At 31.0% G+C, this 65,098-nt stretch overlaps 2 protein-coding genes and 1 long non-coding RNA gene across 3 annotated transcripts; 1 reads left to right on the plus strand and 2 right to left on the minus strand.

Annotated features, from left to right (window-relative positions):
- Positions 1–29,723: 29,723 nt before the first annotated feature.
- LOC111035926 lies at positions 29,724–30,480 on the minus strand. Its single transcript, XR_002604693.1, has 2 exons — positions 30,346–30,480; positions 29,724–29,818 (listed from the first exon to the last, which is right to left on the minus strand). It is a non-coding gene; the product is annotated as an uncharacterized LOC111035926 (long non-coding RNA).
- Positions 30,481–38,756: 8,276 nt separating this feature from the next.
- LOC111035927 (electron transfer flavoprotein-ubiquinone oxidoreductase, mitochondrial) lies at positions 38,757–60,703 on the minus strand. Its single transcript, XM_022317757.1, has 12 exons — positions 60,402–60,703; positions 59,476–59,580; positions 59,263–59,415; positions 58,662–58,820; positions 58,388–58,584; positions 57,516–57,728; positions 53,104–53,279; positions 52,782–52,993; positions 52,122–52,301; positions 51,824–52,045; positions 41,442–41,628; positions 38,757–39,021 (listed from the first exon to the last, which is right to left on the minus strand). The coding sequence occupies exons 1-11, from the start codon at positions 60,427–60,429 to the stop codon at positions 41,465–41,467; spliced, it is 1,809 nt and encodes a 602-aa protein (XP_022173449.1). The 5' UTR covers positions 60,430–60,703; the 3' UTR covers positions 38,757–39,021; positions 41,442–41,464.
- LOC111035928 lies at positions 54,283–57,509 on the plus strand. The gene is made up of 2 exons (XM_022317758.1): positions 54,283–56,471; positions 57,080–57,509. The coding sequence occupies exons 1-2, from the start codon at positions 55,587–55,589 to the stop codon at positions 57,170–57,172; spliced, it is 978 nt and encodes a 325-aa protein (XP_022173450.1). The 5' UTR covers positions 54,283–55,586; the 3' UTR covers positions 57,173–57,509.
- Positions 60,704–65,098: the final 4,395 nt, after the last annotated feature.

A 65,098-nucleotide genomic window follows, 5' to 3' on the forward strand; every position in this document is an offset into this window, starting at 1 on the left:
TGCTTAGTCCGTTAATTCGTTGGCAGCCGATAAAAAAGGTCAGTGACCCTTCTAAGAGACGAATCGTACTATTCAATTTACCACTAAATAATGTGCTAATATAATAACAATATAAGTGATTCCGAAAATCCTAATACAGCGTTTAAATACCCAAGTAACAGGTAGTATGAACGGTAAATTAATATTTTTTACTTTTGGCACAATCACGTCCGCATAGAATACCATAATAAATATGGTGTATTGCATAATATCATTATAGAATAGAAACAAATGTGTTGGATACATACTGCAGGCGTCTAATAATGACGATATCATATTTTTAGTCAATATTTATCGAATATCGTCGTCCGTAATAATAATAATAATTTCATTATAGACCTAAGGTATACACCGCAGTATACACATTGCACGGTGTATACACGGCGTTTACCAAATATAATCGTATAATATATATATATAGTATTACGTTGTTTACGCTTACGATATGAACACGAAACTCATGGTACGTATTTCTTGAAAATCCCTCAGGGCCGGCGGCAACAGTAATAGCAATAATTATATTATATTATTATATTATCCGACAGTTCGCGGCGTCGATGGTCGATGTGATGATCGTCAGCTGCTGCGAATAATTAATAATATCTCGTGGTGTTTGTTGATTAAATATTATTTTATGGGTCTAATATTATTATTATTATTATGCGCATTCTATCGCTATATTTGTGTTTATAATAATAATATTAAATCTGTCAGTGATCCGAGGAAAAGGGACATTTGGTGGGTGGGGCGGGGTGGGGCGGGGGATAACATTAAATCGAGTCCCAAATATTGAATCTAATCCCGCAGTATACTTTTGGGTTATCGAAGTTGAGTCCCACCAATACTGTTATATCTTTGGAGTTGAGTCTCTTCAGTCTATATTAGCGTTATCCGGGAGACATCACGTAGACGTGGCTGAGTAGTTACCTAAAAAAATATGTGATATTATGTGATTGTGTACACTGTTTTTTTTCTTAATTGTATAATAATAATAAGTTTAAAAAGTCAATACAAGGATATAATAATGTTAATAAAGAGAGCTCTGAATAAAAATTGCCATTCAAGAGCTCCTCCAGCCAAAGTTACAACAAAGAGTCACACCCTCATTCTAGAACTAAATCTTCAACAGGAGTCACCCGGATTCAAAATTTTTCATTTTTCTGTCACATTTTCTAACTTCATCAATAACCTCAACCCTCTAATCAGTCTACTTATTTCTCTTCTCTCCTCAGTTCTTAATGCAGTAATCTCAAAAATAACTATATCCCCATAACTATTTCGGTAAAATTAGTTTTCTTCATTTTAACATTTACAACCTCATCCAAGGTTATACCTTTTACCATCATTAATGTTTCAATATACCAAATTTTGTGTTTTTGTATCTGAATAATTAAATTAAGTCTTTTTAACTATCCATTACATTAGTTATCATTATAATTATCTGTTTATACTATTACTTTATCATGTTTGTTATCTTACATTACAAATCGAAATTTCTTTTGTCTCATATATACATATAATTGTTGAGCTAAAAAAAATAATGTTAATAATTAAATAGTTGATGGTAAAAATTTAAATGATACAGATTTAAAAAAGTGGAATGTACGAAATTTGTTTGTTTATATATTTGTTTGTTTGCTCCTGTAAAAATTGTTCCTTTTCCAATGTATTTTAACATGGATTCGTTACTTTGCTTCGTAACTGTATGTATGTAGCGAAATTGTATTCCCAGATGAGTGATAATAGAATAAAAATATTTTGGTGTCCTGGGTGAAAAAAAGCATTTAATTTTGCATGTGGTCCTATTAGTGCCTACTGAAAAATCACACCAAACTTTCACGGGAAACTGGGCAAAGTCATCGACAAAGTAATTATTTAATTTAATCTGTAAAACTTTCAATTTTTTCGTCATCACATGGTTTTATTGCCATAAAATCTTCCCTGAGACATTGGACTTCCTCATTTCGTTTAAATAATATGATATTTTATCTATACAGTCTAATTTCAAAGATATTAAACTGGACTCAATTCAATATCACCGACCGGGGGAATGTTGTTCAAGCCGAATTTTCACCTCAGTCTGCCCTCTCCCGATCATGGTATTATATTTATTGTATATAATACATTAATATGCCGGCAGGGTGGTCCATCTTAAAGGGCTCAGCTCTTGTCCAAACGAAATCTGCTATTAACATTTTTGGTAGTTTTTAAATTGATTGGTTACACATAAAAAAAGACTGGATCATCCGTCATAATAGTGTCACATGAACATTTCGAATTATTGTAGGAGATGAGGAATGTAAGATAAATATTTCACACAATCCACACTTGTCACTTAGCAAAGATGAAACGTGCAGCATTGCACGACACTGACACTACCCACACACCCACACACATTGGTATCGGTTACGTTTTAAACAACAATTAACGTTGTAAAGACGTCTAAGCAGGGTATTATTATTCGAAATTGCATAAGAATATAATTTTGGAAACTTAATATCATAATATTTCACACTGTATAATGTACCCGCATTTCACATTTCATTTCGTGTACAATTTGTTGAAAGAAAATTTAACGGCAATCCGATATCCGATACACATAATATATGACATATGGTACATTTAAGAGAGGGGTTTCGTTATAATAGTACCTATGCAGTCCAGACCGCATCACAATAACGATGATTATAATCTAAATGCATTTTCTACGCGTAGTACTTTATTTTTTTTTTTTTTTTATTATTATATTATACTTATGCTCATAAAATAACGAGCGTCGACTGTGAAGGGGAGAAAACAATACAGTTTACAATATTATAGTCGGACTGCTGTGTTTACTATCATTAAACGCGTAACGGCGGTCGATGTAGTGGTTCTGAACATAAATAATTATGAACGTTTCCCGAGCATAATATTATCGTCGGCGAAAAATAAAATCAAGGCGTGTACCAAGGGCATATTTATGGTACGGCTGAGTGGGCTGCATCCCCCCCCCCCCCGAAATTTCAAGAAAATCTAAAAATTAATTCCAAGGTCTATATGAAAGTTGCTGTAAATTCTGTTTTATTGATTTTAAATTCGTTTCTTTATTTTGTTAACTTATCTTATCGCAATATCTCTCATTTACAAGACTTAACCACGGAAAAACGAATTCTGGAAATCATAGATATTAATTGTAAGCTTTCGATAACGATCGCCAAGAGGCACAGTGACACTCTTTTCTAAAAATAATTGTACTGATAAATATTACATCGTATACGCTGTAAAGTCTTCCACTATAATAACCTATGTGTGTGTTCACTGTTTAAAACATGAACTCAGTTCACTTTGCAAGAAAGTGTTTTTAATTTGTTTATATTATTATTACTTATATAATATAACAATGTTTTTTAAAATTGCGAAAAACATATTTGTGAAACTCAACTTCGGAAAATCATCCGTTTAGCATTATTAATTTTAAATTTTTATTATCGTTTTAGATCAGTTTGCCAACAATGAACGAGTCAGGAGCTTACAACTTATTATTTAGTACCTAACATATTGCGATAAACGCCATTGTATGATATATTTAATATAGTTTTTTATTTTGCTGTATGTCAATGTGTATAAATTCTCATTCGGTCCCACTCAAAATACGGTTCTGGATACGCGCCTGGCGTGTACTGCAGTGTAGTGCAATAATATTGTGATGCGTTATTATGATTATTACAATATGGATTCATACATAACACCTATATGCGTACTGGCCACGGAATCCGTCGCGTTTTTCCAAATGACTACGAATCAAACATATTATCAAAAAAAAAAAATGACGGTGAAAATCGGGACGGTAAATTCGCAACGGCGAACGGAAAAGTCGTCGATGACGTAACGCGATTAAAAAATATAAAATATTCAGTGGAGGTTTGTCGGATAATAACAAGACTTAATAATATCGACATGTTGTGAGTTAGGTCTTGTACGATGTATAGACGACTTGCCTCGACGACCAACTGCAGTCGAATTACAAACGACCTGAAAATGAGTCACCTGCTCTGCGATGTTATTTGTGTTGCATGACGCCGCGGCGCCTTCCGACAACCTCGGCCGGCGATTCGTAACCGTGAAATGAATCATCGAGAGTGTTGTACGAGGTTTTCGTTTTTTTCTTTCTCTTTTTTGATATTTTTTATTAACGGCCTGAATGCCTCTGCGGAAACGACTCGATCGAAAGTTTTTTTTTGTTTCTAACGCAAGAAAGAGAAAGAACAAAGGAGAAAAAAAAAATGAAAAAGAAATAAGCGTGAAATAATGTATTCATAAGTCGTTTTGTTTTCCACCGCTCTACACTGTGTATATCGCGGCCCCGCCACCACTGTATTACGATTAAATTACATTCACACATATATATATATATACGACCAGTGGCGGTTTTTTAAATTTTCCACCCGCACCCGGGAGCCCTGTACCGGCACCGCCGCCCTCGCCGTCACACGTTATTCGGTCGGAGCGGAGTACGGCGACTTACCTCGATAGCAATAAATATATTAGTAATAATAACGACAACAGCGATATAATATATCCGTGTTTTTAGATTATAAGCGCCTGTACCTGACTCGGGGTGATTTTTCAACCCCGAGTGCCGGCCGTAACGTTGATTTATCCCCGAAAACGTGCCCGGCCGCGAGCGGGGAGGAAGACGCGAGAAAAATAGTCGCTATAAAACCACCCCCCCCCCTTCTCCCCGGTGACGACCACCACCACCTTCACCGCGCTGTATGTAATACGCGTATCGTTCCGGCGGCGTACAATGTACATCAATCGTCTGCCGCGACAGTGTTTTCGCCGGTTTTCGATATTCATCACCGACGACGACGTACGTATATAATATATTATATAATATATACAGAGTGGTGTACCGTGTCGGTTGCGCTGCACGAGGAGGGAAACACGAGAGGCGGCCGACGACCAGGACCGGTGATGTCGGTCGATATATATATTTTGCGAGGGGTTAGTGTGGTTACAGTGGTAGTATATTATAGTGGTGGTAGAAGAACTTGAACGCAATAATACAGGTCTCGACACTGCTGCAGTTAGATTCAATTTTAAAACATTTAGTAATCCTCGTCTGCGCGACTCCTGTTCCTAGGGCTTAAGACCATCTAATTATTTGCCTACTACATTACAAACAACTATTCAGAATATTATTAAACGCATACCCAGACCGCGTCTTGTAACCGAGTTTAAGTCGCCAAACCCCTCGTGCACACAAATTCATAGGTACAAATTATTGTGGCTACGTTTTATGTACCAAATGTGTGTAGCATCATGACTCTGGAGCTCGTGAAGAAATTTAACGAAAAGCGTGACACGCACAATCTTTAGCCTCCACGCTCAAACTGCACTGGCTATGTTCGAACAAATATCCAAGTTTTCCACCCCTGCACTTTTGTGTAATTTTTAATTTTGCGGGTCATTTGTCAATGCGTGTGCGTCATGGAATAGTATGCATCAGTCGGTTGTCAAGGAATGAAATTGTTTTAAACTGATGTGAAGCGGAATAGTATGAAATATAATACATTGTCGCATTAAAAACAGTAAAATAATAGTTGGACTAGCCTACTAAGCATACAACAATGCGGTGAATGATTTTGTAATAATTTTGAATCGCAACGACTTTTAATAACAAAATAAATTAGCAACTATAAAGCTGATAATGCTAGACAAGCACTCAAATTGAATAATTTGACTGCTTTAAGTATCATATATTTGACTCACACTAACGCTAGGTATACAAATAAGTCGATAATATGGATTTTTCATATTCATTTATACCCTCAATTGATTCTCTTCATACGCTTTATGAGAGTTAAATCTGTGGTTTTTCATTTGTTTTATGCCTTGGGCGCAAATAAACGGGACTATGTAGATAAGATTTAACTGATTTAACATTTTATTTTATATCAACTGTTTGTCTTTTTCCCCGGGATGAGTTTAGTACAACAGCTGTAGTAAATCATGAATATCACTGTGTCTCATCTTTACTCATCAATAGCCAACTCTAGGTCCATATTCCACCAAACACAGATTTTGTCATCACTAAAATGATTTTATTTTAAATATGTATTGATGTGAGAATTAATTGTTTTGAAAACATTTGACGGTAAGCAAACTATTCCCAATCTGGTGAAAAAAAAATACATTTTGCATAAATTATTCACTGTTATGATTATTAATTTTTTATTACCCAGTGTTTAACTTTAAGCGTTATTTATATTTATTTTCGACCGACGATAGAAAATCGTATATCAACAATAATGGTGAACTGACAAACTAATTTTCTTTTCATGGAAATTATAATCTTCTGTAAACAATCGAAGCATTTAAAAGTCGACGAACGCCATTAAGAAAATACGGTCCAAAGAAAATAAAAATACATAATCTTTTTTGTTGTTTTTTATTTACGAAAAAAAACCACTAACAAGTCGATAACGATTTTGAGAAGAATAATTATTATATTCCATGCACATACTTTAATTTATAGCTTAATAATCAAAATATCAATTATTTTAGAATTTTCTCAATGTTTTAAATTGAAATCGATGTTTTTTTTCTATTTGTTATGTGAAACGACAAATTTGTTGTGTAACTGTTGTGTTGTATTTACTAGAATATTGTACCTAACGCATTGTTCGTGGTAAATGTCGAAAAAGTGCAAAGCTGATATAATTTTACGAAAATTGAAACAACTTTTGGCAGAGTTAATCGCGTGATGTATTGTGGTTGGAAAAGTTACTCGCAATCAAGTTTGATCAGACATATAACAAATCATTTTTATCAAACGAAATAACTTTCTAAAAACATTTAGTAAGTTGAAACAATAAATTAATTGAATGAAAAAACAGTAAAAAAATAAAACGAAATCATTTTTTTAAATAATGTGCATGTGTATAGGCACGTGTATCATCGTGTTAATATAATATTTTATCGTTTTTACTTACTTTTATTGACGACTTATTCGAATGTAATAAGTTTTTATATGTTATTAATATTTTTAAACCTCCATATGAGTCAATATGCTTGTACCGATTGCCAACAAAGATCTGGAAAACCAAATTAACACTCATTTTGTATCAAGTGGCAAAAAAAATATATAAAACAGATGTAAAGCTTGTAAAAAAAAAAACCAAAATGTCTCGTTGAAATATTAAAATACATTCAATGCCACTAACCTCGACACGTAGTCGACAACTGTGACACGAACCCCGGAACTGCTGCTGTCGACATGTAGTCGACAAAATATGTTATGTGTATCTTTACGGGTCCATTACTTAATTGGTCTTAGACGCACTGTTTCGATTTTTATATGTGGTTATTCGGTGAAACATCTATTTTTGAACTGTGTATTCGGATGTATTTTCGTTTATTTTTAGCAAAGTGATGGTTAATTTTTTCCAGGAAATCATGGCCGCAACGATTGTTTATGTTTATAGCTATTGCAGTGAATGTATAATATGGGTGCATTGTTCTTATAAGATACACTAATACAATTATTATTAATGTTATTATGTATTATATAATTTTCACAACCATTTTTTTTTACTTAAAAAAAAGAAAATATTACAACTGTTTACAAGTAATATTTACATCAAAATAATATTACTTCGTTAAACATCGTGTGCATAATATTCATTGCTACGGGTACAAAATATACGTGCATTTTATAATCATACATTAATTATTGAAATACTAAATAATACTAAAAAATATTTGTGCTAAATATTTACGGAACGGCACTAAAAGTCTATAACCATATTGAGCTGGAGGACGATGTCAACACGCAGACCGACGACCGACGTAATCGGAAGAACAACTTCAAGCTAATTCCAGGCAAGGAGCGTCAAATAGTATGAGGGCACTCGACGTTAATACGTATCTAAATATCTAACCTAACGGCGTAACAATTTTGACGGGACTTAGCGAGAGAGGTTTTTTTATTAATGCGCCAAGTTGAGTAGGAGGTATCTAAGGAATGGTCTTTTCGTATTTCATTTTTGTGCCCAGTATAAACTTAATTTCGCTCTGTACCAGGGCTAGAAATCGATAATAATCGATAAAAATCATCCAAGAAAACAAATGTGATAAAAATCAAATATTTCAATGATAGGTATTGAACATTTATAATGAATTCAAAAAATTAAAATCGTTTAAATTTTAAATCAAAAAATGATCAAAATCGAAATTAAAAACTATGAAACAATATATTATTTTAAATTTCAATCAGAAAAAAACGAACATCGATGAGTGAATTTGTAATTAAAATTAAAATTAATCATTTTGATTTAAGGCTTGCTCATATTATATGTATAGTTACCAGTATTTAGGGAAGATCGAAGGGGAATAGTAAATAAAACTAGAAATGTGGGAGTATTTTTTTCTCAAATTCTTAAAAGGTAATAAAACGTTTATTTTTTCGCCTGTTATTTCAAATCCTTGTTAAGAGTTTATGCAATTATTGTCAACGAAGTTTTCTGACAGGATAAATAATTATTGTTTGGGCAGAATGCTATTATTATAATAAAATATTACCTTTTAAATTAAACTCGTAAAAATGCTCGAAATTTTTTCGTACTTGCTAGTTTAGTTTGGGCACCATTAATATTCTCGTATGAATAAATCCTCTTGGTTTTCAAATTTAAAAACACAACTCTGGTAGGTATTAATCTCCAGCTGGTATTTCATTTGCCATAGACGTACTTCTCTTAGTTTTTAAAAATGATAAATAAACCGAAAGTCTCTCCGCATACGTTTTTAAAATATACCATTCAAGCTGTTTCTTAATTATTTCGTCGAATTGATCAATGAATGTCTAAAATCAACTAACCATGTTTACGGCAGCAAAATAAAAAATATCAAAACCGAAAAAAAAATGTATATGTTATTGACGGTAGTTATAATATAATAGGATTAATATTATTATTACTATTGCATTTAATACCAACACGTATAATATAATAATATTAACTATGAAATTATTCATCGACATGAACATGATAAATTGATAACTTATAATCTTTTTAGACTCTACACCATGGATTTCGTATCATAGTAATAAGTTTTATATATATCATTATATGTTTATAGTCATGGATTGTATTATATCGATAAAAAAAAAACAATTGCTTTACCATGTACGAGTAAATTGTATCATTGGTATATAAGTAAATATTGATTACTATTAGTTGCTTGTATATACCAAATAGGTAGGTCTATACTATACAAATATTCTTATACTTAACCCTATCACTGTAGCCGTTATTATAAAAACTGTGCATCGCAATAATTTAATTATATATTGATCGAAAGACGTCGACGTTGATTAACCGGCCCTTTGTATTTTTGTCGAAATTAAAAATTTCTCGCTCATGATAAAACCACAACTATTGAAATGCTCGGTATACATTAATTAGAAGTGTTCCAGCCAAAGTGCTTTGAATGATAGATTGCTTATATTATATACTGCCTTTTATAATTTCTCGTTAAAATATACACTTCATTATGACGAGGAATCGATTTTCCGACGACGAGTGTAATTACACTGTCAAATATCAATATATTAATTGTGCTGCATTAGGTACTCTCGTCGAACAATTGTTTTCATTTCGATTTTAACACGTTTTAAACATTTTGACCTTGATGACAAATATATTGATTTAAATTATCAGTTTTCGAAAAAAAAAAATGCTACACTCTCTGGACGTGAGAGAGTACATTATCTGCAATTATGGAGGCTCGTATATAGTAATAATTATTAAACAATCCACATGACTGCACGCATTTAAAGTTTTGAAAAATAAAAATAAGTCCTAGATGTAAATTGATATCAAAATCAATCATCCGGGTCAGTTATTTCAAAACGGCAAGCACACGATAAATCACCGAACATCATATAGTATATACCTTTTAAAGACCGTATATATATTATGTTTTTTTTTTCCGAGACACTTGTCGTTATTTATCGTGAAAATAAATTAGGATTTACACTACTGCGAATCGCATCCTCCGTGAAAACTTTATCAGAATTCTCAACTGTAATTTCACGGAAAAACGTCGAGAACTTATAATAGGAGACCTGCAGCTGAGCCCCCACACCACTCTTTCCAGAAGACCAATATTTAATTACTGACAGACGCTAGACGCGGCAATCGAGAACGAAAATGCGCAAAATCAGTTTTTAATTAAGAAAACAAACATGACCATCAAAACTCTCTGTCTCGCGTGGTTCGAGTATGCGTGTTATAATAATTATATGTTACATCACATATTATGTGATCTTGTGACTGATGTACATGCACTGCAGACCTTCAGTGACTATATGCATATACCATATATATATATATATATATATAAATTATTTATAAAGAGGGCAAAGAAAGGTATTTTGGCGATATTTCTTTCAGCGTTTGCAACGAGCTCATACCTATCCGCCGATAAACATCTGAATAGCGTCAAATTATACCCACGGTACTACTGTCGGTTGACAAACAGTCGTCGAATGGGTCCGACACGTTAATTGTTTACTATCATCAGTTATTTATACATTTGTTTTCATTATTTTAATGTAAAACGGGACGGATAAGTTAGTTCCTGTTGCCCACCATTGAAAAACTACCCGCTCCAGTCACCCATTCCACTCCGCCGCCGACGACGACGGACTCACTTTAACATTCTCTAGGACGCCTCTACAACTAATTATAATCGTTTATCAAACTCATTGAAAAATATGTTTTCCATTATTTTCAGCTTTGAACAAAAGTCAACGGTTATTGGTCCGGGCGCTGACATATTATTACCGCGTCAGTCGGCCAGTTTTTCTTTTATACATTATATCATACAGAAGGAGAAAGGCGGATAATGGATGAATAAATCGAAACAACCATATCGAATAGATTGTAATATATTATTACGGTACTATAATAACGTATAAGAGGAAGTTACGTGCTATTTCATCCGCGGGCCACACACAAATGAAACGTTACTATACTTGTTAGGGCGATGGTCGTTTGATAATAGAGCGATGTCCGTCTGGCGAAAACCAAAGAGAAAAACGGCCCCCGTACATATATATATATATGTATATATATGTATTAAATTATGGTGTACTATATTATATGTTATTATTACGAGGGTGTGTGACGGCTATACAGCGGATAAAAGGATTTGATGTCGAGAGGAGATAATGTAAAAGTAATAGGACGGAATGACGTAGAGTACCTACTCGCGACTATCTGCCAAAATCGATATACTTTCATTATTATTTATTATTATTACTAGTTACTGTTGTGTCACAGTCCACAATAAGTGTTTTACTTTCAAAAGAGGCGAACGGCGACCAAATATTTAACTGTTTGTGCGCACGCTTTATGTCTATAATGTTGTATAATACTTGTATATTACTATAAATGGAAAGCTTGCTACTTTACTATTGTCTATTACATCTACTACTATTGCAGCAGTAACTCAGAGATAAGCTCAAAATGCCTCGGGAACCAACAGCTATCAGCTATCGCGCACGATATAGTTTCAAATAGGACTGGGATTAGATGCAAAATACACAATTCGATTTTCGCATATGCTATTTACCTATTTACTATACGTGAGGCGATATTGGCTACATTTTTTACTCTACTGATGAGATGTGATGTATTAATCCTTAATACTTAATCGAAAAATCATAGCGCACTATTCGATGTATTTCTTCATCTACAACGAAAATCTATGGATCTTAAATATGTTTTGTTGATAAGTGACCATGACAACGAAAACCTCATGAAAAATCGGTCAGAAACAAAAAATGTGTGATTCGGTCAAAACCTTTGTTTACGTAAAATATACGTCCATCGCGTGGTTTTATAAGAATTACGGAACAGTTAGAAAATACATCAGACACAAATTACAATATATTATACGACTATAAAATATAATATACAAGAAAATATGACTTGAAGTTAACATCGCATTTTGATGTGTATTAATATCAAAAATTACAATATACTAGGACGATAATATTTATAAGCATCTTAACAATGCTTATTACCTAAAAGGGAATTATATTGTTTTTGATGTTGAATTTATCGCAGCGATACAGAAACGTATTATCATTTATCAGTAATAGGTCGTGTATATCGTATGCTGCTGTATATAAGGTTAGTTTATTATTAAGGAAAGTTGAGTGTTAATATTCTTGAGCGACGTTTTCGATGATTTTCGTTGGACATCGAGTGCTCGCGTGTACTCGCGGCCGACGGGTTGCTAAATGCGCCTCTGGCCGTAAAATAATACTCGTACAGTATTATACGTTTTCCGCATTTTCAAATGCACATGTCGTATACACCTGTGTAGTACGTACGATATGCCTTTCGCGGTATATATTTTATTCGTCTGCCGCAATAATGGGTAGTGTGCGAGCCGAAAAACCAAAGCCGCAAACAGTCGCAATCGAAATCGGAAACGGACTCCGGTACGACTCGTTAAAATTAATATCGAGCAGGCGAGCACTACGTGCACACCCGACTGCGGTGTCGTCGATAACAATACACCTCCTCACACGTACGCTCTATACTACAATATATTATATGCCGCGATAGAGTACGCTGTATATTATAATGCATACAACGAATAATGCTCGTGTGTGCGGCGTTTATAATATTATATATTATCGCAGTGCGTGGGGAACTTTTCGAGGAGTGGCAGATGTTTTTCTCGGCGACAATAGGCGATAGGCCGCCGCCGCCGCCGCCGCCGCCGACGGGCACGTGCAAAAGCGCGCGATATAATATAATATGTATTTTCATATGCGTATACGTACAACCGTATAAGCTTTTCGGCCTCCTCCCCCTCCGATTGTTATTTATTTTTTCTCTAGGCAGGATTTTGCGAGCTATAAAGGGGATGGTGGGGGGGGGGGGGGGGGGTCGTGTCTAGTACACACGCGCGAGCGACATTTTATTATTATTATTATTATTATTATCATCCGGACATATTACCATCACAATGGCTGCGACGGGCGAACCTCCCTCGTCTAGCTGCTGTATTTATATAATCATATACGCCTATACGGTATGATGAAGATTTTTTTCCTATCAAACACGCGACCTGTGTAGCTGTTATGCATCTGCAGCCGGCCAGCGCACGTTTAATATATACACATTATATATTATATAGTAGTAATAGTAATAATAATAATAATATACACACGGTCCTATAATATAGCCTTTGTCCGCCGCGGTCCTTTTTTTTCGGTTCAATAATTAGGGTGGACCCGCGCGAAGGATTATAAATACTCGACTATGCGCACAATACGTCGTCGCAGAGGTTCGCCAATAATATAATATTTTTTAATAAAAAAAAAAAACACCAACAACAAAACCGACGAAAATATTATATTATTATCTACCCGTGCGACGCCCCGTATGAGTTTTTCGTCCGGAAACTTTTCCACCACCGACAACCACGATTTCGAGGGCCGTTTAAGGACTCCTGCTGTCGTGTCCTTTTGTACATCACAATATTATAATATAAAACATCGCACTTATATCGTTTCCGCGCCGAGGTTTAACGTCATCGTATTCTGTGAGCGTTATCCGTCCGATCTCCAAGCCTGCGACACGCTCGAGCAGAGCGATTATTATTGCATAATATTACATATTATTATAATATTATACTGTACACCGCGGGTTGCCCACCCGACGATTTTTGTTCATCGTGTTGTGTGTGTGTGTCTTAACTGATCGAGTATGAATATTATATTATAAGTATAATATCGTATTTTTATCTTGTGAGCGCTATTATTATGAAGCGCAATTAAAATGCCATGCACAATAAACGATCATTATATATTGAGATTAGGGAGGGGTTGAGTGGATAACCGGTGTTTGGTGAGAGATCCATATTGACGTGATTCGCGATCAATAAAATCCGTAATAAGGACATAATAATATTTTTTTTTTTTTATCTCCGCGCCTTCACATCGACTTTCGATTTCGTTTGGCTGGTTTTCTATGCACCTACAGCTTGTATCAGCTTGCACAGCTCCGATCGATGTCACATGTTGGACGAATCGCTGATTTTTGAATGCTATGAGTAGAAATATCGAAAAATACACGTGATCAGACTAGGCAGCTGACAGCGTTTTAGATTTTATAGAAAATGTTTAAATGGTACACATTCGTATGAATATACAAACAAATCATACGACAACTGTAGTCCGAGATCACTTTGCGATAACGGAACTTAACAATATTATCAGATAATACTCTATTGATTTAATATAATGATTCATAAGTTTAAAACCGGTTGGTTTTAAATTCGATACTATAAACCATGTATTTCCAATACATCCATATTTTTAAGAAGTAAGAACATTATCAACTCATATTTTTGAAAGGAAACAAATCAAAATAAATGTCCACATTGAGTATGCATTGTTGCAACGACACAGTGAAAATAAGAAAGGTAATTATTAATTTTATAATTTGATCAATTCAATAAATAAACAAATATTATGACGAAAATTAATTTAGTTTTATATACTAATAGGTTTTATACTTACAAGTTTCAATTCTTACCACGCAAAATATGCTGTAAAATAATTAAACTAAGATAAAAAAATAAAACTAAAACTAAACTAAATTTAAAATAAAACAATAAACTATTAACCTAAAGTTGTTAACACTATTAATACTAATAAAATTAGGTAACCCTAGAGTGGGCGTGGAAATTATAATTGATCAACAATATAATATTGTATTTACGTTTCAAAAAGAAAACTGAGAAATACACTTCAAACAACTATAATATCATTGAAGTGGAAAACATTAAAAATCCAAAGTGAAATTTTATTGTATTAATCTAAGTGTTTGAAATATATTCTATTGTATAGATAATCCAGAAAATTCAAAAATACATAAAGAAATGCCTGGTAATACGTAGACATCATTCAATGATTTACTTCTATCCAATTTATTATTTAAATTTAAAGACTGGAATTTATAATTTATTTCATAATATGTAATTAACAATTATGTTTAATGTGCCTACATATTTTAATAATTAATTCTAAATAAACTAAAAAAAAATTAAATAAAACATAACTTTAATTTATTTACACTTTTACAGACTTACAGTATTATTGTAAAACCAAAAACAATAATAATATGGTGGTAAGGAATCTTTCATTTAAAACATCCTTATACAATTATGAGTATGTTTATCATAGATGGTATACTAAAACTAAACTAGTTTCCACAATCACGAAATCAAATCTACTTATAGTCGTGTATCATCCGCACAAATATGTATGTAATATACGTCATACTCGTGAATCGTGGAGCATAAAAAATGTCGTATTTAATATTTTCTAAAAACATTCATAAAAGATGGAGAAAAAATTAATTATCAACCGACAGCTACGTACCTAAATTGCCTATCTATATCGCCGTGTCATCATAATCTAAACTACTATAATAGAGTGCATTAAAAAATGTTGTAACTATATTATTATAACTGGAAAATTGATCTGAATGCCGGGACGAATAGATAAATGACAAAAACACACACTGACTGACAAACAAACCGGTTGCCTCTAAAAGCGGTTAACGAAATTGTCGTCTTTAAAACCAATGCTCATACTCAAGATGAATTCGTCTGCATAATAAAATAAACATAAACTTACAATGACTAAGGACATGACATATTTCATTTTTTTGCTACTTAAAATAATAAATACAAATATCCATCTTATTTTCTATTTAAAAAAAGTATTTATCACTTGCGTTATTAAGATAAAAATTTTAATTTTTTAATTCACCTTAATGGCTCCATCGTATCTACATAATATTTTTATAATGACTGAACACTGATGATTTTAAGATATTAAAATAATGTCTACAGCCAAAACTTATTTATGAAAAAAATTATTTAGTAAACACAATAGAATACAAAAATTATAAACATCATTAGATACGAAATGAAATCCAACTGATATTAATAAACCTTTAGTTGTATACGTGTATTACCGCAATTTACGTATACAATGTAATGTATCGTTTTTCATTTTAATCCATAGTATTAAAACAATTTGTTAAATATTCAAGCAGAGATTAATGAACTTAAAACAAAAATTAAATGTTTTTTGGTGAATTATATAAAAATGATTTAACTATATGCGTATAGCATAACAATTATTTAAGGTCAATTTAAAAAGTCCCAAGTCGGTCACTATATTTTTAGAATATTTAAATATTTACACGATATACATTAAAAAAGAGAAAAAAAACTCTCGTATGAAATTTATAGTATGTATATAGTATGTTTTGAACATTTTTTATTCGGAGTATTTACTGCGTTTTTTATTTTTATTCAGTACTACGAACAAGACACTTAACAATATCAGTAGAATTCATTCTCCAATCCTCTGAGGAATATTTATTTTTAAACCAATAAAAATATACACTAAAATCGTAAGGTAAAAGTTTAACGATAATCGCGCAATCTCGTTTGAAAGTTTGAAATGTGGCAAAAAAATATAAATGTCGAAAGATATTTCTCGTTTCAATAAAATTATTTATAATATCAATGTGACTCTGTGTATGAATCGCGAGAAAACAGTTTCAATCGAACATTACGCATTACGATCAATGAACGACAAAAACGTGGGCTTGGTGCAAATGCGTGAGTGATGTTTAAACGATAAAAAAGAAAAATTATTTGGATAGTCAACAATCAATCGCGTAATTCGTGGTAAACCATAACCAGTATATAGATGTATAGGTACTGTAAAATAATATAGTAGGTACGCAATATGCAGGTGCACGTATCATAGTTACAATATTTACTCGAACGGTCGGAGATAAGGGGCATCGGAGATAAAGGGTGTCGGTAATAATAATAATTCATTACCATAATATATCATATCGAGGAGTACGTATATTTTCATGCACATTTTTGTTAGGTATACCTACAACTAGGTACACTATTTCGAGTATTTCCCTTGTATTTACAATTTTTCGGCGAAATTATACGAAAACTCCGCTGTCTGTCGTGTAATAATTCTTAAGTATTCCAAAAATCAAAATCATTCGAATACATTTACGACCCAATGATGAAATGGGAGTGAGTATCATCCTTGGCGAGTCAGTGTAGGTAAATAGTACACAATATCAAAGATACAACATTATAGGCCTATCTCATGAGCAGTATCTATGCTATATTCGATGTTACATAATCGAAATACGTACATTTGAACGAATGCTAATACCAACTATTTAATGATTATTTTGTTTTTTGATTTATCTACCATTGACGATTAATACTTAATTATGTAAAGCGTTCAAAGTATTAGTATTTAGTAGATTAGTACAGTATGCTTAAACTGGTCGATAAAATAAAATGTTGTGGGTACGATCAATTATTTTCCCGTTCACCTCTTTTACCGTAAAAGTTTGTAGATAGAGTCAACTAAATTTTGCTAAAAAATTTGACATTTGAGAGTTATAAGACTTAAAAAGAATAGATATAATTGTTTGTCGTTAATATATTTCTAATCACAAATCGGTTATATTTGTCATTACATTAACAATAACTTTAATAATATCATCGTATAATCATAAAGGTTTGATACAATATGTACTGAGAAAGTTACCTGACGTCAAATAGATCGAATGCTCAAATGCCGAGATCCAATTGGAACACTAAAACTATTTAAATTCATTTAAAACAAAATTTTAATGTGGTGTATTGCATGGCAGAAGGACTCCGTGATAAAATAATATCATAAATTGTTTCCATTATGGGTCGCGCAAGCACAAAACTCGGCGAATACAACATATTATTTAGGTAAAACAAACTCAATATTTATTAGAAAGCCACATTTCCGGTTCCATAAATATCCTAGGCGGATCGTTAAAAAATGTAATAATAATAAAGAATTAATACGCTTACGAAAGGCATAAATATTTTTGTATTATTTTATAGAGTGTATGTGCTGCAGGTATAACACTCGTATTGTGCTATTATTTCAAATTTTCACTGTGTTTCAACAATCGCATGACCTATATTTTCAAAGTTATCTTACTCACTTATTGTAGGAAATCCGAACTACTCTATAATATTACACGGACAAATTCCACTGCACAGTATATAAGGTATATAACAATGTATATTACAATATTATAATATGAAATATGTTGTGAAAATTACTCGGAAAAAAGTCTCGCTCTGCATTATTACCATCATGAAACTAGATAACTAAATGAGCAAATTTATTTTAAAATTTGTCAATGTTTTCATAAAAGAAAAATCGTTGTTTGAAAGTTCGTCCGAACCCTGAACATAATGGCATGAGTACGACCTACTCAGTAGGTATTAGCATGTATTATGTGTGTGTTATATGTAAAGAGGTTGAATACGCTTATATGTTTATAATCATTTGGACACATTGTGCAAGGCGGATAGATTAACTAGTTTCAGCGTGTACAATAATACGCGTAAATAAGTATAAACACAAGTCCAAGCACAATAATACGTAATAATGGAGATTTTTTTAAATTAATTTTCAGGCTGGCCTAGAAGATTATTACCTAACTATTATAGTGAATTATATTGTGTCGGATTTTCGATGAAATTTGAAGAATAACATCAAAAACAGATTCTACTGTAATCACTCCTTGACTGAGATAAAGATGCACCGCAAAGTTCTGACAAATGGTCTGTATAGTACATATGCATATACATAAGCCGGAAATTCTTGATACACCCTATGTACACCCTATATGTATATAAGTATTAAGTGCATGTCGTATGATTTAAGAAGAATGTACAGGTATGTAAACAATTGATAAAAGGTAAAAAAATCATTAAAAAAAACTATGCCACTTTCCTAAAATATAAATACCCATTATATTTTATTGTTTGCAGTATATTACATTTTTTTTAAGCTTCAGCAGTAATGTATTATAATATTGCGTCCACACTGTCGGACTAAATTAAAATCCAATTAAAAACGTCCACTACAAACTTCACACCCCCCGAAGTGGCCGTTACAAATTATAGGCAACAAAGTCAAAACACATTCTTCAAACTTCATCGATATCCTCAATAAGAAAATTGCTCGCCGACTCTGAATATGAAGCGCATCAAGTGAAAACCAATAAAGAAGAACGAGGAAAAGATGCCTAACTGCTATCTAATTACTATTGCACTCAATACAATATGAACGTATATTGTCATAATATTGCGTAACTATTCATGAAGTACTGGCAATGTACCTGCACTCGATGTTTATTAATACATTTTGTAAGTATTGTATTGAGTCTTGTAGTTTACGAAATTAATTAATTTCCTCTCATCAAACGACTGTTTGGCCGAAAAGAATTTAATTAAAAACAAAAACCAGGAATCTTATACAAACCATTGCCTTTTGCGTTACGACGATGAGTACAATAGCGTAGTTTCACGATCAATATAACAAAATATTACGTAGTGCTCTAAATGTCGCATATTACAGTGCAAATTATTTATCTGAACATATAATATGTGTATCGATATACGCTACATATTGAAATAGATTTACGTGTGAGGCTCTCGATCACAGCGGGTGGGCTGGATTACAATATCGCAATAATATCATATAGATTAAACGCTCAGTATATATTATGTTAATGCGTAGTATAGACCAGGCTGCGAAAAGCTCGAAACTAATACGCAAACGGTTATTCTCGTGTGTGCGATTTGGCTAATTCGGCCGGAAGTCCGGATATTGTATCCGGTGTGTGTGTGTGACGTCATATTATATTCGATTCGTGTCTGGTGAATATTAGCGTGTTCGGACGCGGTAATCTCCGCAGCGTCGAGATAACATATCATAATATAATAATGTATGTAATGGGTCGGCACATTTTTTATTTTAATTCTCTATTTCTTCTACTCCCTCCGAGTGGACATAATGGCTAATACCTGCTGCTTGTACTGGCTAAGGGAAAAAAACCGGTCGAAATTCAAGCGGAAAACGAGTGACGATTAAAATAAGCGCTGAATATACGATTTCAGCTGTCGCAGTAGTCACGATTGTGTGCGTGTGGGTGTTTTTTTCGGTCAAAACTCTCCGCGCGTTAAAATAATACCTACTGTTTGTATTTGCAGAACGAAAATTTTTGAAATACTAACAACAGCCGACGATTCGAGTTTTTTTTTAACGATCGCCAAACACAATTTTCGTTCATACCACGACCCCGTGTATACTAAAGCAATTTAATTTATCGTTAATTTTTGAAAACAAAAATACGCTTGTCGACATGTACGATGACTATTATTATATTGTTATGAACGTGAACAAATATTGCTGATTTCATCACTGAACGAAAAACGGTTATATAATATCGACAAATACAATAATATTATACATCGCTAATGAGTCGGTCGGAGAAAATATAAATAAATACTAAGCTACTACTCGTTTTTAGATTTAGATCTGTAAAAGTTCGTAAACACCGTGCAACGATTCGACTATTATATTATCCAGTGGCGTGTTTGAGATAATTTTTCAGGAGGGACACAACACAAAAATCTCTCAGCTGTTAAAATATAAGCAAATTTGAATTCAATAACTTATTTATTTATTTATTTTTTTTTTGTTTGAGTTATAGACACAGGTTCAAACTTGTCCTTTTCATAATACTCATAGGTAATAATGGAATTTAACTTAAAATTACAGCCTCCGCAAAACAATAAAAAAAAAAATTCTCGGTCCTCGTGGGGGGGGGGAATTCCTTGCCCCCGCCACCCGTCAAATATGCCACTGATTATATCGCTATGCAGTTTTATTCAAGAATAATTTTGAATCTGAGTACCTATATGATACCAGAAATTTGTGGATCCAGCGCTTGATACGTCTTGATCGATATTTGCTCACCGGTGGTCATTAGATACTTATCAATTAGCTTCGAATTCAGAAATCCGAGAGGAATTAGTCCCCAATAAAGTCAGATGCTGGATGACAGACGATACCTTCTCTCTGATCTAATCTGTTAAGGCCTTATCTGCTTTAGATTTGTATGATCATTATAATAACCAAATAAATCTAATCGAATAAATTACGTGTACACCGAATGTATGTTTCAGAACTCGAGTATAAAACTTTTTGTAAGAAAAACATAATGATAGATCATAGATAGGTATTAATAGAAAGTATTTTCATCTAAGACAACAACTTATTATAATTTATAATAAGTATTGTTGACTATAATTAGAGTAAACAATATTTTTGGAATAATGATAGTATGCGTTTCTCCAATAAGTGCATGGAAAAATGCTGTTGCTGTGTTTAAAAAAACATACTCTACCTTAAATAACTTTGTTATAAATACTAAACAGGTATATTTTAAAAATACATTCATATTTTTCCTAAGTATTCACTTTTTCCAATAGTAATATATGTTTTTTAGGTCTAAAATCACTCCAAAAGCAACAGCAATATCTGATCTGTGTTCGATACGTTTTAATGAATTAACTATAGAATAATATTCGTAATGTGTTAATTTAACAAAAACTTACAGCTGTAATAATAACAATATGTTCGCATCTATAAAATACGCCAAAATGATATGAAAATAAAGTTTAATTTTAGGTTTGTTCATTTTACTAAAAATGTCGTTAAAATTCAGTATGCTAAACCCATTAAAAAAAAAGCATTTCTCTAATTAACCGTCAATCAAACGTATAATATAATATCGTTAATGATGTACGTATAGCATAATTTTTAAAAAATTCATAGTGATTTACTTTTATTAATTAAAAAAATATATTCGATTAAATTGTACTAAGTAAATTAACATGATAATAGTAAAATAAATGATGTGGTTATACATCATAATATACTCATAAACTATATATTAGAAAATAGCATTTATTAATCAATTATTTTTATTTAAAGCACGTGGGTTTCCAAAAATAAATAATGGCTAAAAAAAAGAATGGATCACGAGACCAATAAGGTTAAGCACTGCTATATATACCACCATAATATCACATTATTACTAGACCATAAATGTGCGGTTTTTTTTTAACGATATTCGCTGAACAATAATATATTTTATAATGACGTATATAATAGCAGGTAGTGATGGTGTTTTCCGTCACGGGTAGTCCGAATTGACCCACATTTACGGATAAATCGAATTCGCGTGTACATATTTCGAATGTATATCGCATACACATTTGAACCCTACAACGTTTCTGTTCAAACACAGCAGTCCATTATAATAGAACACACATTTTTAGTTCGACAGGGCCACGACGGTATATAATATCATATAATACGGCCATTTATACAGAGTGTCCCAGAGCCCCACGTGTCACCGTAAGTATCTCTGCCAGACCACAACACGTCAATATTTATTTTGAATGCTGGTTTTTAAACATTAATCCGAGCACCTAATACGTTTTTCCAAACCGTTTGGTCCCAAACAATTATTTTAAAAACTACGATATGAAGGACAGTACTCGTGATAATTTGGGTGATACTTATGGGTCATGGTGTATACAATATTACGCATTTACGCGTTGCCACAGAAATGAAAAATTTTGGCCGAAATACGAAGTACGCGTATTATTACTCACACCGACCATATATGCTACCGCTGACGTAATCGCGAGCGGACAGTCGTTAAAATTATACCGGCCTTTAATGTGATATGATTTTTTTCAGGTCGAATTATGTATGTCCCGTTGCCACCACAGGGTTCGACGACACGTGTCGGCCACATCACAGTGAAATTTTATGATATTATAATACTATTATAATATGTGCTGACGTCTATACCCTTTAATAATTATTATCGCTGCACGCGAATTATTACTGAAATTTCAAACGTTGAGTACGATATCTCCAGAATAATAATATAACATATTATGCAGTCGTCGAGTGAACGATAATAGTTAGGTTAGGTACAGTTGGGGGCCAGGGGCCGGTCAGTGGCACCATATGAGGTTTTCTTAATAAGGGGACCCCGACATTTAAAGAGAAAATTTTTTCTTCGTCATATAATATAGCAAATACATGTATTCTATTGTGAAGGGGTCAAATGATATTATATATTAAATATTTTTTTATTAACTGAAAGTTGAAAGGTGGAAATAATTTTTTTCATGCGTATCAATAATATGGGTATTAAATAATAAATAAACGCTACCTCCACATCCATATTATATTGTACTCATTATGGTGTTCATAATATATTTTAACTTTCATGCAACAGCGGTTAGGTGCACTCGATAAATGGAAGTGCCAAAGTACAACCCACCCTTCCTCCCACCATTGGGGCCAGATGCCTGAAGGAATAATGTCAACTAATCCCACTTTTTTGTAAAAAGGATTTGAGATTTATTACAAATCTTTTTTTTTATTTTATATGAAAACATACCTACCTATTTTTGTCCAATGTACCAATATTAAAATGTATGTATTTACTGATAATGTGAAAAAAAGTCTGAGAACTTTTTTAAATTATATATCAAGTTTATTAGTTAATATCGATCACCCCTCTTTTTCAAATTGTTTCTCTTATCATTCCCTTGAATTGTATTTTAAAATGTAAAAATTCAATAAATTATAATTAAAAAACATTTATTATATGGAAATGAAAAAAATAAATAAAAAAGGTGTCCTATCATTACGAATTTAAATACAAATGGTATAAAAACAGACGGTATCGATAACACCATACGAGGCTATGTGTATTGCAGCAGCCAGCAAGTGACGATAATCTGAACTCTGATTGTGCCAATTACCGAATGGTGTCCTGAACGATCACCCTACAGCCCCGCCACTATACGGCTGGCGATTAAAGCAATAATAAGTATTACCATGGTCGCTAAAATATACATTTTAAAAAAACACTCACGGTACGAGCTGAAATATTAAATAATACGCCATTGTAGATCTTGAAGGCTAATGACCTCAGCAGTCGAATCCTTTATTCTAATAATATAGCCGGGGTACTGTTTGAGATTTAGTCTCGAAATCCTGTAGACGAAGTCAACTCAACTCAATATCTTTTGAGGTACGAATGTATAATACGATGAGACTTCGCATGATATATATTATTTAACGGCTGTTTGCGATCACTCCGTGACTGCCAGCTGTACGTAACTATTTGTGTACAAAAGCTAAAACTTAAACCTAGGTCTCGGTGACACGCGCGATGAGATGTTGTGCGGCCCACCGTCGTTTATAAAACATTTTTCGTTCTTATGTCTGAGGTGAAATCTGTGTCTTGGGAACAGTCACGGGTCAGTAGGTCACGTTGCATTTCGGACTCTGCGATGAGGAGACGACTGCAGTCATGATATCATGTAATATATTATCATGTTTATATTGTCTGTTAGCGTCCTAAACGTTATAGTATAGCCGATTGAACGATTGTCATTGGGACAATAGTTGATCGTACGCTGAGATTAAATTTTAAAGACACTTTGTATTTATTCGTCAATTTATATTTGACCTGTAACCTGTAACCTGAGCATTTCAACTGATACAGTCAATCGTTAAATAATTCAATACGAAACGTTATTAATAAGTTTGTAATCGTATATATATGTCATAAATATTTGTTATAATACTATGTATTTGAATATGCTTTAGATTGGGCATTTTTTACGCTTCGTAAAATTATTGGAATTCGCTGTGCACGGTTTCGGGTCTAATATAATTTGTAGGTATTTCCGTAAATGCACCCGAAAACTAATTAAAACTATTCGCGGTAAACTATTATTTACGTAGTACACTTGAGTTCGTGCTAACCACGTCTACATTTTGTATAACGTGTGTTTGATTCGAATTTGAATTCAATTACTCTAATTGAAACGATTAATAAGCAAATGTTGCAATATTAGTTGATTAAAATGAATGATTTACATAGCGCACTGGCACTGCGTTGCAGACAACAATACTAATGGAACAATAAATATGTACACCAACCTATATACACATGTATTATTATAATATGCATTACTGTATGAGAGGTATGTATATATATTATATATATGTAAATCAAACAATACATTGAATAGTTCATTAAACGTTGTTAAGATGAAACGAAGAACAATTAATGATTGAAATGAATTGGATTCATCCCAATCGGTAAACGGTAATTATTACCAGCCACGACGGAACGAAAAAAAGCTGTTTGAAAATTACCAACATTCGTGGTTCTGTTATTGATGTTTGATACTTCGATGTAGGTTATAGTTACAAGTTGCGATATATCGGAGCGGATAGTCATTGGAGATTGTCAGTCACTTGGATAAAATAATACACAGTACTACAACAACAGTGCTACAGATGCGTTGTAACCATAACAATCGTATATTTTTCGTACAAGAGCGTAAATAAAAACAACGGTCAGGAAGATAAAAGTACATTTACAAATATTGCAGCAATTATAAGACTGATGAGGACAGTAAGACGGAATCCAATATTAACGATTTACAGCACGAATTTTAATATGAGCTTATTTTTTTGTTACACTCCGACTAAACGGTTTGGATGTACATATGTGATTGATTTAATAACAATATTGTGCATAATATTATTATGTTATGTATACGAATGCACAGGTTTTAGTGCGTACTCATCATAATATATATATATTATAATATAACAGTAAACGAATAGACATAATAGAAAGCGAACCATCTACATTTAAGAACATACATAAAAGATTTTTATATTTGTGTGAAACGGTAAATTACATATTGCGAAGTACAAAGTTGAGAGATAGACAAGTTGAAATATAATACAGACCTTGTACAAGACCTTTCGGATGTGTAAATTGAGAGGAAAGTCAGAAATCGTCGACCGGCTGACGATGATATTTTACTACTTTACATCACGCCAACAGAATATATTTATCAGAGTCCATTTTCCCCGGTGGCGACGAACACAAGCTAATTGTAACTTTTGACCTTAAATTCAGGTTCTCTGAAAACGAAAAAATTAATTCTAATCAATTAAAGCACATTTAAACCGATCAGTATGGTGACGCGATATTAGTTCAGTAACGAATGCTGCATGATACTAGTTTGGATAATGTTTATACGTCTAAGGTGCGAGTATATTAATTCAACCCAGTCGTCGTCAGGGGCCTCTTCAGTTTGTATCAACATAGCAATAATTGTTAAAACAATAATAGCAGACGTTTATCAATTCTGAAGTTATCGATTTTATTGCAAAATTATAATATATATTAAATTATTATACATTATAAATAATTGATAATAGCAGTCAACTCTGCGTATTTATTAAAATGTTGTTAATACGATTTGTTATGTGATGAAGACATTTCAGGGAGGGGAAATGTTGGAACTTAGAATCTTAGAACTCTAACACTGAGTATATGTCACTGGGTGTCATAACACAATAGCAATTAAATCCTATACTTTTAGTGGTTTTCGTTCAGATATACCGCGCTTTTAGGTATGGTATGTCTGAACGAACCACTGCAAAGACCTATATTAGTCAATATTTTGGTACTAAAAGCAACACTTGTACTTGTATTGAAGTGAATTCACTCCTCACTTTATTCGTGCTTCAGACGGACGACTAAAATATAATTGGTGTGATTATAACATTTTTTATTCAATTTCTACAATCAACATGTATTGAATTCGACATAATTGGATTGTTCATACTATTTCACATCACACAAGTAATCAAGATAAGTCTAGTTGGTATGAAGATTCCTAGATGGTTTAGATTATGCGTAGTAGGTACAAGACGTGTCGAGTACAGAAAGTGTGATGCATTTAATTTTATCTCCGTGTAAGAACTTTCGTGTGGGGATTTGTTATTTCAATTGGGACCTACATATTATATGTAACCGTTTACCTGCTGTGGGAACAACATACCAAAATCCTAATATTGTGGTATACCGTAAACGACCGAACAAGACGCGCGCATAATCGGGCAATTGTCGTACAAATAAGATATACCGATTACAACGTGATGACTGCGACTGAACAGATTATAAGACAAAGTCACTAGAGCAAAAATAATATGAATTTAATTATTATTTCAGAAATTATCGTTTCGAATGACAATATCAGTCCTTCTGTGAGACTTACACTTATTATGTTCAGTAGGAAACATAGTTGCAACAAACGAAAATTGTTTCTCCCATTTAATGTTGTACGAGGAATATATTCGGTCGTGAGGTGCGTACTCAAGAAAGTTTCGTTGCAAATCTCTCCCGTGGATAGAACTTTAAGTTTTAAAAATCATACCACATTTAAAATAATTGTACCTAAAAGATTATAAGATTTTCAATTTGTTATCCTAACATACACACTTTGACAAATGTTCAAAATTTAAATTTAAATGTCAAAAAAAAGATAAATATATTTAAATAGGTACTTAAAAGTTAAGGCACGGTCGAATGATTTAGATAACTCGTCACTCGTGCATGATCTAAACTTTACTGTTAATACCTAAAGCATCAACTACAAGAAATATACAAATTATCAAACTTAAAACACATTACAATATATTAATATGATCTTTTACATAGGCGCAATTGGGTCTTTACTAGATACTCTTATGATGTTTTTACTTTGAGACTAAATCCATAACAAATGTTCTAGTTGCTGCAGTATATACTATGATCTACTATGGTAATGAGTAATGACATAGATGATTTTATGAATTTTACAGATCTTAAAATAGAGATGAAACATTTTTCATACTATATTGCAACGAATTATGTAGTGCAATTATAAGTTTCGGAGAGGACTACCGCAGTTTTAAGGATTCTAAGCCAACAGCCCACTCCCCTATTTGGGTCTACTTGTAATTGTTTTTTCAAATCATCATGAATTGTTATTACTAATAAATAATAAATAATATTATTAATATTCATAATTTATACGATAAAACCAGAACAAAATATACTTTAGGCGTATGTATTATTTTTTAATTTGAAAGCAAGGTTAATCTTTGCATTTGGAAAACGATTCGGTAGACTGTTATTTTAATTTTATTTTATGTTTCAAATGTTTACGTGGAAATAATTTATGAGTAAATATTGTTGAACATTTATTAAATACCACGTTTAGTGACTGTATAATAATAATATTATAACAGTGACCTTGCGTATAAAACAATTTAAAGTCCAAACCCTAAAACAATCAAAAACAACAAAATTATATTAAAAGGAATCTAAAAAATAATACAGTTGTAACTTGTAGCACATTTTTTTTAAAGTGGGTGGGTTCATGAAAATGATTTATATCCCAGCGACTTCAAGACAGTTTGGCGCCTGTAGAACCCCTCACCACAACAATATTTTTAACGACTTTGAGTAAACTATGTTCGTTTTAACGGAAGTAATTGAATGCGTGTGGCAATGTACCTACGACCAAACTGTCAATATAACCCTCCAGAAAAAGAAAGCAGCAGCAGTTTAGTTTTCTGTAAATCAAACAATAAAAACAATAAACATTTTATAAATGATTGTTCACGATTTATGTTCAGCTAGACTTGGGCTTGCCAACTTTTGAAATTGGATTAAAAGAACAACCACGTTGTTTTTTTGGGGGGGAGGGGGGGGGGGGGTAAATCACCCATTCGTAAGGAGGAGCGAATGGAGCACTTTTCTTCACCCTGGAAAACCAGAGGTTACTATGACAACCAGAATGACTATTTGTTTTCTTGTAAAACGATTTATTTGATTCCTTGTTTTTTTTTGGGCACAACTATATTCAGCTAAGTTAGGTACCACTTATCAAGTATTTTTTATTTGGTGGTAAGTGTTCTTCGTGGTGTTAACTATTGTGTTTTTAACTTGTTATATTATAGTAAAAACAAAAAACATTTATAAAATAAAACTTATTTATTTTAGAATAATTATAGATTTTTATATTCTTGGAACTTCAAGGGTCGGAACTCCATGACTATCTGCCCATTTCATAGCTGTTCTCAAACTATATTATAATCATGCAAAATATAAATATATTAAAATTAAATAAACCGGGTGTACAATGCTGAAGTTGAAGCATTTTTTCTACTGTGAAAATTATGTCTCCGGACACAAAAAAAACAGAAATACGTCATCATTGTAAAATCAATACATTCATCGCTCCGTTCAGAATCCAAAATTATGCACATTATTGAAAATTATTTTTTAACTCACTTTGTATGGTGCACGATGATTGACCTCGCATGCATAAAGTGATAACGTAAGAGCAAAATTAAAAATATATATTATTTATTGATTAAAATTAAAAGGCGATATATCGTTCCAAGCACGTCATCTTTCGATACAATCCTGCGTATCGTGTGGTTATGCTGAATACGTTTTTGAAATGTAATCAATATAATACATTTTATTATTAGACTGATCAATTATGTACACTGTAGAATAATGTGTATTTTACGAATGTTATAAACACAACATTACCGGGTGACGAATGACTGAGCGACGGGTGTCTAAAGTCGGTAACGAATAAAATTGACGGGTGGCAAATGGTGACTGTTCATTCACCGTTCACCAGATATAAAAATGTGTGTGTGTGTGTGTGTGTGTGTGTGTGTGTGTGTGTGTCTTCGTTTGGCTTTCAGCTATCGACTTTGGCGCACCCATCGTTTTATTTATTTCTGTCCGTTTTCAAGGCGCGGGCGGTTGAAATTTAACGGAAATTTCTCACGCTACACATTTCTTTAGTGGGTTAAGTCTGGTATTTTGATTCTTTCCTGACAACAAAAAAAAAAAAATATTTTCAATTTGTAAAGACTTGTATTTTACTACTATTATCCGCGGTTGTTGCAGATATCATAATATTTCCCACATAGATGCAGTTACAACTGCCCGTTGTTGGTTAAATTGGCATCGCGTTTAAACTTCAACACACTCGTGCTGTTTGCACTGGGTCATGCATTTCTCAGCACTATATTTGTATAAATTAGGTAAAAGAAATGTGCTTTTTGTTAAGATCGATATGGCTTATTATATTCTGCAGTGATAATTTAATATTGTAATTGGCAGTACTTATGTAATTTAGTTTCGTGTTATTATTCCCACTTGCATGTATACGATTTTGGGTAAATATAAATACAACAAAGAGAAATGTTACTAATAAATTGAAATTGTACATCGTTACTTCATCTAAAATTGCCTGCAATAGAATTTTTGATTGGCTTTAAAGGTTTTTAGTACTTACGCCCAAATAACATTATTTTATGTGATTATGTAGGTTGGTTATTAATATCTTCAGACTTACATAACGTCCACGTGAAACATTCGGATTTCATAGAAAGACTGCGAGACGGCTAGACAATGCTTCTAGTTCCGACCAATTCGAACAATATTGTACGTAAAAGCATACGAATAGACTATAGGACTGATATACGTCGTTATAACGTCTGCAAATATAATTATAAACGTTAAAAAAAGAAAGCTGTAAAACTAACACTAGTTATATCATCATAATTGGCTCTTAACAAGACATAAATTCGTACTAAATTATATTGTAATTTTTGCAAACAAATTGTTAATCAGATGGCTTTTTAAAAATGTTGATTAACAAACAAAAGATAAGTTCTTAAGTTATTTGACTTTGTATACTAATATGGGTTTACGATAATAGGTTTGGTAGATATGGGGGAAATGATGATTTTAAATTTTTAATGAAAATTATACTATTAATATTTTATAATCTATGAAAATTGTCCTAGAGTAATAATAATACTAAATCCAATAATATTATATATTATTATACTTGATGTGTTTGTGAAAACCATTTATTATTATTAATAAATATTAATATATATATATATTTATTATTAATTTTTTTTATTATTTTTTTTTTTTCTTATAATAACTGGGAAACAACACGTTCAAATATTAGTTTAGATACATAAAAATTTTCAAAAAAATCATTCTCTTTGAGTATTAAAAACAGGTAAAAAGGGTTGGTTCCCATATGAAAAAATAAAATTTTTATTCCTTAAATTTTATGAAAATCCAACCAATCGAAAACAGTATGGTCCTAGAGTATACTCGAAAGTCCCAAAAATTATCATTAGAATAAGTTGATTATTAAAATAAAATGTCGGGGTGTGCACAATTGTTGTGGTGAATCACCCTGTATTGGGTGTCGGTAGAAATCGCGACGGTCCAAGGCCACGTGGGCGAATGAAAGGAGACGATAATAGTATAAAAACCTCACTCGTTTCAAATGTCACACGCGATCGCCTGTACGGGGCGGTTTCTCATTTCATTTCGACTGCAATCGCGACGACGGCCATTAATGAGATTTGGCCGCCTCTGGTTCCCAATCGAATTCTCACACACACACTCGCAAGTATATATACGACCCTTGACCATACAATATAATCTCCGGAGAAGATTTCGGTGGGGGACGAGGGGCGGCGTAGTCGTTTGTCCGAACGTCGAAACACCCTCAGTTCTCATACGCACACACACACACACACACACACACACACATATACTATATGTATAACGATAAAACATAATTGGTCGGGCACGTCAAAACCAGAAATCCTCAACGAAGATCATATAATATTGTATTATATTATTATTATTATACACATTTGTTGCAGGTCTCCGCCACGGTGTCAGCATCGTCCCAAAGTCTGCTCAAAACGTATAACTATATGATATTACTATACAATATGTTTCATGGCACGCCGAAATAAACTATCGAAGAATGTACGACACAAAATTAAGTATTAACCAATTGTTATAATTATTAAATATCGTCGAACTCGTCGAGTTCATAATCTACGAGACTACGGACTTTCCAGAGGTGTACATTATAATATTATATGTAAACCCGGTGTGGCGGCTTGGGCTCGTCAATGTTTGTACCTATATAAAGAAATGTTTCTCTAATACATTTACACTGCATTTATAATTATAAGAGGAAAAAAATCAAAAATATAAATATTCGAAAACATTTTTCATTTTAATATGTCTCCACATTCGATAAAATTATGTTCTAGACCAATAACCCACCTTAGAAAATGCTCTATAATTACCTATACCTAAATAAATTTATTTTTCAATTTTGGTAATTTTAACTAACATAACTATTAATCCAGAAAATCATAAATAATATGATAACACAGCAACTGTGACGCCCGTAGTTACGGTTATCGCATCAAAGTGAGGCGAAATAATATTTTTTTCCGTTGACCGGTACAAATAAAAATAATTTGATATAGTGCGGGGAGAGCCGAATAATATATGTTTACGATTACGATAAACCGAGGTAAATGAAGGATCAACTCAGAGATAAACGTTAATTTGTCGATTAGTTACCTATAATACCAGTTGGCAGTTATACTAATATTTATCGATGAAATTTCACCAAAAAAGAGTCAGTGTAATGTCCCAGTTGTAAGGGAGGTCATATCTCGATTCTTGAGGTAATAATGTTGAAAATATGAGGCATATGTTATGAACCAACCTCTTTTAAAAAAATGTTATCCATAATTAAACTTTGAAAATCAAGTGCTACCAGTGTCCGATCTTGCATAGAATAAATCATGCATAATGCCATGAACAAAGTGTCGTAAACATGGGCGCCCATTGGGGGGGGGGGGGGCAAGACAGGGCACTTGCCCACCCTTGGAAAAAATATTATGAACTTGTAGCTTAATAAATATTACCACAATATTACCTTACCACCGAGATTTTTTATTTTGACCCCCCCTAAAATGTTACCTATGGGCGCCCATGGTCGTAAACGAAACGCATCGCATTATAATTCTATATCATATACACTACCAGTGCGTCACATTATTTTGGAATACAGCTGCACAGTCATAAACAGGTGGTTATTTTTTTTTCTGTCAACACGTTATGGACAGTATAACATGGTGTAATCGTTTTATAACTCGTATTTCGGTCTACACTTGATGACGTTTTTTCCATGCCATTTACTTTTAAACTTCTGTACTTTTTAATTTTTTCGGCGCACAGCAAAAAAAATTCAAATTGTATATCGACTCTCCGAAGCCGTGAGCCGGTAGTAATAAAGTATTATGTACATGGCTGTACAAAATGGTTCAATTATAATATGTTTGCACGTGTGTAACCATAACATTAGATTATCATACTAGTGTAGATATATGCTTTGAATTAAATAGAAATACCAACCGAAAATTTATGGTTCTTCTTTCGTGGACTGTAAGATGTTTGATAAAATATAAAAACACGGCATATGACTGTGGCGAAAAGGTGGCGGTAAGTTAGTAACAATACTTACTGCAGTTGACTAACACACTATTACTACTTTTGGACAAACTGTATAGGTACAATAATAATAATCAGTGAAACACAATAATTCAATTAATAATGATAACAAAAATTAGTTGATGATTAAAACTAATATAAGGCCCGAAACGCATCATACGGTAGCGACGATGTCCGTTTGGAATACTGTAACTTTCCATAAACTGGCATAGTGGTGACAACTATTATAGGTAATTACCTAATAGTAAAACGAACGGTATCCATGGTTGATACCAGCTCCAAATTGCGTAAACCGTAGACGCATAGTCAATCCACTATGTTCAATGAACCGGTTATTCAAATATATAACTAATGTATGGTACAGAGGAGTAAACATTAGAATTATTACGAACGGAACAAATGTTACATGATAATTTACTAGCTTCTAAAATGTTAAAAATGTCTCCTTGTATGCTGTGTCTATAAGGTTCTGAATTTGAAATACGTCAATGAAATTGTGGAAAATACTTTTTTTGTTGAATACATAATTGGGTATTTGGAAATGATTATTGATTATCAGTGTCGGTCTAGCCATAACCGGTTCCCATCTGCTGTTTTTTTTTTTTAGGATCTAGTAATTTTTTTATTTGCTTGGCGTGTTCTTGTCCTACGCAGGGATGATTACGACTCCGCAAAGAATTTATCGAAATTGTTAACGATGCGTAATTGCAACTCGAAATTTTTCTTTACGGAGTCCAAAGCTAATCATTGTTATTCGGCACTGATGATTATTGATTACACACAGAATATATCGATAATGAATGACTTATCAACCAAGGTTTACAAATAACAATGCCAATGATTATAAATTAGCTATATGCATGGTATTGTGTTAACGGTAAATATTTAATTGATCACTTATCATTATTCTTATGAAATTTTAAAACCTTAGTTATATGTATTGACGTTATTATTGTGAAATAATCAGCCCCCTCCTTTTCGCTAGATCAGAAACCAGAGCAGTAAAATGTCAGTAAATTTTAAACTATTTTATTCTGGGTTCATCGGTGGACGTGTTTCTAACTCAGCATTCTTCCTATCATTGCGAATTATATTTTAATATTAAATTTATATTTTTTATTATGTCCAAAAACCAATACGACAGCGGTGTAGCTAAATAGCCTATCAAAAACGCCGTGTGTTCGTCATTTGAATATTAAAATATTATAATAGATGTAATATAATATTTTATGTTAATTTCAAATCACTGTTAGAATGCGGATTTCTATTAAAAACATTTATTTATATTAAATGTGAGTGCAACTGAGAATAATATATGTCAACAAATCATCTAGTACAAAGAATCAAGAATGTGTTTGCATCATGAAAGTCTATAATATTCATTACCTTATGTAGGTATACCAACGAAATACTACAATTAATATTAAATTCCTAAATATAAAAGGAACCCGGTATTAAACGATTTTCAATAGATTGCAGTAACACGAAACCCCGAATCGTGTGTAATATAGGTATATATAGGTACTATTATACTCCATATTGTGAAATTGTGGTTATAAAATAACCGAACAATCGAATCGCCTTTCAGCTTTCAGTAATCAAAATTTTATTAGATTATTGAATTTCGATTTGAGGATACGTCTTGTGAACTACTTTTATTTTTATTTTGTAAAATAATGTCAATATGGATGAATGTTTTTTTTATAAAAATACAGTTTGCTGTTCACCAAAAACAAAAATATGGTTATGGTTTTAAATATGTCCAAATATTAAGTAATTATAAGTATATATGTTTTCAATATTAGTTGTAGTTCTTATCATTTATTTTGATATTTTTTAGTTATTTGATTATTACTATAATTTATTGTATCTAATTATTATCGACTAGATATCGCTTATAAGATCAACCGCCCCTAACATTGGGTCAAAGGGCGTATTCAAAAATAAAATTAAGCGATTTAATTTAAAACCCACTTGTAATTTAATGTGGAGTCCTTCCTTCAACTGACTGAAACATTAATTATTTTCTGATAAAATACTCGTTTAGGGCAAATATATATTTTTTTCATAATTTATTTCTAAAAACTCATTCTTCTGTTTTTTATAGATCCGCTGTATAATTATTGCAGTACTATATACCCATTATGTTTGAATATTTATTCTGCTGTCAAAACAAAAATCAATAGAGAATTTGTTTTAAATTGTAATTGAAATTCATCTAAAACCGCAGATATACCAGGTACCTACGTCCTGCACCTCATCGCGACCTACACACAAAAGATATAAAATATAATACGTATAATTATATATTTATGTGCTATGTGAAAAATAGAAATCTACGACGAATCGATCGAAACGTAATTTTTCCTACTGTGGTCGTGTACTGTTCTTATAGAATTATAGACAGTTCTCGAGCTGTACGGACGAATTTTTAATGTGATCATCAAATGCGTTTCCCTCCTCCGCCTGACGTATAATATACAAATGTATACGCAGCATCCGGACTGACGATAAAACGCGCAATCACCAATCACTAACAGTTGCTTGTCAGAAGTCAATCCAATTCATGTGGCTGCGGTAATGTTTTAAAATCGAATTGAATGCCCCTCCGCTGAACTGCGACTGTCTGGTGTCAGGTTAGCCAGGGTCGAGGGGTGCCGAACATGAGCTTTTTTTCCACGGCTTTACCGTTTTAGGCACACTACAGCTGTGCAGAGTGTGTATACTCCACGCACGTTACACCACCTCATCACACCCACCCCACGTGGAAAATTGAAAGTTTTTGGTATATATATGCAACTTTCAGTATTTACCCACCGCCCACCATGATGTGTATGAATTCGCACGACCAGCACCACCATTTATACGGCACTGGTAATTGGATTTTTTTTTTAAACAAAGGGGGGTAATATATTACTCCGCGTAACCCTCTCATCAAAATTTTAATTCTTCACTATTTTATTTTTGTATGTTGTCTGTTTGAATATGTATGGAAACGATCAATTTCAAACCCACATGATTAAAACTAAAACTAGAGGTATCCGTCAACCCTCTCTACCTCACTCCTCTATAGATTGAGTGCAAAATTTAATTTTTATAATTAAAATTATCTCTTGTACTACTTTGTACATTATACTAGTATATTCTATAATATTTGGCATTTTAATGTAGGTAAAGTACAATAATATTATATCGCGCCGTGGTGAGTGTAGATAGATTGAGAACACTAATACGCATGCACCCCACCTCCGATCCAAGTTACCTAACAACCATATTTTTTTATGTAATTTATTCGCTGTGCAGTTCGAGTGTATACATATAAGCATATATATATTATTATATAAAACGGTTAAACGGATAATGGAATCAGCGAAAAATAAACATCTTCTCGTTACAGAACTTGCACGAAGCACGGAGATTATTGATTTTACGTACTTATAATATAATATGAGTGGTGATGGTATATACTCGTACTATATATAATATACGTATAAATATATATAAATATAATTTGTATATTTCTTGGAAACATTATTCGGAGCGATATATTACACATGAGTGCTCCAAAAGTTTTAAAGAGCATATTATGTAATTAAGCAAAATAGGTAAACGCAGTGTGCTCATAATATTGATACTGTCCAACAAAACACGATACATTCATTTAAAGCAGCAAGACCATTTACCGCGTTAAACGTCCATCGAGAGCAAACCATAATTGTTCATCATAGATGGAAATGGAATAGCTTAACATAGATAGGTACATTTTATATTTGAACATATATGACGTTATGTGCTATGTGCAAAATAGAAATCTACGACGAATCAATTGAAACGTAATTTCTCTTACTGTGGAAACACCACAGCTCTGGACTGAAAATATCGGGATTTATAAAAAATTTAACCGAACGCAACATTTTTTTGTTCATGTTTGCTTATTGAAATTTTAGAATCTTTAACACTGTCTACGTCCTACGCCAAAGGTTGCCAATTTCCATGGACTAGAGACATTATGATATTTTCACTTGATAATGATGAATCCTCAGATATAATATTATTTATTTATTACAACAATAGACATATATAAACATTGTTATATTGTGTATTGTTAGTATATGTCTATGAATACAACTATAACATTATATATGATATAACCAACTTGGTTTTTGTGTTGAATTCGGATAAAATGTCAGAATTTCCTTATCAAACATGTTCGTGTATAGATTTTTTTATAATCTTAAATTATTATCATATCAAATATTATTTTAATTATTTTGACTGTTTATTTATATACACTGCAATTTTTCTATGTTTATTTTAGAAGAATAACATTCTTATTATGAACCAATAAGTAAAAATGTTGTTAAACATACAGGGGATTACATATATTTAAATTACAATAATTATAACATGATAGGTATTCGATTAATAGATACTTCAAATTTAAAGCACCAAACCTCTAGTTGGTGAAATTATAAGTCAAACATTTCCTCCAAATATATTATTGAGAGCGAAATCAATAATTATAATTTTGGTTGTGCAAATTCATTATAATTAAGTGCTAATTTTTGGTGTAATCAAATTATGAATAACTTAATTTTTTCATTTGAGCCAGACTGGCGAAACGTTACGTCAGCCTCGCCCATTGATTTTTGAATTCTGAGGTAAAACAAATGTCATGCAAATTTTTGCTAATTATGTGCTTAATATTGGTACAAAAAAATTTTGATTTTCAGACTGGGCCAGGCTAGTGCGAGGTACATGCATCGTTGTGCATATAGAATTATTTTAAATCCTATATAGTTTTACTTATTATTTAAAAAGAAAGTAGAAGAAGAATGGTGCTTTAATATGAGAGCACCATTTTTTTAAAAGCTGGAAAATAAAATAACCATGAGGATTAGCTGAAGGAAACCGAAAACTGTGACAATGTAACAAATATCAAATTTATAAAAAAAAATGTATTCATCACAATATGCACGAACTTTATTAATTGTATTTTTATATTTAAAATACATTAAAAAAATCTTTGTTTAGTGACTTGACGTATTGAAAACATAATACAATTAATGTATTTTTTGACTAATTTGATTTGTGGGTAACTCAATGGCAATGCTTTTGTGGAATTACTTTTACGATTTTGGACTTACCGTTTTTATGAGTATAATTCGAACCAATTTAAGTGTAAGACTAAACAATCAAATTATAATAAGGACTATACCATTATATGTACTTCACATTGTAAAAAAACGCTATCAATATATTTGTAGTGTTTTAATTCGACGAACAAAACAAACAATAACATTATACATATTATAATATGATAGGTACATAAAATATTAAAAATTTCACATTAAAAAAAAACTAACAAAAATAATATAGAACATAAATATTTAAGAAAAACAAATTTAATACATTTAAATGAGTATACCCTCCTTTTATCCTCGTCTATTCGTATGGCAATTGTATTTATTATATAATTTTGAGTTATGATTTTAATCGATGAATACAACATGAACTGAGTTGTGTGTGCGTAATATATACAAACCAAAAATATGTGTTGTCGCAGGGCAGATAATAATAATGACGATGTTGTTAGGCTGCCGGAAGCAATAGTTGAGTAAACACGTTTATTTGTAGACGATAACATATTATGGTCTCACACAAATGGCGTTGTATCCTATTCCCACCAAAAAAAACAATATTTAAAAAAATTAAAAAAAAAAAAAAATATCATTAAAGAAATAACAATAGCGCACGCATACAGGTAGGCAGCAAAATATATACTTGGGGCCCACGCATTTCGATTTTAACATAATAACAGAAACACTCAAAAAACAAAAATTACTTTCAATTTTTGTGTAAGTACCTACATAACGATCGTCGTATAACGATTTCGTGAACCCCACGAGTCCTTCACTAAAACCACCTGAAACTGAATCCACAACTTGACTTCCGGTCGTTTGAAGGACATTTTTACTCTCTTTAGAAAGTTCTATAACTGATAAAATATAATGATATTTTTAAAATTCGTAAGTTCGGAATAGTGTATTTGCACGATGAAAGTATGTACACTTTCAATAATAATAGATGCAAGAATGAAAAATGTAATCCAAAAAGGTGTAGAATACCTATATAACTCGAATCGAAATGTACCTATAATCGAACGACGCCGAAACTTGGACCCAGTGAAGTAGTGTAGCACACACACACACACTACACACAGCACACCCCTATAAAACGTGTGTGTTGCAACATATTGACGTATAATTTAGAGGCAGGTATGTAATAATGCAGTATATTTCAATCTAAAACGCGATATTTGAAGGGGATCGAGCAAACGATAACGGCCTCTTGATTACCACGCATTAGTAACCGAAGGCACGTTCACTATATTATATACTCACTATACCGCGATCGTATACTATTATACGTATATATAATACGCATACAGTTTTACAATGATGGCCATTGCTACACAAAGGCGCTAACAACCTCCAGATAGTATGCGTATACATAATAGTATACATAGTATATAGGCATACCAATAAGCATTGTGAGCATATACCTATAATAATGGTGCGTAAAGCTATTCGTGCTGGAGAAATGTACGAAAAATACAATTTAGATAACGGCGCGGCACGTTGTCATGCTTATGTTGTCGGATCTCGCATGCGACCGTGTTGGCCGATAAACAAAACAAATTGAATTCTATTTCGGAGCTCTTATTCGTAAAGAGACGAATGTGGCATGAAAATAAATATTATATATACCTAGGTCCCAAAGAAGTTATTACTAGTTAATAATTAAAATCGACGGAACTGTTGGGTGGATATAAAACACATAATATGACGAAAAATCACCTATATTTAACTACGACGATGATGTGAAAATGACGTGTAAGGATTGCCGCCATTAATGATGTGCACAGATTCCGTTTTTTATTCGGACGAAGTAATAAATAGATTACAATAACTTGTGTATGCCCAATGCCCATGTGACCCCCTTCCCCACGACGCCTACAAAATATAGGTACACACAACATGGTAGATACGTGTAACACATAAAAATTGCATATATAGGAGCTGTATGCTAGTGCCTAATTTGAGAGCAAAGGCAACATAAGTCACGTCTGGTGAACCTGCCGAAAAACCAAATTGCTTTTAAGAATGTTCCTAAAATAAATAGTCGGAACTTGGAATTCGTGTTTCTATAAATTCGCTACACTGAAAATGGCCTACTACATGAGAGCTGCGTATATTTTGTATGGGATAGAATATAATATACACATCTAATAGAAAGTATTCTAAGCTCCTGCACCTTAAAAAATATACGTTGAATTAATAATAATTTTTTTTATGTAAACAACGACAACAACCACTGAGGTGTGCATTAATGGGTGCTGGGTGTGTCCACACGCTTGTAGGTTTATACACGTTATATAATATTTATATTGTGTTCCCTAAACAACTCTGTGCAAGCGATTGGACCGGAAATTAACGTAAGTGTGCATAACGCACAAGCCCTTGTATTTTATACATAAGGTATTATATATTGAGACAAAAAAAAATAAGCTAAAAATATAATTGTGTGCGTGTGTGTTTGTTTGGAAACGAATAATTTGTAGTGCGCTTCACATTGTAATATTATAAGAGTCATGTCCGACAGCAGAGTAATATATTATTATATATTATATTTAATATGCATTCAACCAATCTTTAAACTATTGTGTGTATTATTGTTAATCACATCATGTATGACAATATTATACAATATATTATTATATCGATTGAGCGCCTCGCTACGAATCCAGGGTTTCCGAACAAACGGTGGACACGAGCGCACATTATATGCGACACACGTAATATTATATCATATACATATTATACAGTGTGGGTCGCAGTGTTTTCCAGTATTTTCATATACCCATACCACCACTGCAATAATAAACAGGCGAGGAAACAGAGAAACGCGACCCACCCGCCGCACACACTCACGCACGTGCGCGCGCCCACGGTAGATAACAAAAGTGGTATTTATGACAATACCGAAGAGACGAAAGGCGATTTGTAACTTCATAAATCATAACAATATAGGTACCTATATAGTATCAATTCCACCGTTCACATGCCGTTGTACGCGGGCCCGCCGCCGGGTTCAGGCACCACCCAGTTGATGTTCTGCGTAGGATCTTTGATATCGCAAGTCTTGCAGTGGATGCAGTTTTGAGCGTTTATTTGCAATCTATCGCCCTTTCCGTCCTCGGATGGCACGTATTCGTAAACACCTGCAAGACAGAAAAAAAACTATTTCAAAAATCGAGTATACATAAGTGGTTTATTATAATACATCGAACGTTTTATAAAAGATGCACTTCTACATATTGTGCATAGGATATTTATTTTATTTTATTTTTCCGGAATTTAGAAGAGCAAAACAATCCTGTAACTTTTATTGTTATACCTCCTCTAATCTAAATATTTAATTCTAATGATATAATAAAAATTAAAAAAACATTCGTTCAATATATAATATTAAATAATATTTAAATACACAACGAAATTCACATGATCACTTGATGCACCTAATGTGATGTAGCCAGCCACGCATGTATATTGTAAATACATAACAACATTAAATTCAATAACTTAATATAATATTTAATAATAAAATAATATATTATACAATAAAGTTAAAAACAATATATACAGAGTGTTTGACCAAGCATATTCAACAACATCCTTTTAATTATCGATGTACCTATTCAAATTCAGATTTTTTGAATTTTTAAATACAACTATAAGAACAATATTTTATTATTTTTAAATACTTAAATTTGTTATACCATTTAATGAGTTTATTGACTAAGTGAGTAGTACTGAGTGTACTAACTTATTTGTTCAAATGAAAATCAAATTTTATACTGTTAATTATTAAGAAGATGAATATCTTGACAATATTGATGTTTCTAAATCAAAATTCGAACGGATATTTTCTGAGTAATTAAAATTAATATACTGAGGATAATAGTTCTTAAAAAAGGTTTTACAAAAATATAAAAAGCATGTAAAATTAATCTAATGTTGGTTATGTATTCATACAATTTTTATAAATTGTAAAATGTTAATAGATTAATATCAATAACTATAATATTCAAATCACCATATTAATTGATTCATTTACAATTAATATATTACCACGGATCTATTATATTATTTATATTCATAGCACAAAATTGAATAAAACTATTAATTCAAATTTCAGTTTGGACGCATCATTGTTTTCAAAAAAGTTACATGTGAAAATTGATAAAAAAAAAAGCAGCTGATTCTCATTTGAAAAAAAACCAGTAGGTATCGCCAAGACGCCAAAGGACACACCCAAAATGGTATAAAATAAAAATATTTAAATGAGATTTAAAATAAAATAAAATTTTTAAGTACACTAAAAATTACAAAAATCAAAATTGTAATAGATGCATAATTAAAGGAAAATGGGAGTGAGTATATTTTGTGAATCATCACGTATGTACATATAATGGTACAAAAACGAATGTGGAACAGTCAATATTATTCCAATAAATATTATATAGGTACCCAAGATTATGGAAATACAAATAATTCATTATAATTCGATATACAATACGAAAATTACGTTTATAGAAGACTAAATAAATAAATATTCGAGGTAAAAATAGTAATAATAAGTGTTTTTGTACCTTTTTTTCTACTTTCGAAAAGAGATTAGTTTTGAAAACAAATTTTGGTTTCGTGTTAAATTAGCTGATTGCCGTTTGTAAACAGAGCTTAAACGATAATCTGTTTTTTTTTTATTACAAAATGCATTATTTTCATTATTTAAAAGAGTCAGTTCGAATAATAAAATGTGCTCGAGGCCTAAATGGATCACTTAATACATTTTTTTATCAAGCCAACGCATTTTACTTAAAAGTTTTTTTTTTTTATTTCTCTTTTAAATATAAACGTATTTGAATTTATCACAATGTAAAATGGAATAGACCTGTGATCATTGATCACTTACATAACGTTTAACTTCAATAACGCAATCGTCAAGTTTCAAACACCAATTAATATCAATGGAATAATAAAAAAAAGGTAAGACTGAAAGTAAAAATGTGTAGAAATGATAATTATAATTAGTATTACATTTTATCGGAATGTTTAAATAACGTGCCTACATATTTAATCATAAGTCAGAACGATTTACAAATTACAATGTGCAACGAAATCAATACTTTCACTATAGTTTAATAGATTTATTTATTAATCTGTGTTTTAATTACGTCAAGTAATTAGACATTACTTTTAAAAAAAGATAAAAATGTTGTATAATTTAAAACAACGTAATTTATTGAATATAATATGATTTTGATAACGAAATATAGTCTTATACGAATATTATACAGGCATATGGTGATATTTAGTTTTGTCTGTAGGTGCATATCATAAAATTGTACGATACGTAATTTTGGTTAGTTTTTTAATCGGATCTATATTTATAAATAATTACTGCGCGATCAAAAACATGAATATTATAACATGGAATTAAATCAAATTCATTGGCTATATTTTTAAACTACTACCTCTTTAGCTTTTATGTAACAGAGAAAATAAATAAAGATCAACGCAAGAATATTAATCATGACCAACAATTAGAATTTGTGAGTATCCGAAAAAATAAAAAATTAAAGAATGGGTTACGAACATTCGAACTCCTGCAAAAAAATGCAAAACGATTCGACATTCTTTTGCCAAAATCGTATTGGCCAGTTGGTATTTTTAACTATGTTAAATTAAGATCCTTCGGTAAAAAAAAGAAAAGAAAAAGAAACTAATTTAACCTTCGGATGACCGAAATATATCGTTTGTGCGCAATGCAGCACGCACACAGTACTGCTGTTTGAAGTAACTTTTAACCTTTAATTAATTATTTTATAGCACACATTTGAACGAATATTGCTTATACTTTGTACTAATAAAAACTTAACGACAATATAAATCGTAAATATTATTATTATTATTTATTAGCCATAACTTTTATGGGGGTCACCAAAACATTCATCACCGACGATCATTTTCAACAAGACGAAACAGTCAATCCGATTTTTTTTTTTTTTTGATTAGTGATTAGTAGTGCATTTTTCGTATTTTTTTTTCTGAACAGTTCAAAATAACGCATTTTGCATACTATTAAATTACCCACGAATAATGAACCTATATTATAAAATATTTTGTTTGGGTGTACTGCAAAATAATAATAAACACTTATAAAAATAAAAATAAATGACCCAAATAAACTATGTATTTAATATTATAACTATACAGAGCAATGCATTGAAAAGCGTGATTCACATTTAGAGCGCTAACAATATTAGGGTTTCGATATTCTATATAATCCCATCACAAGTCAAACGGTAGAGTAAGATCGACGCCTAAGTAATAATAACGCGTATTTTTACAAACAACAGACATTTTTTTATTATATATAAATCATTTTTTAATATTATTATGTCGTACGGAATAAAATCAGAATTTAAAAATATCTGACTAGAAATATTATTTTAACCGAGTACGCTCGGAACAGACAGTTTTGACGTAAAAGGGTTTTATAAAAATAGGGTTTTCACTCGACCGAGGGGTCGGTTGTCGGAGTTGTTATGAGTGAATAAAGCGCCGCCAAAGGTCATGTTGGAGAGCAGACGCTTTACAAAAACTTAAAACGTAATAATGATATTTTTTATATATTGTGAAAATTTATAATATAACAGTACCCATAATATAAAAAATAATACGATGCGATAATAATAAAGTATTATCACGGATGATAAATGAACTATACGTTGAGGCGACTCATCGTAATACATAATGTATAAAAATACATGCAATATGAATAACTAGCTTTTAAGAGGCTTTGAATAGGCAATTTCACAGAATTTTTTAGAAAAACGACATACCTATATGAACAAGAGGTTACAAGCGGTGAATTTCTGTATTCGTATATTAAAAATACAACAAAAGAATTAGGACGTGTTGAATAAGTGAGAATATATATACCAGGGATGGCAAACCTTTTGACACCTACGTGCCCAAAATTAGTTTTTTTTTTAGAGCGTGCCGTGAAAAAAATTATATTTTTGTTATATTACCTATAATTCGATTATATAATTAATGTATAAAAAGGTTAGCTTAGGTAAATAATAATGACCGATAAAAGCCGTATGCTCAAAATATTTTTACCTATTACCTATATTCTATAATCTATAATATTATATATTATATAATATATAATAGTAAAAATTTTCGCGTGCCATGGATTTGCCATCCCTGATATATACTATCACCAATTGATTTAGTGAAGTGATAAGAATTCTAAAAACCTATTTGAGTTTTTCATCAAGTCTACTTGTGATCGGCATTTGCATATTTTTAATTTTATACCCCCTAAATTATACCAAATATATTAAAAAAATAAAAATGAAAAAAATGTATTTAAAGTTGAAATCAAAAAATCAAAAATGTAGTAGAGTTGATATCAAGTAGACTTGCCAAAAATTCAAATTTGTTTTCAGAATTTTTATTGCTTCACTAGAACAATCTGTCAGCAATAGAACACGCCTAAATTCCAATGTTGCTCATGAGTGAGACAAAGACTGAAAGTCCCCGCTTCCAATCCCTTAAATACGATGCTCATATTATATAAGTAAAAATTAAGTATGTATTACGTAATATAGACACCGTACTATTGAATTACTTTAGCTACTATAAATATAGGTATTATTACAGTTTATACGATTCCAATCGCATACTATATGGGTGATTATTTTAACAGTTAATACTCATTTTTACAAAAAAGTAAATAGTTGTTTAATAATTATAAGTGTTTGTCGGTTGAAATGATTGTATTAATTGTATAAACATCTTCAGAGAAGACAAGGGTATTATTTTTTTTCTCCATCTTACACACTTGCAATATATACTATAAGCAGTCAAAACCTCTCTCCGTATTCCACTCATTGTGATAACATTGTTGAAATTGAGGTATTATAACAACTATAAAGAATAATAGTATTAGTGTGCTGACAGAATATTTTTTAAGTTAATATTTTATTTTAATTACTTTCATAAAACTGAAAAATTAAATACTAAAAAAAGAGCTTCCAACAAAACATTTATAATATTATTCTTTATAACTGTTAGATACCTGCAGTATAATAAGTAAAGATAATTCAATTTCGTTATTGTAATCATAATGAATGAAACACGGGGGGATGCATTTATACCATAATACCTGTTCTACGTATAGAACAGAGAAAACATGTTGACTGATACACCTTCAAAAGTTCAAACGATCATAATCAGTGATCAATCATAAAACCGTATAAACGCTGCAAACGATTCGATGTATACGATATACGCGATAGTTGGCCATCACGTTACTGCGATGATGCTGATTAGTGATTAGGAATAATCATATTATAACGATGGACAGCGAGAATTAGACGAAATTCTAATCTAATTTGCGCATAATTGCGGCTTGACTGCGCCACCGCCGTACGGACTTCGGCAGAGTGGAATTACCAGATTAAGTCACGGATGAGCTGGCGAAACGTTAATTCTGTTTTTGTAAGCCCTCGAACATAGTATTATATATAGACGAGCAAAGACTTAATTAAAACGCACATAAACGGCCAATCGTTCATTTGAATACACATATTATTATATATTCGTATATTGTACCAGCTAGTGTTCGGTACTTCCAGTTAGAGTTCATATTAAAATTTGCTGCACAACGGGATGAATTATGTTTTCGTGCATTATACACTTTAGTGTACCAGAATATTATACAATTTATTTCAACCTCGCGGAATACATACTATAGCTGCAACAACCAGGCCTCGTTGATATTTTACGGAATTAAAATAATAACCTAGAGAGACCAGGCGTGCGACCACCCAGTTATTTAATGACTTATAACGAGAGATCTATTTTTTCCGGTATTTTTTTTTAATACATCTACCATAAACGCGATAAAAATTTGAATCATACATATATGTACAAACAGTATAAGTATTTCATTTTAGGTTACAGGAGCATAACGTTTTTTCTAAAACATTACGACACGCTACTATTTTAACGAATCGTTATTTTTTGTTGTTAGTGAAATGTTATCTATTTATCAATAAGTGCGAGATGCATTCAGGCATTCAGCATAAAAATATAAAATACACAATAACTCCTTGATTCCATTTTTGCGGTAACATATAAACAAAACATTAAAATATCTAATAAATAATAGACTTAATAATAACACACTCATCGAACGTTTTTTTTAAGTCTTTAATTTTGTCATTAGCTATTTTCGATAAAATATCTACATATAAAAATAATAATATTATGTTATGAAAAAATTACTAAATTAAACTTGTCAACTTGTTTCGCGTGAAATTCAATTAAATTATTACAATATATTGCTATATTTTTAGGTATGATGTTATGTAACTATGTAAGTATAAAAGCACGTTGAAAATATATTATTTATAACGACATTTGTCTCAAGGCGTGCTTATATAAAAAGTATTACATAGCACAGCAATAATTTATGAAAAATTAAATCAAACTTATCACCAAGTCCAATTATCTAATGATCGATATTTAACCGTGTAACCCTGCCAGTTTATATGTGTATGTATATAAGAAATATCAAGACCGTTATTGTATAACAGTTTCTTTTCCCCGGGGGAATATCAAGTCATGGGTTTTCCCACAACATAAACCCGTGTGGAGATAAGCATACGCGTACAGTCTACCCTATATAGCTAGACAATAAATTAGAACCAATTTGCTACTCGTACACGGCCTAGTAATAGTCGGAATTAAGGAAGCCAGATGCGAAGAGGTCGTAATATCCAGAAATTTCACCCCTTTGAGTATAGCGTCCCGCGATATGCGCAAAAAAAAGTACATTATATCGTACGCATTTGCATTTTTATGAATACGAAATTAACGAGATATTAAATTTTATAGGCTTAACTACTGCAGACCCTCAAACTCGGTACTTATACAATATTCGTGAACTGCAGTCGTGCAGTGCAGACCCAACTGTATATATACAGAAACATCATAATATGGTGTATAAATAATAAAATTATTGTATTTTTATTTTTATTTTTTATAGTAACGACTAACGACAAAGCCACCGTCGAGTAAACTTAAATTTAGAAGTAGATAAATACACGCGACTATTTTATATTTAATAATGTTTGAAAAAATTATATTTCTGTGCTTCGACAAACGTTAGCCATGATCGCTGCGAATTGATGCGATAACCTAACCTTAAGAACATACACGTATACAGATCGCTCGCCATAGCGCATATATAATGAATAACTATTAACTATAATAACTAGCCCATAATTCCTTATTCTCATTCTATGAGATTTTTAAAATTATCTCCATTACCCACTACATAATCATCCAATTATCTACCAGACATCAACATAAAGCAATATTGAAATATTTACATAAATCATGGTATGCCCAAGTATAAAATGAATATAAATCATTAAATTTCAAATTTTTGAGAAACGGGAATATAAAAAACAAACAAGGGCAGTTTACGAGAAGACGATATTACATTATAGACAACGGAGAGTGAAACGCTGTCTGCAGATTACCATTTACTACCACCGCCACTGCCACTAACCAAATAAGAAACCTAACAACCTATGCATATAGCAAACGCAAAAAAAAACCAACAAAAATAAAAACCTAATCATAATGTTAATACGAAATAATAATTTATAACGGCGAATTAACGATAAAACCCGTTTGTTATTAAATGCACTATGATGGTACACGATGCGTATACATGGTACACATACGGCTATACCTTTATAGCGACGGTATCGTATTAATGTATCATACATATTTATTAACATAATATAAACTATAAAGTATAGTCCTGGTTGGACGAGAGTTTAAATATCGTATTATAATGGATGCAACTGTTTAATATATACATTTTATATACATTGTACACATGTATACAATCACACACACACACACACACGTCACACACGGTAGCTCACACATGACATGTGAGCGTGTGTTATATAATATGATGATTGACAATGCATCCCTCAGCCCGACTTATAGTAATAATAATAATAATAGTAATACATGTTTTTGGCACATCTGCTCAACTAACTTTGACTATACACTATATGGCCCAGGGCCGCCACGCATGGGGTCACAGCCGCCGCCCCGTCCTCCACGCATATATTATATTATTATACCCTTCCATTATTTTTACGTTTCGTAAACGGCGTTAACACAAAACGCGCTCTCGACGGGGTCGCGACTCGCGTGACGATGTGCAGCCAATTCGATTTCGTACAATGGATCTATATACAATGCGTGATGGTGCGAAATAAAATATTCGACACTTGTAAAACATCCCAAACCGAAAACACGGCGGGCAATCTGTCGACGGGAAAACTGAAAACCGATCGTCATCGCCATTATAATTATTATTATTATTATTAATGCTGTTGCCAGTTGTTGTAACTAAAGTGAGGGGTGCCATTAGGTTATTGCGCGAAGCGACTGGCGAGTAATAAACAGTGAGCTGTATGAGGCACAAATCGTATACGGTTCGGCGCGTGACTACAGGCGCGATCGGCCGGGATGGTGGTTGGGTAATTGACACTTTTCCGCACAGCGATTGAAAATTCCCAACTAAAATTAATACTTGTAGTCCGTAGGTGGAGGTTTGTCCGATTTTAGAAGGAGCCTTCATTTTTTAAACAAAGGTTAACTTAAATAAGTAAACAAATTTGCATTACCACGCACATTTATCGAAATTTTAAAAATTTTTGTTCCCTGTATCATACAAATTGCCTATTGTGTTAACACAATTTTAAATTAAAATCATGAAACACAAAAAATGACAGGTAATAATAATCATATATAATATTTCTATAAAGCAAAAAATCAAAATTGTGTAGAGATATTTAATTCGTATTGAATATCTGGTTATCTGACCTTTCTAAAATATGTATATTTTCATTTCTGACAATAATTTACGGGTCAGTCTAAAATAAAAAATATAAGCCAGAATGGAATCTAATTTTAAATATCAACAATTTGTTTTTTATTACACACTTTGAAATAATAATATTTGTAAGACGTTTTTTTGGGGGGTTGGCAATTATTTTTATTTAGTTGTCATACAATATAAATATTATACATTTATTTTGTTCGAATAATTTTTTAAGAATCTACAATATTTTTTCCATTTTTTTTTCTAACATCTAATCTAAATGGTTTTTGATATTATTCAAAATAAAATGTTTTACCCCAATAAATTTAAATTAGTGTTTGAAATGCATAGCTGTTATTTTGTCTCATTTCACCATCACATACACTTGATTTGATAGCTTATACAGTTTAATGTAGTGTATTAATTACATACACAATACAAAATACACAAATTTAACGAGATAACTGTACAGATGTGTATTTTTTATTCCAAATAAAGACTAGCAGACAATTTCCCTATATCTTCTATTAATTGAATGACCGTTAACAATATAAGAGTGCGGTAAGCACTACAATACCACAATCTGATGATTTAGGTAATAAATAACAGCATGACTCACTACATCTCTTTCTTATGTAAATATCAATGGATTCAAGACAATTTTTCATGACCAGGACCTCTTCGATTATCTTATAGCTTTGAATTATAGCTTAATTATTTTAAATCAAAATATTACAAAGCATAATTTTTTTTTTACACCAATTTATGATAGGCTTACTACAATATACTCATACTTAAATATTCTGGAAAATGTTTGATGCATATAAAAGTATATCTTTCTAATGAACATCTAAAGAAAACAATGATCCAAATGTTTGATCCAATGAAGTGAAAAACTATAAAGTTTCTGCCATCTGTTGACTAATATTTGAACTACTTGTGAATAATAATAATATTATGTACACTAACATAATAGTATTATACAATTAATAATACAATAACAGTAAAACATTTTTTTTTCAAATCTAAACTATTTTTGCAGTTACAAATTCTATTAGTGCCGTAGAAAATGTACCATTCATTATAAGATAACAACAACAATATCAAGACTTAACTCTAAACACTTTTAAAGTCATTCTCAACATAAGATAGGTTTGAAATTTGTGAAAATATTTTATCTTTCCTTTATACCCGAATTCAAAGTGATAGTATGATTAGTTAGATATAAAAATACAATTATTTTCAAATTAAATAAAACAATATGAATGTATCACATCACACCGATAGCTTATACATAATATACATATTTTAAATGTAAATTATTTAATTATGTCATGTTTACTAATTACTTGTAAACACCATTTCCAGTAACACAAATCCATAAATCTATCTACCTATTGTTAAATTACAAATAGATTTACCTGCAGGACAAAATCGGCCTTCTGGACCATCATACAGATTAAGGTTTGTGTTAACAGGAACAGAGTCGTCCAATAACGTTAAATGGGCAGGTTGGTCTCCTTCGTGGTTTGTGCCAGTCAGTGCAACAGAAGACAAAATATCAAAGCTTATTTTTCCATCAGGTTTTGGATACTCGATAACAGAAACTTCAGTCTTTGTTTTCAGTCTCTCATTATCAGGAACTTACATGTATTAAAAAATATAAATTAATAACAAAAAATTAGGCAAATAGAAGAATTTTAAAAAAAATTTGTATACCTCCATGACTTAATGTCCATGGTTCTTTTCCTTTAACGGCAAGAGTAAATCCAGAATATGCCATACCTCCAAACAGTCCAAGCTTTGTGTGGAACGATGGTCGAACATTTCTTACTTCTTTCAAATCTGACCATATCCAACTGCTTTTTACTTTATCTTCATAGTCTTTAGGTTCCAAGCCTGCGTGATATTACAAATATATTTATATTTTATATTTGTATACAAATTATATACTATATTACTATAATATAACTTTTTCATAGCTGAAAATATGATTGAAATTCCAAAAAACTTTTTAATTAAAATTGTAATACTTATCTAGGTCCTAGAATAGGATATAAAAATCAGTATTTTAAAAGATATGTTTAAAAATTATTATTTGAGTAAATAGGTACTTCATAATTTAAATACTACTCAAATATTATCTACGAAACAAGTTGGCATTTATTCCATATATTTGTAAGCTTTTTGCTTACATAAAATATGTTTATAAATAATCTGTTAGGTATGAAGTACATTGTAAACTACATTTATCACTTATACGCGGAGACCAAATAAAAAATTAAATAATGGAAATTGAACCACCGCCTCCTAACAAATTACTGAGTGTGCTTATGGTGTATGAATTATAATATAGGTACAGAAATAAAAATTATTTACCAGCAGTTGGACTTGTTTCAGACGTATTAAATATGGTGTCAAAAGTTGATTCAGCAGCAAGCATGCCTGATTTCATAGCATAATGAGTACCTTTGATTTTTGGTACATTTAGAAATCCAGCAGTACAACCAATTAATGCACCGCCAGGAAAAGAGAGTTTTGGAATAGACTGAAAACCTCCTTCATTAAGAGCTCTAGCACCATACGCAATCCTGTGTAAAGAGAAATAATATTTAATTTTTAAATTTATTGATTATAAATTTCTAATAACATTATCTATTTATTTCTATTACATTACCTACAACTAATTATTATGATTTACCTTTTGCCATCCTCAAACAAAGGTTGGACATGAGGGTGATGTTTAAATCTCTGAAACTCTCTAAAAGGAGATAAGTATGGATTACTATAATCAAGTCCGACAACAAAACCAACAGCAACAAGAGGTGTGGATTCATTCAAATGATAAATAAAGGAGCCACCATAAGTATTTTTGTCCTAAAAATAATAATCACAATTTTAATTCAAACATTTAAAAATATAAACACAGGTATTAATTTGTTTCATGAAAAATACTAGATAGGTTCACAATTCAAACATGTGATAACATTAATATTTTATAATTATAAAATAAATAATTGGTGAATAGATAATAATACAATTATTTATACAGCTTTTTTTATTAAAATTAAATTGTTTGGTAAAAAATTGTTATATACAAGTTTTTGAACACCCAAACACTTAAATTTAACTACTAAATATAATACAAATTACAGTAACCTGTGCTCTGTTTTAATTTTAAAGTAAGTAACCCCACTTTTATATGATATGGTGAGTGTCAATCATCATTGAGAAAGGAATGAAATAATGGACATGGTTTTAAATTTGAATTCAATTTTATTTAATAAATAATTGCATATAAAAAACGATTCTGAGTAGAGACCAACTGTTAGTCGAATTACTTAGAATAATTTGTTATACATTTTTATTGATACTATAATAATTAATTTAACTATTAGTAATACGATGTCTTACTGCATTTTGCAGAAAACAAAGCATTTCATTTCTTATATTATACATTATAATTTTTTATAGAATTTAGGTTTCAACTAATAATGTCATTAGCCTAGTACTGTGAAGGGAGGAAAAGGTTGGTTTGAACTCGTGTTGTGACTTGTGGGTATGTGTGACAAGGATTTCTTAATAAAAATCCCGGGTGGTCATTCATCCGGAAACCAGTAACACCACCCGATGTGTACACTCAGACTTCAAAGAGCTTATGGTGTATGCAACTGACTATAGACACCTCCCCACATTATATAATATTATAATATATAATTGCTATTAGCTTTTGAGTTAATACCAACTTACTGTAAATTGGTATGGATAGACTTGTGGTGGTAATAGGCAATAGAATAAAATTAATCTCAATGTTTTTAAAATGTCATTGAATATAATATATAATATTATAGTTTTACACGTTAAAAGTTTCAAATTCTGATGAAAAATATTATTGAATAACAATTTACAACAAAATAACTACATTTGTTATTCTTTGCTTACATATATAATTTCATCTAAATTTGAAACTCAAATTTCCATAACGAAAAAAAGTTGTGCTTATAAGAAAAAATCTGGCTTAAGAGCTATAATATCCATAGAGAAACCTTGTATTTTCAAGCATTTTGATTTTTGCCTAAGCAAAATTTTTTTATTGTTATTTATACTTAAAAAAAAAATGTTAAATATCTTTAAATAGCTCAAGAGTCAAACTATTTTGAAAACTATACCATGTCTAATAAATGCTAACGTGAATATTTGGTGAAAGTTTCAATTGTTGACAAATGTTTATTTTGAATTAAAACAAAAAAAAACTAGTATTGTCAAAATCTGGTTTGAGGGGTTGGTTAACACTAAAGGTTTTTCCTAACTTTTGTTATGTTTTTCATGATTATTTTGAAAAGTATTGAGAATTTTCACTTTTGACCTACCTAAAATACTAAATAGATCTACTTTTTAACCAACATTGAAGTGTTGGATAGAAACATTTTTCCTACTATAAAAAGTGTACATACACACACACACACACACACAAAATATATCCCTATTATAAAACCAGTACATTAAACGCTTTTGAAATATTTTCTATAAATTAAGTTTAAATAGATGGTAAATCATTCAAAAAAACAATAAGTGTTTCATTAATCCCAAGAGCTTAAAAATATATAAGTATAAAAAGCAATAGATACCTATTTTCTAAAGTATCAGTTCAATAAACATTTACTAAATAATCTCAAGTTGCATAAAATAATTAAATATCAATGTTAATATTGCTAAATATTTTAATTTTACTGATTAATATAAATTTATCAGAGTGGTTGAAATGAAACCTTTTTAAGAATGAAATATTTACAAACTCAACAACTTTAATTCAAACAATCCATTATAAATTTGAAATTCTAAAAAGAAAAAAACTTCACATATTTTATGCAAACACACTATTTACCCTCACAGAGTACCTACTTCTATTAAAATGAGTTGTTTATAATACAAAATATTTATTGATTTTGTAGTATTTTCTATTTTGCAATTTGAAGATATCAAGTGGCACATGTTATATTTGTCTAATGTGTATTTGCAATACTAATACTAAAATATTTATTTTAAAATGAATAATAAATTTATGATCCTGTATTTTATTGGCTACTTTTGAAGGACTTTAATACTACACAACTTACTGAAAATGCATAAACATCAATTTCAAAGTTATTTATCAAAAAAAAAAGTCATCAATACTATTCCAAAATGGCTACGGATAATACACCAATAATTTTTAAAAACACTACTAGTGACATTTTTTCTAATAAACATTTTAAACAGTTATCTAAAGTAGTAGTTATAATAATTATAATTGCCCTTCTCATTTACTACTATTGGAAATTTACATGGATTGTATCTGAAAATAAAGATTCAAGAATTAGTATTCTTCTATACACGACGTATGTAACTTTAAATATAATACTAATCATTGTATGTTTCTTCAATGTTTTTATGGGCCATGATATTTATAAAAGTTTTACAAAAAACATTGCATACGTAGATTTTCTATCAAAAAACCTAGAATTGAGTTACAAAGACAGTGTAATTACATATATCAATTTCAAGACACTTTTACTCATCATCACAACAACCGCCAGTTACATAATACTTTATCATCTAGCATTGAATGAAAATGATTTTCCATCAGTCGATTTTACTGAAATGGTTTGTATACCTATAGTTTGGATACTTATACTTCAAATAAATGCTAAATTAAATCAATTATCAAAACGAATCAACTATATAAAAAATATACTAGAAGCTTACATGGAAAAATCAAAGAGTGTTTATTGGATCCATTGGTATACAGTCAGACCAAAGGAGATAACTGTATTAAACCGTATGCATTTATTCACATACATATCATTTATAGAAGTTTGTTCATATTACAATATTCAACTATTGGTATTGGTACCGAGGGTCATATTTTTTAATGTATTGCCAGTTCATTACAATATAGTGACAGCACTCGTGGCCGATGAACGTAATGTATCACATAGATGGTCTCAAATGTTCACTTTATCTGTCATTATTTTAACAATATGGCCAATTATTCATCTGGTAAAATGTACAAGCAATACCTTTGAAAAAGTATGAAATACTTTAAATAATAAAATATTCATAAAGCATGCTTACGTTTTTTACTAATTAAGTAACTTTCACAATAACATTAGTTTTCAAGTAATATAGCAAAAAAGGTATGCTAACCACAACTACAACTATCTGGCTTAGTTTAGAGCAAAGGAACCTATAATATATTTTATAAACAAGAATATTTCCTGTGGATTGGTAGGATAGCTTTTTAATATTTTCATTTCAAGATAAACAAGTTTTATTTTGGCTTAATTTTTCTTATGTTTAACTAATACTTACTAATTAAACAATTAAAATATTAATAACCTTCCTTCCAATTCATAGGATATTTCTATCCTTCTATAATCTAAATAAAATATATAACAGGTCCTTTTTATCCAAAAATAAACCAGATTTGTAATCGTGGAAGCATGGAATACTTTTATGCAATATTACATAGATTAACAGAGAGAGAAAACAAATGTTGGTGTGAATGACTCTTATGTATATCATAAATAAATGTCTATGTATATTAAATCAAATTTATATAAATTTATGTGAATGTTTACTCATAAAATAGATGTTATTCTAAAAAAAAATTCATAAAAAATTGTTCTCACTTATAGGGGGCGCAAATAACACAGATACTTCACAAATTATTAGACATGGGACAAAAGCAAGATATCGAAGACGAAGTAAAACAAAAATATCCAATTTAATTATTTGTAGTGTTTCAATAAATATCTTATAAGAACTTGTTATATTTTCAGCTGTATTTATTTTCTGAACAAATATTAAAAAGACAACTGCAATTTTCAGTAAAGGGATTTTTTATAATTAAACCTTCACTAGTTGCTTCAGTATGTATGTTTTATTTTAAGTAAAATTATTATTTAATGTTATAGGTATTTGAGTATAAAATATTCACTGTTTTATAACATTTTAGATGATGGAGTTGATTATTACATACGTAATAATTCTGTTGCAATTCCAAGATTCATTAAAATCTATCTCTCCAGCTCAATTTTTAGTTAGGCCAAGACCTGGCTAAAAGCAACTTACTAATGGCCAGCCAACAGTATGTTCTACTTTTCCAGGACTATGATGTTCTGGTTTTACTTCCCATATTTCCTTAAGACCAATGCCATATGATTGTGGTGCACAATTTTCACGTAGATTAAATTTTTTAAATAACTGTTTGGTAAGATGACCATGACAACCTTCAGCAAATATGGTAACTTTGGCATGCAATTCCATACCGCGTTCAAAACTATCCTACAAATGGAATAGTATTTTATATTCAATATATAAACTTAATTATATTTTAAGGGGATTGCAAATGGATAGTTTTTAAAAAACTAGTTGCTTGAAAATGAACAATTTTCATATTGCATGCATTGCGCAATATGAAAAATGAGTGTGTGGTAAGTGATCATTAGTAGTGTGACTGTAGGGTAAAAGAAATAGCCTTGGCACGTGCCATGTACAAATTACCACCTTGGTATTGCTCATGCGAAAGTTAAATAATTTATTCTCATTTGTATGTACTTTTTGTCAATCCTTTTATTGGACCTGATAACAAGATAAGACCTCAGATAACTGATTTGAATTTATTCATATGCATAGTTGAGTTTCATCAAACCCCATTTTAAGATATTTAATTTAAATTTTCCAAATAATCAACATCTAAAATTTCATAAATTTTAAATATTCAAACAAAATGTATAGGAGTTTAGGAACATAGTTTTAAAAAGTGGCCTGGTCGATCTCAAGTAGATATATTAATGAATTCAAATCAGTTTTCAGAAGTCTTCTTGTGTTATCAGGTCCATCATTCTGATTGACAAATGATTGGCTCATTTTGGTTGAAATAATTGACCATTTGCAATCCCTTTAACTTTTAAGCAATAGTCAATTAACAGATATTAAAATACTTTAGGTGATCCGTCTTTGGCAATGCCAACATCGCCAGTTGCAACTCCTTTCACTGAACCATCTTCATGATAGAGAACTTCTGCAGCTGGATATCCTGAATATACTTCAACACCTAAGGATTCAGCTTGTTCACCAAGCCATTTTACTAAATGGCCCAATCTCACAATATAGTTTCCATGGTTGTCCATTGGCATACCTATTTTATAAATATTAAATACATTTAAATCAGCACTAAGACAAATAAATAAATATAACACATCAACTATTAATTACCAGGTAAAATAGGTATGGGTATACGACTACTTTTAGTAAGAAAACCAAACTTATCATCTTTCACCGGGGTAGTTAATGGTGCACCCAAATCTTTCCAATCGGGAAACAGTTCATTTAAGGCGATTGGATCGACAACAGCACCGGATAGAATATGACTACCTAAAATAAATAAAAGAATTTGCACAATAATAAAAGGAACTTTTTAAGTCAATAATAATTGAAATTTATAATGTTTCAAGCAAATAAAACATTTGCAAACCTAGATTACTATTAACTAACTACTTATTTTGATCAATGAAAAAAACTAAAATAATTTCCCAGTTATGGTGATTAAAAATAGTGATCTATTATTTCTATAAATTATAATAAGTTTAATAATTATAATTAGTAGATACTCATACAGCACATAAATTATGAGTCTATCCAATATAAAATATTTACTTTATTAAAACAAAAAAAATTGTTACTATAAATTATCTTTTAATTTAGTCTATAAAAATAATAGAAATTTCGAAAGTTAGTGTTACCCAAGACTGTAATAAATACATTTTTAAAATTCTTTCAATAGATACAATAAAACATAAAATGACTTAAATCTTACCAACTTCTGAAGCTTTTTCCACCACACAGACCCTTAGTTCCTTGTCATTTTCAGTAGCTAATTTTTTTAACTTTATTGCAGCTGATAAACCAGCTGGTCCACCGCCAACAATTACAACGTCAGCTAGATCCTCATAACGCTCCATTGGTATATCTATATAATATATCATTAAGTATCATTATAAATAAATTAAACTAAAAAAGATGCAAGTACCTTTCCATCTTTGGTCAGTTTCTCGTGGACTCACAGTATAATGCGTTGTAATTTTTTGTGTAGCAGCTGAATATAGACGGAAGCATGATGTTCCCACTTTACGAACTAAAATTTATTTAATTTAAAAACATTATAGTTAATAAATGTATGTTATTATTTATAATATTCAGAAGACATAAGATTAATTAACCAAATACCTATTTATCAAAATATAATAATAAAATATTGACTCAATTAATTTTTACCCTTTACAAAATGTATCTATAGCCACATTACCTAAGTACTTTTGATTAACATATTATTAACAATTTGTTTATATGTTCACCTTATGAAATAAACATAGTATTATCTACATGAGTAATTAACTTATACTTATATCCAAATTAACAATTTAAAGTTATCTTTGATCTTTAAAATATACATATTAATATGTTGATTTTATTATTGGCATGACAGTATCATTATATACAATAGGGTATCATAGCTGTAAAATATGCAACTGTAGTATTCAAGTGTACACGTTAGATTTATATAAAAATAAAATAATAATCATACAACCAACATTTAAATACCTAAATATACAAATCTTCCCCCAAAAGTGAGAGGGTTTCCACACTGGTAGGTCTCACTCCACACGTCATGTCATGTTGTTATTTAATAGCTTAGTTTAACGAAAATTTACTAATGGTACACAAATTTTACAGATTGTAAATACCTATACTTTCATCTTAAGCACACAAAAAAAAATATGCATCTTAAATAAATTATTTGCAGTTAAGTATTTAAATAAGTGTGTAGTTTGTACTAAAACTTTTATTTTAGTTATTAATTTTTAATATATTGTAATATCGATCCGAAATGTTAACATTTTTTAAAATTGACCTTGTAGTTTTTTTAAATACATAAAACAGATACTTAGTACTTACACAATAAATTTGATGTAGTGGTCATCATTTTGAGTATAATTTGGTATTTAAGATTTTTAAAAACATACAGAAATCAATGTGATAATTCAGTAACGATTAATCTTAAAACTTTACTGGCTGAACTGAACTTTGGCTACTTCCGTATTCGATTCTGTGACTGTAAAACTATCAAGTATCACCGTAGAATATGTTCGATAATAAAAACCATAGACATTGCCCATTGGCCTCGTTTTGAAATGGTATTTAATCACATAACAATAATTTTTTTATCAAGGTTTGCTTACATCTCAGATCACACATTATGGAGTTATCACTGAATAGAGGATTGATTACGCACAGTGGTGTAATCACGGTTATTGTCCTCTGATGATAACAGTTTCAATATGTTGTAAAACAGCTGACCATAAAACATAATATTGTAATATTGTATCAGTGAACTCCATTCGCCTTCTCAAAAATCCGTAGTTTATAGAAATAGAACTTATAAAGTTATATTAATATTAATATTAATTCTTTTATAATATTATGACAATGATACAACTGTCTAATGAAAATATTTGATGATTTTGAATTTTTGAATACTAAATAATGTTAAATGACACTTGGAAACTAAAACAATTTGAAGTTTGAACAAAGTCTGACGTTTAGAACGTATAACATATTAACATGACTCGCCTCTTGTATAGATATTAGAATATTCGATACCTGATTTATTCCTTAAGAGAACTGGATCAGGTACAAATAATCACATAAAACAGGCCAAAAGGTAGACAAAACTTTAAGACTTGGGTTTGGCAGGTTTAATTTTGAAAACTAATTGAAAATGTCCAACAACTCTATACTAAGGCTTGGCAGTGGAAACGTATTATTATTACAAAAATGAATAAATTACCTGCTATATAAAACATACCACAATGCTTATTTTTGAAATTGTTGATATTTATTATTTTATCGAAGAATTTGAATAAATTAAATCCCCTCAGTTATTTCCTAACCAACACAATGACTAATTAATATCTATTTTCAAAATTAAAACCCGTTGAACATAAATCCCTCAATTTTGAACAGCTTTTTGACATTTTGTCATTTAAATGGAATGATGTTAAATATTTAATAAAATCTGTATCATTGTCCATTAGTATGTGTCTTCCAGTGCGGTGGGCCGCCAGTGCCTGGTAGATAGGTACTTGATAACGAATTTTATGAAACATACACACTATATAAGATATAACATTCGTTTACTTCTCACACAGCTCAAATATAAATGCTATATGAAATGCCTAATTATTACTCCTTAAAACATGTTACGCTCTAGAGACTTTGTATAAATCTAAAAAAAAATTGGGCAAACATAAATTGCGTCCGGTATTTTTTAGGTATAAATTTCTATGTGTAAATTGCGCCCAATAGAAATATTATCTTTATTTAAAGTCATTTAGCATTACCCAGAAGACACCACGAGGAGTATTTAACACCACTAACCTTGATTAAAGACATATCTTGAACGGTTGATATTGAATGGATTATTTTTGCTGGTCTTTCATCTGCAGCAGATAATAATCAGAGATATCTTCAGTTGCTTTCCGCTTTGCACTAGCGGACACAACTTGTTGTAATTTTTGAAAATCAATTTAATGATTATGATTTACATTTTTTCTGTTATATTTTTATTTTCTATCATCGTTTTCAAAAATGCTTTACAGGTCTTCACTGTACATAATCACTTTGTTTCACCCGAAGACAATTCACGTTTTAATTTTGAAAATTTATAATTTTCGTATATTATAATTTCATTTTCTTTTTAGCTAAATGCAGTTTGTATGTCCATGCTATCGTGTGGTGCGAAGAAAACATACTAAAGTATTAGTAGTTGTAACCAGTAATATAAGTAGTCATTTCAATATCGCAAATATTGTAATGATTAACAGTAACGTTTGGTTTTTACACCAATAAATGTACAAAAGTGTCTGAAAAGGATGAATTCAAAGTCACTTAGATTAGATACTATGGGCGCATTTTACTAGATAAAAATTTAAACCTGGAGGAATTTACTATTCTGTTTTCTCTACCTGCTCACTATGGGCGCAAATTACAATCGCCGATAATTGAACCAAACCCCCCTCACTGTATACGTGCCTGTAGATCACAAATGCATGATATACGAAAGGTGTGGGCCGTGGGGACACAATTAATTAGACAATTAGCAACTTATAATTTTATGCTAAAAGGTTAATGTAATGAACGTAGTCCTAACACACATTGTACAATCCTATTAAAATCATTAAACTAAAATCACATTTCTTAACGAGATGTGAGACATTGGATAGGATCATGATCGATCTGTGACCAGTTTTGCAACAAAAAAATAGCATGCATATATTTTTTTTAAATATTTTTTATATTTTATAATTACAATTTACAATTTTTTTTTTTTTTTAAAAAACAACAACTTTTAAGGAAGTCACCCATTGGTAACAGACGTAACACCTATGAATTTATAGTTGGGTTTGGATCACTTAAGGAGCAACAATTTACAATTAAAATATTTTTTAACTTCTTCGCTTAATATTTTAATAAAAAACTTGTTTACTTATATTATGTTGATGTCGATTGCTCATCATGTCCTTTACTATCTATTGTGTCGTTACTGTACTTTTGCGAGAGCAAAAAATCAAAAAAATCATGACACGAATATTTTTGAAATGATTTTTCAAAATTATAATTGATTTGATGGAAGGAACAAGAAAGCGATATTTATTTGTATGTTTTTTATCAACTTTTGGAGCAGTTAAAATATTCGATTTATTTTTACAGCATTATTTCTGGCAGGAAAGTGAATAAATTTGGTACTTGGGGTTGTCAAAAGACCGTATAAAATTCACAATAGTTTTCAAAAGCCGCACGAAAAATAAAGAAAAATGAAGGAAATGTGGAAATTATATTATTATGTTAATAACAATATGATGTGTTTACCAATGTTTATCAATATATTGTATACATAAGTATCATATTTACTATTTATATTTAATCCAAATAAAATTTATCAACTGCAGCTAAAATTGGAAGAAAAGTTAACTACCTAGTTAGTTGTTACCTAGTTGTAACGTAGGTATATGAATGTTTATTTACTGCCTATATATCTATCTATTATGTATTTATTGGTTCGTGGGTAAAAAATTTAAAGGTTGGTTTGTCCCTAATAAATAATCTTGTCATAACCCCACAGTTGGGTAGACGTATTGTTTTAGGTCGAAACATGAGGAAAAAGGACAGGGATAATTTTAAGACTCGCGACAGTAGTGTATCTAAATGGCCTATAATACGCAGAATTCCGTATTCTGAATTGTATAGATTTAAACCATAGGTTCCCAACCTATGGTCCGCGGACCACTAGTGGTCCTCGAGCCATACTTACAAAATGTAAAAATATTTTAATAATTTCATTTTCCTTTGAGGCATAACACTAACTATTGACAATCGTGTATAGTAGTTTGTTTCTTTATAAATTTATATTACATAGTGAAACCCATGTTATTAAAAGCCTCTTATTCATGTAATAATAATCAAAATTCTAAAATATGTGAAAAAAAATGATTCTTATTTGTAAGGAAAATAAGGTATACAATTGAGGAGGTCCGTGACGTATCGAAAGTTCTCATAGTGGTCCGTAGTACCAAAAAGGTTGGGAACCACTAATATAAACACTCCGAATAATATTCTGTTTCGGAATCTGAAATAAAAAATGTATCATCCAAAGAATTCAAAAACTCTAAAACTGATAACAACATATTGTATTATAATATCTATCATCTATGGCAAAAACTAATCGTCGTCACTCGTCGGAGACGATTCACAATTCTAATAATTTCATTAAACAAAAGAGAAATGTGTAAGGCAACAATAAACATTTGCTCACATATTTCATTCTACTTAAGTAATTTTTATAAAAAAGTCTCGATTTGTTCAATTTGGATTTAGATGAAGAAAGAAGTTTCTCGATATGGCGTCTGCACTCGAGATATGGCCTTGCAGCTATATATTACCCGAAGAGTAGATGTATACGTAAGTTTGATTGCCTATTCTTTTGGGGCTTACATATTTTACCTTTTAGTCTCAAAATTAAAATTTATTGGCACAGACAATTTGCTACCCGGGTGAAGTAGGCCAAGTAGGGACATATTTTTTGTTCCCGAGCGCGCAACACAAAAAAATACGCTAGCACAAACGACGACGGCATATCCAGGTCGCAGAATAATAACATATTTATACAATTAAATATAGAAATAAATAGTGTTGTACTTACTAGTCATACTACAGTAGTACAGTACACGGTAATATTTATGTCCCGCAAAATTCAACAATTTTTATTTTTAGTTCATATAAATGTTAAGTAATATATGAATATTACTATGCCGTCTGCTTGTGGTCGAACGGCGAATTAATGTGACGATGTCGTACATCAAACACCAAATTATTTTATAAAGCAGGGAAAGTCGCTCTGTAGATTATTGAATATCCATTGGAAATTAAATAAGGACATTTTAAATTTTAAATACTCTCGAATAGCTTAAAATATACATAAGTACCTAAGACCTAACCAATGCATTCAAAATTAATACATAAAATATTAATTATTAATTTCGTGCTCGACAGTATTCAGAGAAAAGATTTAACTTGGAATTTTACAAACTATAGTT

The sequence above is a fragment of the Myzus persicae genome, unplaced genomic scaffold, assembly GCF_001856785.1.
Source record: "Myzus persicae strain clone G006 unplaced genomic scaffold, MPER_G0061.0, whole genome shotgun sequence".
Classification (NCBI taxonomy): Eukaryota; Metazoa; Arthropoda; class Insecta; order Hemiptera; family Aphididae; genus Myzus; species Myzus persicae.

Coding starts and splice junctions, on each gene's coding strand:
- LOC111035928 (XM_022317758.1), top strand. CDS start 55,587: ATGGCTACGGATAATACACCAATAATTTTTAAAAACACTACTAGTGAC. Junction 56,472..57,079: donor CAAGCAATACCTTTGAAAAA/GTATGAAATACT, acceptor TCTCACTTATAG/GGGGCGCAAATAACACAGAT.
- LOC111035927 (XM_022317757.1), bottom strand. CDS start 60,429: ATGATGACCACTACATCAAATTTATTGT. Junction 58,585..58,661: donor ACCCATACCTATTTTACCTG/GTAATTAATAGT, acceptor TTTATAAAATAG/GTATGCCAATGGACAACCAT. Junction 41,629..51,823: donor AGGCCGATTTTGTCCTGCAG/GTAAATCTATTT, acceptor TCTGTCTTGCAG/GTGTTTACGAATACGTGCCA.